This window comes from Rattus norvegicus, chromosome 2 (assembly GCF_021556685.1).
Source record: "Rattus norvegicus strain SHRSP/BbbUtx chromosome 2, alternate assembly SHRSP_T2T, whole genome shotgun sequence".
Classification (NCBI taxonomy): domain Eukaryota; kingdom Metazoa; phylum Chordata; class Mammalia; order Rodentia; family Muridae; genus Rattus; species Rattus norvegicus.
In genome coordinates, this window is record NC_141535.1 from 196,727,026 (window position 1) to 196,788,624 (window position 61,599).

The window sequence follows — 61,599 nt, forward strand, 5'->3', positions numbered from 1 at the left end:
GTTCATGGCTTGAGATAAAGGTCCATTTTTATTTTTCCACATGTAAATGTCTGGTTTTTCCAATACCATTTCATAAAGGCACTGCCCCTATACAATTTTGTATTCTTGGTACTTTTCAGGTACGACATGATGATAGAAGCATGGGTTTCTTTTGGGGCTTTCTACTCTGTTCTATTGGTCTGTGTGCCCGATTATAGGACAACGTTGTACTGTCCTGATTACTATAGCTTATGATATATTTTGAAATTAAGAAGTCTGATACTTCCAGTCTTTTTTCCTCACTGTCAACGAATGCTTTGACTATTGTGGCATTCTGCAAACTCATATATATATATATATATATATATATATATATATATATATATATATATATATATATTAGAATTACTTTTTCGTCTCTGCTCCCAGACCCCGTGAGAGAGAGACCTCACCGCCTGGTCAGGTGGGCACTCCTGAGGCTGCAGAGTAGAAGAGACCACCAACACTGCCCACCCCTGCCCATATCCCTGGCCCAAGAGGAAACTGTATAAGGCCTCTGGGCTCCCGTGGGGGAGGGCCCAGGAGCAGCAGGACACCTGCTTGAGACACCACCAGAACCTGAAGGAAACAGACCTGATAAACAGTTCTCTGCACCCAAATCCCGTGGGAGGGAGAGCTAAACCTTCAGAGAGGCAGACACGCCTGGGAAACCAGAAGAGACTGCACTCTGCACACATCTCGGACGCCAAAGGAAAACACCAAACGCCATCTGGAACCCTGGTGCATGAAAGCTCCCGGAAAGGGCGGCACAGATCTTCCTGGTTGCTGCCGCCACAGAGAGCTCATGGGCAGCACCCCGCGAGCGAACTTGAGCCTCGGGACCACAGGTAAGACCAACTTTTCTGCTGCAAGTGACCTGCCTGGTGATCTCAAGACACAGGCTCACAGAAACAGCTGAAGACCTGTAGAGAGGAAAAACTACACGCCCGAAAGCAGAACACTCTGTCCCCATAATTGGCTGAAAGAAAACAGGAAAACAGGTCTACAGCACTCCTGACACACAGGCTTATAGGACAGTCTAGCCACTGTCAGAAATAGCAGAACAAAGTAACACTAGAGATAATCTGATGGCGAGAGGCAAGCGCAGGAACCCAAGCAACAGAAACCAAGACTACATGGCATCATCGGAGCCCAATTCTCCCACCAAAACAAACACGGGATATCCAAATACACCAGAAAAGCAAGATCTAGTTTCAAAATCATATTTGATCATGATGCTGGAGGACTTCAAGAAAGACGTGAAGAACTCCCTTAGAGTAACACAGGAAAACATTAATAAACAAGTAGAAGCCTACAGAGAGGAATCGCAAAAATCCCTGAAAGACTTCCAGGAAAACACAATCAAACAGTTGAAGGAATTAAAAATGGAAATAGAAGCAATCAAGAAAGAACACATGGAAACAACCCTGGATATAGAAAACCAAAAGAAGAGACAAGGAGCTGTAGATGCAAGCTTCACCAACAGAATACAAGAGATGGAAGAGAGAATCTCAGGAGCAGAAGATTCCATAGAAATCATTGACTCAACTGTCAAAGATAATGTAAAGCAGAAAAAGCTACTGGTCCAAAACATACAGGAAATCCAGGACTCAATGAGAAGATCAAACCTAAGGATAATAGGAATAGAAGAGAGTGAAGACTCCCAGCTCAAAGGACCAGTAAATATCTTCAACAAAATCATAGAAGAAAACTTCCCTAACCTAAAAAAAGAGATACTCATAGGCATACAAGAAGCCTACAGAACTCCACATAGATTGGACCAGAAAAGAAACACCTCCCGTCACATAATAGTCAAAACACCAAACGCACAAAATAAAGAAAGAATATTAAAAGCAGTAAAGGAAAAAGGTCAAGTAACATATAAAGGGAGACCTATCAGAATCACACCAGACTTCTCGCCAGAAACTATGAAGGCCAGAAGATCCTGGACAGATGTCATACAGACCCTAAGAGAACACAAATGCCAGCCCAGGTTACTGTATCCTGCAAAACTCTCAATTATCATAGATGGAGAAACCAAGATATTCCATGACAAAACCAAATTTACACAATATCTTTCTACAAATCCAGTACTACAAAGGATAATAAATGGTAAAGCCAAACATAAGTAGGCAAGCTATACCCTAGAAGAAGCAAGAAATTAATCGTCTTAGCAACAAAACAAAGAGAAGAAAAGCACACAAACATAACCTCACATCCAAATATGAATATAACAGGAAGCAATAATCACTATTCCTTAATATCTCTCAACATCAGTGGCCTCAACTCCCCAATAAAAAGACATAGATTAACAAACTGGATACGCAACAAGGACCCTGCATTCTGCTGCCTACAGGAAACACACCTCAGAGACAAAGACAGACATTACCTCAGAGTGAAAGGCTGGAAAACAAGGTTCCAAGCAAATGGTCAGGAGAAGCAAGCTGGAGTAGCCATTCTAATATCAAATAAAATCAATTTTCAACTAAAAGTCATCAAAAAAGATAAGGAAGGACACTTCATATTCATCAAAGGAAAGATCCAGCAAGATGAACTCTCAATCCTAAATATCTATGCCCCAAATACAAGGGCACCTACATACGTATAAGAAACCTTACGAAAGCTCAAAACACACATTGCACCTCACACAATAATAGTAGGAGATTTCAACACCCCACTCTCATAAATGGACAGATCATGGAAACAGAAATTAAACAGAGACGTAGACAGACTAAGAGAAGTCATGAGCCAAATGGACTTAACGGATATTTATAGAACATTCTACCCTAAAGCAAAAGGATATACCTTCTTCTCAGCTCCTCATGGTACTTTCTCCAAAATTGACCATATAATTGGTCAAAAAACGGGCCTCAACAGGTACAGAAAGATAGAAATAATCCCATGTGTGCTATCAGACCACCACGGCCTAAAACTGGTCTTCAATAACACTAAGGGAAGAATGCCCACATATACGTGGAAATTGAACAATGCTCTACTCAATGATAACCTGGTCAAGGAAGAAATAAAGAAAGAAATTAAAAACTTTTTAGAATTTAATGAAAATGAAGGTACAACATACCCAAAGTTATGGGACACAATGAAAGCTGTGCTAAGAGGAAAACCCATAGCGCTGAGTGCCTGCAGAAAGAAACAGGAAAGAGCATGTGTCAGCAGCTTGACAGCACACCTAAAAGCTCTAGAACAAAAAGAAGCAAATACACCCAGGAGGAGTAGAAGGCAGGAAATAATCAAACTCAGAGCTGAAATCAACCAAGTAGAAACAAAAAGGACCATAGAAAGAATCAACAGAACCAAAAGTTGGTTCTTTTAGAAAATCAACAAGATAGATAAACCCTTAGCCAGACTAACAAGAGGACACAGAGAGTGTGTCCAAATTAACAAAATCAGAAATGAAAAGGGAGACATAACTACAGATTCAGAGGAAATTCAAAAAATCATCAGATCTTACTATAAAAACCTATATTCAACAAAACTTGAAAATCTGCAGGAAATGGACAATTTCCTAGACAGATACCAGGTACCGAAGTTAAATCAGGAACAGATAAACCAGTTAAACAACCCCATAACTCCTAAGGAAATAGAAGCAGTCATTAAAGGTCTCCCAACCAAAAAGAGCCCAGGTCCAGACGGGTTTAGTGCAGAATTCTATCAAACCTTCATAGAAGACCTTATACCAATATTATCCAAACTATTCCACAAAATTGAAACAGATGGAGCACTACCGAATTCCTTCTATGAAGCCACAATTACTCTTATACCTAAACCACACAAAGACACAACAAAGAAAGAGAACTTCAGACCAATTTCCCTTATGAATATCGACGCAAAAATACTCAATAAAATTCTGGCAAACCGAATCCAAGAACACATCAAAACAATCATCCACCATGATCAAGTAGGCTTTATCCCAGTGATGGAGGGATGGTTTAATATACAGAAAACCATCAACGTGATCCATTATATAAACAAACTGAAAGAACAAAACCATATGATCATTTCTTTAGATGCTGAGAAAGCATTTGACAAAATTCAACACCCCTTCATGATAAAAGTCCTGGAAAGAATTCAAGGCCCATACCTAAACATAGTAAAAGCCATATACAGCAAACCAGTTGCTAACATTAAACTAAATGGAGAGAAACTTGAAGCAATCCCACTAAAATCAGGGACTAGACAAGGCTGCCCACTCTCTCCCTACTTATTCAATATAGTTCTTGAAGTTCTAGCCAGAGCAATCAGACAACAAAAGGAGGTCAAGGGGATACAGATCGGAAAAAGAAGTCAAAATATCACTATTTGCAGATGATATGATAGTATATTTAAGTGATCCCAAAAGTCCCACCAGAGAACTACTAAAGCTGATAAACAACTTCAGAAAAGTGGCTGGGTATAAAATTAACTCAAATAAATCAGTAGTCTTCCTCTACACAAAAGAGAAACAAGCCGAGAAAGAAATTAGGGAAACGACACCCTTCATAATAGACCCAAATAATATAAAGTACCTCGGTGTGACTTTAACAAAGCAAGTAAAAGATTTGTACAATAAGAACTTCAACACTCTGAAGAAAGAAATTGAAGAAGTCCTCAGAAGATATAAAGATCTCCCATGCTCATGGATTGGCAGGATTAATATAGTAAAAATGGCCATTTTACCAAAAGCAATATACAGATTCAATGCAATCCCCATCAAAATACCAATCCAATTCTTCAAAGAGTTAGACAGAACAATTTACAAATTCATCTGGAATAACAAAAAACCCAGGATAGCTAAAACTATCCTCAACTATAAAAGGACTTCAGGGGGAATCACTATCCCTGAACTCAAGCAGTATTACAGAGCAATAGTGATAAAAACTGCATGGCATTGGTACAGAGACAGACAGATAGACCAATGGAACAGATTGAAGACCCAGAAATGAACCCACACACCTATGGGCACTTGATTTTTGACAAAGAAGCCAAAACCATCCAATGGAAAAAAGACCGCATTTTCAGCAAATGGTGCTGGTTCAACTGGAGGTCAACATGCAGAAGAATGCAGATCGATCCATGCTTATCACCCTGTATAAAGCTTAAGTCCAAGTGGATCAAGGACCTCCACATCAAACCAGATACACTCAAACTAATAGAAGGAAAACTAGGGAAGCATCTGGAACACATCGGCACTGGAAAAAATTTCCTGAACAAAACACCAATGGCTTATGCTCTAAGATCAAGAATCGACAAATGGGATCTCATAAAACTGCAAAGCTTCTGTAAGGCAAAAGACACTGTGGCTAGGACAAAACGGCAACCAACAGATTGGGAAAATATCTTTACCAATCCTACAACAGATAGAGGCCTTATATCCAAAATATACAAAGAACTCAAGAATTTAGACCGCAGGGAGACAAATAACCCTATTAAAAAATGGGGTTCAGAGCTAAACAAAGAATTCACAGCTGAGGAATGCTGAATGGCTGAGAAACACCTAAAGAAATGTTCAACATCTTTAGTCATAAGGGAAATGCAAATCAAAACAACCCTGAGATTTCACCTCACACCAGTGAGAATGGCTAAGATCAAAAACTCAGGTGACAGCAGATGCTGGCGAGGATGCGGAGAAAGAGGAACACTCCTCCATTGTTGGTGGGATTGCAGACTGGTACAACCACTCTGGAAGTCAGTCTGGAGGTTCCTCAGAAAATTGGACATTGAACTGCCTGAGGATCCAGCTATCCCTCTCTTGGGCATATACCCAAAAGATGCCCCAATATATAAAAAAGACACGTGCTCCACTATGTTCATTGCAGCCTTATTTATAATAGCCAGAAGCTGGAAAGAACCCAGATGCCCTTCAACAGAGGAATGGATACAGAAAATGTGGTACATCTACACAATGGAATATTACTCAGCTTTCAAAAACAACGACTTTATGAAATTCGTAGGCAAATGGTTGGAACTGGAAAATATCATCCTGAGTGAGCTAACCCAATCACAGAAAAACACACATGGTATGCACTCATTGATAAGTGGCTATTAGCCCAAATGCTTGAATTACCCTAGATGCCTAGAACAAATGAAACTCAAGATGGATGATCAAAATGTGAATGCTTCACTCCTTCTTTAAAAGGGGAACAAGAATACCCTTGGCAGGGAATAGAGAGGCAAAGATTAAAACAGACACAGACCCCAGCTCCGAAAAAAAAGAACCAAAAAAAAAAAAAAAAAAAAAAAAAAACAGACACAGAAGGAACACCCATTCAGAGCCTGCCCCACATGTGGCCCATGCATATACAGCCATCCAATTAGACAAGATGGATGAAGCAAAGAAGTGCAGGCCGACAGGAGCCGGATGTAGATCTCTCCCGAGAGACACAGCCAGAATACAGCAAACACAGAGGCGTATGCCAGCTGCAAACCACTGAATTGAGAATAGGACCCCCGTTGAAGGAATCAGAGAAAGAACTGGAAGAGCTTGAAGGGGCTCGAGACCCCTTATGAACAACAATGCCAAGCAACCAGAGCTTCCAGGGACTAAGCCACTACCCAAAGACTATACATGGACTGACCCTGGACTCTGACCTCATAGGTAGCAATAAATATCCTAGTAAGAGCACCAGTGGAAGGGGAAGCCCTGGGTCCTGCTAAGACTGAACCCCCAGTTAACTAGATTGTTGGGGGGAGGGCAACAAGGGGGGAGGGTGGGGAGGGGAACACCCATAAATAAGGGGAGGGGGGAGGGGGATGTTTGCCCGGAAACCGGGTAAGGGAATAACACTCGAAATGTATATAAGAAATATTCAAGTTAATAATAAAAGAAAAAGAATTACTTTTTCTGATTCTATAATGAACTGTGTGGTAAGTATAATTCTTCTAATAGGAGAGAATTGTTTTCCTCACAAAATTGCCTCCTTCCATTGTCTTGTTTTAATATCTTCTTTTTTCACTTCAGTAGTTTTTATGAACCCTTCGTCTGTTGGTCAAGCCTTTGCTGTTTAAATCAATGTTGCTACATCTTGTCTCTACATGACAGTGACTCAAATCCTGAAAATACAAGACCACATATTTTTATATTTTCATTTTATTTGTTTATGCATTATATATTTCCAAAGAAGATTCAAGATAATAAACAAAATAATGAAAATATACCATTCCAAATATAGCTGCCCAAACTGAATATCAAATACACCTCAGAGTTTCCTGGCAGCCAAGACTAAGAAGAAAATAGGATGGTTGTATGTAACTCTCCATATTAGGAAAATGAAGCAACACACACACACACACACACACACACACACACACACACACACACATACACACACACACATACACACATACACATACACACACACACACACACACACGTTCCTGTACTCTTTGCATCTTAATTTTATTTTTCTAATAGCATTTGGCTTATCACTGACTTCCCTAGGCTGCCATAAGCAGAAACAACACAAGCCTTAGCATATGGTTTCCCAAGAACGCATTTTTTGCAAGAGTGAGTTGGACTAAAAAGCTAATTCTTGAATTTTTGTGGAACGTGAATGTGCAGTGTTTTACATATATTATCTATAGTGCTCACAGTGTCCCTGAGAAGTGATATAAATATTTCCACTTTATAAGTGACTAAACTAAGAAAATTAACTAACTTTCCTGACATCACATATTTATTACCTAGTCAAGCCTATCTGCATCCAAATCTTGCATTTTCTCCATTAGTCAATAGCCAAATTCAACCAAAAACTTTATATAATTTCTAAATGTGTCTTGCTGAAAACTGCAGGCATATTGAGTCAGCCAGAGAACCCCTCTGAATGTTTTGCATTTGACATTTTCTTAAAAACCAACACTGGGAACTGTTTTCATCTTCTCCTGCATTGTAGGAATCACAGGCACACATGTGAGCCGGGGGTGGGTTTGTTTTGTACACTGTAGCAATTATTCATTTGGGAGGGGTGAACTCCATACAAACTGGATTTGGATCCACTAGGTCTTGTCAGATGCAGGTGCATTAAATCAGGCTTGAGTTGGCAGAGTAAATGTTCAGTACAGAGATTTACATCTCCAAAAAAATGTATGAAAATGCAATAAAAACTATAAAATATGACAGGAGTTGGGTAGTTTTTCTCCCTCTTGATTAGAGGGTTCTCTCAAAGCAAGCCTTTCCACTCTCATTTCTAGGACTACTCACTGAGGCCAGACCCTTGTTATCTCTCCCTTTTAATGGACAATGGCTTCATCATCTGTGCTGCCTGAGGCTTCAGACCTCTCACCCTAATCTCTTCCATTCTTACAGCCTCGCCCAGTGCTGTCCTTAAAAATGATTCTATCAGTCACTTTCCCTGTCAATTTCCATTGTTCCAAAGATCAACTTAAAATCTTCAAGAGGGCACACCAGGCATTTTACTATCCAGCACTAACTTGTCACTCCAGTTGACTTTCCCTTCAAATCTCTCTTCTCTTCCTGTCATGCATATATATCTTGCTCCAGCTACTCTGACCTCAAGATCCTACACTGTAGCTTTTCATATAGCCTGACCATAGTTATTCATTCTTTCTAAAAAGAAAACTCTCCTTTCCTTCCTCATCTAACTCTTTAAGATTCTGTCTAAAAGTTGCCTCTCTACCAAGTATGTCTCATTTTCCCTGTCAAAATTAGTTGTTCTCTCTTTTGGTATACCACTGTCTTATACGTAATAAATCATCCATGATTTCCTCTCATTGGAAAATCCCAAATGACTTTTATAAAGCTGTAACTTATTGTTCAAATGCGTATTTTCAAAGTCTGACAAAGAAAGTTCTCATCAAATGGCTCTGGTTTAAATGTCTTCATTATTGTTATTGATTGAAACCATCCAAAGTGGACAGCTACAAACTTCAGGACTGAAATGAAGATGTTCTCCTATGACAAGGCATTATAACATTCACCTATAACCCCAGCACCAGGAAGGCTGAAACAGAAGGATCACCACAAGTTTGAGACTAGCCTAAAATGCACAGTGAATTTCAAAGCCAGCCTGAGTTACGCAGAGAATTCCTATCTCAAAGTAACTAAAAGGGGGCAAAAAGAAACAGCATACCTAAGAAAAAGTAAAGATGTCCTAGCTAAGAAATAAACAGTATCTCTATGAGTCAATTAGTCCACATAATGTGCTAATGAATGGTGGTCATTATTACTAGAAATAATACAACAAAAAAACTATATATGAAAATGACCTAAAATATAACTATGGTGACCCATATATAACAAATCATTGTTGACTTAAAGTTTTATGTTCTCGGGGCTGGGGATTTAGCTCAGTGGTAGAGCGCTTGCCTAGGAAGCACAAGGCCCTGGGTTCGGTCCCCAGCTCCGAAAAAAAGAACCAAAAAAAAAAAAAAAAAAAAAAAAGAGCAACTAGTGCACTTCGAACACTGAGGCACTAGTACAGATGCTTTAAAAAAAAGTTTTATGTTCTCTTTTCTCCTCATGATGAAATTAAAATATAAATTATGATTTCAAACACATAGACAAGTAAAAAGAGGAAATTTAAATCACTTATGCTCCAACCATCCAGGAAAAATTATTCTTGTTGATATTTGATGTAAGTTCTTTCACACATAAGGAAGTACCGTTTTTAATATAACTGTGCTTTTAAGTGTTTTGTGTGTATTAAATTTTATCCTAAACCATGATTATGCATTACTTTGTTGTGTCCATATGAAATAACAAACCGATATATTTCTATTTTGGGATATCAAACTTGCTACTAGTTTTGTATATATTCTAATAACTACTTTGGGCCAAAGACCCTCCTAAAAGACTGTACTAATTTCCCACTAGCCAGCCGTGTATGGGTATCTATTTCTCTGTGATTCTTAAAACTCTGTACGGGCTGGTCACCGCCGAAACCTCCCGCACCATTCTCTTGCTGGTCGGGCCAGGCCCGGCGTGTTCCACAAGAGGCCGGCAGACTGACCGGGAGAGAGAGAGTGAGCGAAAGAGAGAGAAAGAAAAGAGAGACAGAAAGAGAGAGAAAAAGGAGGGGAGGAGGATGATTCAGGGAGTAGGAGCTGGGGAGCCCTGCTGCGCTACAGAAAACTTCTGATGGCTTGGTGAAGAGAAGAAAAACGTCAGATAGGCCGAAGTACTGTCATACTGCTTCCTGGTTGCTGCCGCCGCAGAGAGCCAGTGGGCAGCACCCCGCGAGCAAACTTGAGCCTCGGGACCACAGGTAAGACCAACTTGTCTGCTGCAAGAAAGCTGGCTGGTGAAATCGGGACACACAGAGGCAGAATTCCTCTAGAACCCGGCACGTCCTGTGCTTACCGGAAGTCCCACACCCTCGGATCCCGGCCCGCAGCAGCTCTCTGCTCCCAGACCCCGTGGGAAAGAGACCTCACCGCCTGGTCAGGTGGGCACTCCTGAGGCTGCAGAGCGGAAGAGACCACCAACACTGCCCACCCCTGCCCACATCCCTGGCCCAAGAGGAAACTGTATAAGGCCTCTGGGCTCCCGTGGGGGAGGGCCCAGGAGCGGCAGGACCCCTGCTTGAGACACCACCAGAACCTGAAGGAAACAGACCGGATAAACAGTTCTCTGCACCCAAATCCCGTGGGAGGGAGAGCTAAACCTTCAGAGAGGCAGACAAGCCTGGGAAACCAGAAGAGACTGCTCTCTGCACACACATCTCGCACGCCAGAGGAAAACACCAAAGACCATCTGGAACCCTGGTGCACTGAAGCTCCCGGAAGGGGCGGCGCATATCTTCCTGCTTGCTGCCGCAGCAGAGAGCCCGTGGGCAGCACCCCACGAGCAAACTTGAGCCTCGGGACCACAGGTAAGACCAACTTTTCTGCTGCAAGAAAGCTGCCTGGTGAACTCAAGACACAGGCCCACAGGAACAGCTGAAGACCTGTAGAGAGGAAAAACTACACGCCCGAAAGCAGAACACTCTGTCCCCATAACTGACTGAAAGAGAGGAAAACAGGTCTACAGCACTCCTGACACACAGGCTTATAGGACAGTCTAGCCACTGTCAGAAATAGCAGAACAAAGTAACACTAGAGATAATCTGATGGCGAGAGGCAAGCGCAGGAACCCAAGCAACAGAAACCAAGACTACATGGCATCATCGGAGCCCAATTCTCCCACCAAAACAAACACGGGATATCCAAACACACCAGAAAAGCAAGATCTAGTTTCAAAATCATATTTCATCATGATGCTGGAGGACTTCAAGAAAGACGTGAAGAACTCCCTTAGGGAAACACAGGAAAACATTAATAAACAAGTAGAAGCCTACAGAGAGGAATCGCAAAAATCCCTGAAAGAATCGCAAAAATCCCTAAAGAATTCCAGGAAAACACAATCAAACAGTTGAAGGAATTAAAAATGGAAATAGAAGCAATCAAGAAAGAACACATGGAAACAACCCTGGATATAGAAAACCAAAAGAAGAGACAAGGAGCTGTAGATACAAGCTTCACCAACAGAATACAAGAGATGGAAGAGAGAATCTCAGGAGCAGAAGATTCCATAGAAATCATTGACTCAACTGTCAAAGATAATGTAAAGCAGAAAAAGCTACTGGTCCAAAACATACAGGAAATCCAGGACTCAATGAGAAGATCAAACCTAAGGATAATAGGTATAGAAGAGAGTGAAGACTCCCAGCTCAAAGGACCAGTAAATATCTTCAACAAAATCATAGAAGAAAACTTCCCTAACCTAAAAAAAGAGATACCCATAGGCATACAAGAAGCCTACAGAACTCCAAATAGATTGGACCAGAAAAGAAACACCTCCCGTCACATAATAGTCAAAAAACCAAACGCACGAAATAAAGAAAGAATATTAAAAGCAGTAAGGGAAAAAGGTCAAGTAACATATAAAGGCAGACCTATCAGAATCACACCAGACTTCTCGCCAGAAACTATGAAGCCAAGAAGATCCTGGATTGATGTCATACAGACCCTAAGAGAACACAAATGCCAGCCCAGGTTACTGTATCCTGCAAAACTCTCAATTATCATAGATGGAGAAACCAAGATATTCCATGACAAAACCAAATTTACACAATATCTTTCTACAAATCCAGCACTACAAAGGATAATAATGGTAAAGCCCAACATAAGGAGGCAAGCTATACCCTAGAAGAAGCAAGAAACTAATCGTCTTGGCACAAAACAAAGAGAATGAAAGCACACAAACATAACCTCACATCCAAATATGAATATAACGGGAAGCAATAATCACTATTCCTTAATATCTCTCAACATCAATGGCCTCAACTCCCCAATAAAAAGACAGAGATTAACAAACTGGATACGCAACGGGGACCCTGCATTCTGCTGCCTACAGGAAACACACCTCAGAGACAAAGACACACATTACCTCAGAGTGAAAGGCTGGAACACAATTTTCCAAGCAAATGGTCAGGAGAAGCAAGCTGGAGTAGCCATTCTAATATCAAATAAAATCAATTTTCAACTAAAAGTCATCAAAAAAGATAAGGAAGGACACTTCATATTCATCAAAGGAAAAATCCACCAAGATGAACTCTCAATCCTAAATATCTATGCCCCAAATAAAAGGGCACCTACATATGTAAAAGAAACCTTGCTAAAGCTCAAAACACACATTGCACCTCACACAATAATAGTGGGAAATTTCAACACCCCACTCTCATCAATGGACAGATCATGGAAACAGAAATTAAACAGAGATGTAGACAGACTAAGAGAAGTCATGAGCCAAATGGACTTAACGGATATTTATAGAACATTCTACCCTAAAGCAAAAGGATATACCTTCTTCTCAGCTCCTCATGGTACTTTCTCCAAAATTGACCATATAATTGGTCAAAAAACGGGCCTCAACAGGTACAGAAAGATAGAAATAATCCCATGTGTGCTATCAGACCACCACGGCCTAAAACTGGTCTTCAATAACAATAAGGGAAGAATGCCCACATATACGTGGAAATTGAACAATGCTCTACTCAATGATAACCTGGTCAAGGAAGAAATAAAGAAAGAAATTAAAAACTTTTGAGAATTTAATGAAAATGAAGGTACAACATACCCAAAGTTATGGGACACAATGAAAGCTGTGCTAAGAGGAAAACCCATAGCGCTGAGTGCCTGCAGAAAGAAACAGGAAAGAGCATATGTCAGCAGCTTGACAGCACACCTAAAAGCTCTAGAACAAAAAGAAGCAAATACACCCAGGAGGAGTAGAAGGCAGGAAATAATCAAACTCAGAGCTGAAATCAACCAAGTAGAAACAAAAAGGACCATAGAAAGAATCAACAGAACCAAAAGTTGGTTCTTTGACAAAATCAACAAGATAGATAAACCCTTAGCCAGACTAACGAGAGGACACAGAGAGTGCGTCCAAATTAACAAAATCAGAAATGAAAAGGGAGACATAACTACAGATTCAGAGGAAATTCAAAAAATCATCAGATCTTACTATAAAAACCTATATTCAACAAAACTTGAAAATCTGCAGGAAATGGACAATTTCCTAGACAGATACCAGGTACCGAAGTTAAATCAGGAACAGATAAACCAGTTAAACAACCCCATAACTCCTAAGGAAATAGAAGCAGTCATTAAAGGTCTCCCAACCAAAAAGAGCCCAGGTCCAGACGGGTTTAGTGCAGAATTCTATCAAACCTTCATAGAAGACCTCATACCAATATTATCCAAACTATTCCACAAAATTGAAACAGATGGATCACTACCGAATACCTTCTACGAAGCCACAATTACTCTTATACCTAAACCACACAAAGACACAACAAAGAAAGAGAACTTCAGACCAATTTCCCTTATGAATATCGACGCAAAAATACTCAACAAAATTCTGGCAAACCGAATCCAAGAGCACATCAAAACAATCATCCACCATGACCAAGTAGGCTTCATCCCAGGCATGCAGGGATGGTTTAATATACGGAAAGCCATCAACGTGATCCATTATATAAACAAACTGAAAGAACAAAACCACATGATCATTTCATTAGACGCTGAGAAAGCATTTGACAAAATTCAACACCCCTTCATGATAAAAGTCCTGGAAAGAATAGGAATTCAAGGCCCATACCTGAACATAGTAAAAGCCATATACAGCAAACCAGTTGCTAACATTAAACTAATGGAGAAAAATTTGAAGCAATCCCACTAAAATCAGGGACTAGACAAGGCTGCCCACTCTCTCCCTACTTATTCAATATAGTTCTTGAAGTTCTAGCCAGAGCAATCAGACAACAAAAGGAGGTCAAGGGGATACAGATCGGAAAAGAAGAAGTCAAAATATCACTATTTGCAGATGATATGATAGTATATTTAAGTGATCCCAAAAGTTCCACCAGAAAACTACTAAAGCTGATAAACAACTTCAGCAAAGTGGCTGGGTATAAAATTAACTCAAATAAATCAGTTGCCTTCCTCTATACAAAAGAGAAACAAGCCGAGAAAGAAATTAGGGAAACGACACCCTTCATAATAGACCCAAATAATATAAAGTACCTCGGTGTGACTTTAACAAAGCAAGTAAAAGATCTGTACAATAAGAACTTCAAGACACTGAAGAAGGAAATTGAAGAAGACCTCAGAAGATGGAAAGATCTCCCATGCTCATGGATTGGCAGGATTAATATAGTAAAAATGGCCATTTTACCAAAAGCAATCTACAGATTCAATGCAATCCCCATCAAAATACCAATCCAATTCTTCAAAGAGTTAGACAGAACAATTTGCAAATTCATCTGGAATAACAAAAAACCCAGGATAGCTAAAGCTATCCTCAACAATAAAAGGACTTCAGGGGGAATCACTATCCCTGAACTCAAGCAGTATTACAGAGCAATAGTGATAAAAACTGCATGGTATTGGTACAGAGACAGACAGATAGACCAATGGAATACAATTGAAGACCCAGAAATGAACCCACACACCTATGGGCACTTGATTTTTGACAAAGGAGCCAAAACCATCAAATGGAAAAAAGATAGCACTTTCAGCAAATGGTGCTGGTTCAACTGGAGGTCAACATGTAGAAGAATGCAGATCGATTCATGCTTATCACCCTGTACAAAGCTTAAGTCCAAGTGGATCAAGGACCTCCACATCAAACCAGATACACTCAAACTAATAGAAGGAAAACTAGGGAAGCATCTGGAACACATGGGCACTGGAAAAAATTTCCTAAACAAAACACCAATGGCTTACGCTCTAAGATCAAGAATCGACAAATGGGATCTCATAAAACTGCAAAGCTTCTGTAAGGCAAAGGACACTGTGGTTAGGACAAAACGGCAACCAACAGATTGGGAAAAGATCTTTACCAATCCTACAACAGATAGAGGCCTTATATCCAAAATATACAAAGAACTCAAGAAGTTAGACCGCAGGGAAACAAATAACCCTATTAAAAAATGGGGTTCAGAGCTAAACAAAGAATTCACAGCTGAGGAATGCCGAATGGCTGAGAAACACCTAAAGAAATGTTCAACATCTTTAGTCATAAGGGAAATGCAAATCAAAACAACCCTGGGATTTCACTTCACACCAGTGAGAATGGCTAAGATCAAAAACTCAGGGGACAACAGATGCTGGCGAGGATGTGGAGAAAGAGGAACACTCCTCCATTGTTGGTGGGATTGCAAACTGGTACAACCATTCTGGAAATCAGTCTGGAGGATCCTCAGAAAATTGGACATTGAACTGCCTGAGGATCCAGCTATACCTCTCTTGGGCATATACCCAAAAGATGCCCCAATATATTAAAAAGACACGTGCTCCACTATGTTCATTGCAGCCTTATTTATAATAGCCAGAAGCTGGAAAGAACCCAGATGCCCTTCAACAGAGGAATGGATACAGAAAATGTGGTACATCTACACAATGGAATATTACTCAGCTATCAAAAACAACGACTTTATGAAATTCGTAGGCAAATGTTTGGAACTGGAAAACATCATCCTGAGTGAGCTAACCCAATCACAGAAAGACATACATGGTATGCACTCATTGATAAGTGGCTATTAGCCCAAATGCTTGAATTACCCTAGATGCCTAGAACTAATGAAACTCAAGACGGATGATCAAAATGTGAATGCTTCACTCCTTCTTTAAAAGGGGAACAAGAATACCCTTGGCAGGGAAGAGAGAGGCAAAGATTAAAACAGAGACAGAAGGAACACCCATTCAGAGCCTGCCCCACATGTGGCCCATACATATACAGCCACCCAATTAGACAAGATGGATGAAGCAAAGAAGTGCAGACCGACAGGAGCCGGATGTAGATCGCTCCTGAGAGACACAGCCAGAATACAGCAAATACAGAGGCGAATGCCATCAGCAAACCACTGAACTGAGAATAGAACCCCCGTTGAAGGAATCAGAGAAAGAACTGGAAGAGCTTGAAGGGGCTCGAGACCCCATATGTACAACAATGCCAAGCAACCAGAGCTTCCAGGGACTAAGCCACTACCTAAAGACTATACATGGACTGACCCTGGACTCTGACCTCATAGGTAGCAATGAATATCCTAGTAAGAGCACCAGTGGAAGGGGAAGCCCTGGGTCCTGCTAAGACTAAACCCCCAGTGAACTAGACTGGTGGGGGGAGGGCGGCAATGGGGGGAGGGTTGGGAGGGGAACACCCATAAGGAAGGGGAGGGGGGAGGGGGATGTTTGCCCGGATACCGGGAAAGGGAATAACACTCGAAATGTATATAAGCCGGTGAGAGAGAGACCCAACCGCCTGGTCAGGTGGGCACTCCTGAGGCTGCAGAGCGGAAGAGACCACCAACACTGCTCACCCCTGCCCACATCCCTGGCCCAAGAGGAAACTGTATAAGGCCTCTGGGCTCCCGTGGAGGAGGGCCCAGGAGCGGCAGGACCCCAGCCAGAGACACCGCCGGACCCTGAAGGAAACAGACCGGATAAACAGTTCTCTGCACCCAAATCCCGTGGGAGGGAGAGCTAAACCTTCAGAGAGGCAGACAGGCCTGGGAAACCAGAAGAGACTGCTCCCTGCACACACATCTCGGACGCCAGAGGAAAAAGCCAAAGACCATCTGGAACCCTGGTGCACTGAAGCTCCCGGAAGGGGCGGCACAGGTCTTCCTGGTTGCTGCCGCTGCAGAGAGCCCCTGGACAGCACCCCACGAGCAAACCTGAGCCTCGGGACCACAGGTAAGACCAAATTTTCTGCTGCAAGAAAGCTGCCTGGTGAACTCAAGACACAGGCCCACAGGAACAGCTGAAGACCTGTAGAGAGGAAAAACTACACGCCCGAAAGCAGAACACTCTGTCCCCATAACTGACTGAAAGAGAGGAAAACAGGTCTACAGCACTCCTGACACACAGGCTTATAGGACAGTCTAGCCACTGTCAGAAATAGCAGAACAAAGTAACACTAGAGATAATCTGATGGCGAGAGGCAAGCGCAGGAACCCAAGCAACAGAAACCAAGACTACATGCCATCATCGGAGCCCAATTCTCCCACCAAAACAAACATGGAATATCCAAACACACCAGAAAAGCAAGATCTAGTTTCAAAATCATATTTGATCATGATGCTGGAGGACTTCAGGAAAGACCTGAACACACTTAGGGAAGCACAGGAAAACATTAATAAACAAGTAAAAGCCTACAGAGAGGAATCGCAAAAATCCCTGAAAGAATTCCAGGAAAACACAATCAAACAGTTGAAGGAATTAAAAATGGAAATAGAAGCAATCAAGAAAGAACACATGGAAACAACCCTGGATATAGAAAACCAAAAGAAGAGACAAGGAGCTGTAGATACAAGCTTCACCAACAGAATACAAGAGATGGAAGAGAGAATCTCAGGAGCAGAAGATTCCATAGAAATCATTGACTCAACTGTCAAAGATAATGTAAAGCGGAAAAAGCTACTGGTCCAAAACATACAGGAAATCCAGGACTCAATGAGAAGATCAAACCTAAGGATAATAGGTATAGAAGAGAGTGAAGACTCCCAGCTCAAAGGACCAGTAAATATCTTCAACAAAATCATAGAAGAAAACTTCCCTAACCTAAAAAAAGAGATACCCATAGACATACAGGAAGCCTACAGAACTCCAAATAGATTGGACCAGAAAAGAAACACCTCCCGTCACATAATTGTCAAAACACCAAACGCACAAAATAAAGAAAGAATATTAAAAGCAGTAAGGGAAAAAGGTCAAGTAACATATAAAGGGAGACCTATCAGAATCACACCAGACTTCTCGCCAGAAACTATGAAGGCCAGAAGATCCTGGACTGATGTTATACAGACCCTAAGAGAACACAAATGCCAGCCCAGATTACTGTATCCAGCAAAACTCTCAATTAACATCGATGGAGAAACCAAGATATTCCATGACAAAACCAAATTTACACAATATCTTTCTACAAATCCAGCACTACAAAGGATAATAAATGGTAAAGCCCAACATAAGGAGGCAAGCTATACCCTAGAAGAAGCAAGAAACTAATCGTCTTGGCAACAAAACAAAGAGAATGAAAGCACACAAACATAACCTCACATCAAATATGAATATAACGGGAAGCAATAATCACTATTCCTTAATATCTCTCAATATCAATGGCCTCAACTCCCCAATAAAAAGACATAGATTAACAAACTGGATACGCAACGAGGACCCTGCATTCTGCTGCCTACAGGAAACACACCTCAGAGACAAAGACAGACACTATCTCAGAGTGAAAGGCTGGAAAACAACTTTCCAAGCAAATGGTCAGAAGAAGCAAGCTGGAGTAGCCATTCTAATATCAAATAAAATCAATTTCCAACTAAAAGTCATCAAAAAAGATAAGGAAGGACACTTCATATTCATCAAAGGAAAAATCAACCAAGATGAACTCTCAATCCTAAATATCTATGCCCCAAATACAAGGGCACCTACATATGTAAAAGAAACCTTACTAAAGCTCAAAACACACATTGCACCTCACACAATAATAGTGGGAGATTTCAACACCCCACTCTCATCAATGGACAGATCATGGAAACAGAAATTAAACAGTGATGTAGACAGACTAAGAGAAGTCATGAGCCAAATGGACTTAACGGATATTTATAGAACATTCTATCCTAAAGCAAAAGGATATACCTTCTTCTCAGCTCCTCATGGTACTTTCTCCAAAATTGACCATATAATTGGTCAAAAAACGGGCCTCAACAGGTACAGAAAGATAGAAATAATCCCATGCGTGCTATCGGACCACCACGGCCTAAAACTGGTCTTCAATAACAATAAGGGAAGAATGCCCACATATACGTGGAAATTGAACAATGCTCTACTCAATGATAACCTGGTCAAGGAAGAAATAAAGAAAGAAATTAAAAACTTTTTAGAATTTAATGAAAATGAAGATACAACATACTCAAACTTATGGGACACAATGAAAGCTGTGCTAAGAGGAAAACTCATAGCGCTGAGTGCCTGCAGAAAGAAACAGGAAAGAGCATATGTCAGCAGCTTGACAGCACACCTAAAAGCTCTAGAACAAAAAGAAGCAAATACACCCAGGAGGAGTAGAAGGCAGGAAATAATCAAACTCAGAGCTGAAATCAACCAAGTAGAAACAAAAAGGACCATAGAAAGAATCAACAGAACCAAAAGTTGGTTCTTTGAGAAAATCAACAAGATAGATAAACCCTTAGCCAGACTAACGAGAGGACACAGAGAGTGTGTCCAAATTAACAAAATCAGAAATGAAAAGGGAGACATAACTACAGATTCGGAGGAAATTCAAAAAATCATCAGATCTTACTATAAAAACCTATATTCAACAAAATTTGAAAATCTTCAGGAAATGGACAATTTCCTAGACAGATACCAGGTATCGAAGTTAAATCAGGAACAGATAAACCAGTTAAACAACCCCATAACTCCTAAGGAAATAGAAGCAGTCATTAAAGGTCTCCCAACCAAAAAGAGCCCAGGTCCAGACGGGTTTAGTGCAGAATTCTATCAAACCTTCATAGAAGACCTCATACCAATATTATCCAAACTATTCCACAAAATTGAAACAGATGGAGCCCTACCGAATTCCTTCTATGAAGCCACAATTACTCTTATACCTAAACCACACAAAGACACAACAAAGAAAGAGAACTTCAGACCAATTTCCCTTATGAATATCGACGCAAAAATACTCAATAAAATTCTGGCAAACCGAATTCAAGAGCACATCAAAACAATCATCCACCATGATCAAGTAGGCTTCATCCCAGGCATGCAGGGATGGTTTAATATACGGAAAACCATCAACGTGATCCATTATATAAACAAACTGAAAGAACAGAACCACATGATCATTTCATTAGATGCTGAGAAAGCATTTGACAAAATTCAACACCCCTTCATGATAAAAGTCCTGGAAAGAATAGGAATTCAAGGCCCATACCTGAACATAGTAAAAGCCATATACAGCAAACCAGTTGCTAACATTAAACTAAATGGAGAGAAACTTGAAGCAATCCCACTAAAATCAGGGACTAGACAAGGCTGCCCACTCTCTCCCTACTTATTCAATATAGTTCTTGAAGTTCTAGCCAGAGCAATCAGACAACAAAAGGAGATCAAGGGGATACAGATCGGAAAAGAAGAGGTCAAAATATCACTATTTGCAGATGACATGATAGTATATTTAAGTGATCCCAAAAGTTCCACCAGAGAACTACTAAAGCTGATAAACAACTTCAGCAAAGTGGCTGGGTATAAAATTAACTCAAATAAATCAGTTGCCTTCCTCTATACAAAAGAGAAACAAGCCGAGAAAGAAATTAGGGAAACGACACCCTTCATAATAGACCCAAATAATATAAAGTACCTCGGTGTGACTTTAACCAAGCAAGTAAAAGATCTGTACAATAAGAATTTCAAGACACTGAGGAAAGAAATTGAAGAAGACCTCAGAAGATGGAAAGATCTCCCATGCTCATGGATTGGCAGGATTAATATGGTAAAAATGGCCATTTTACCAAAAGCAATCTACAGATTCAATGCAATCCCCATCAAAATACCAATCCAATTCTTCAAAGAGTTAGACAGAACAATTTGCAAATTCATCTGGAATAACAAAAAACCCAGGATAGCTAAAGCTATCCTCAACAATAAAAGGACTTCAGGGGGAATCACTATCCCTGAACTCAAGCAGTATTACAGAGCAATAGTGATAAAAACTGCATGGTATTGGTACAGAGACAGACAGATAGACCAATGGAATAGAATTGAAGACCCAGAAATGAACCCACACACCTATGGTCACTTGATTTTTGACAAAGGAGCCAAAACCATCCAATGGAAAAAAGATAGCATTTTCAGCAAATGGTGCTGGTTCAACTGGAGGGCAACATGTAGAAGAATGCAGATCGATCCATCCTTATCACCCTGTACAAAGCTTAAGTCCAAGTGGATCAAGGACCTCCACATCAAACCAGACACACTCAAACTAATAGAAGAAAAACTAGGGAAGCATCTGGAACACATGGGCACTGGAAAAAATTTCCTGAACAAAACACCAATGGCTTATGCTCTAAGATCAAGAATCGACAAATGGGATCTCATAAAACTGCAAAGCTTCTGTAAGGCAAAGGACACTGTGGTTAGGACAAAACGGCAACCAACAGATTGGGAAAAGATCTTTACCAATCCTACAACAGATAGAGGCCTTATTTCCAAAATATACAAAGAACTCAAGAGGTTAGACCGCAGGGAAACAAATAACCCTATTAAAAAATGGGGTTCAGAGCTAAACAAAGAATTCACAGCTGAGGAATGCCGAATGGCTGAGAAACACCTAAAGAAATGTTCAACATCTTTAGTCATAAGGGAAATGCAAATCAAAACAACCCTGAGATTTCACCTCACACCAGTGCGATTGGCTAAGATCAAAAACTCAGGTGACAGCAGATGCTGGCGAGGATGTGGAGAAAGAGGAACACTCCTCCATTGTTGGTGGGATTGCAGACTGGTAAAACCATTCTGGAAATCAGTCTGGAGGTTCCTCAGAAAATTGGACATTGAACTGCCTGAGGATCCAGCTATACCTCTCTTGGGCATATACCCAAAAGATGCCTCAACATATAAAAGAGACACGTGCTCCACTATGTTCATCGCAGCCTTATTTATAATAGCCAGAAAATGGAAAGAACCCAGATGCCCTTCAACAGAGGAATGGATACAGAAAATGTGGTACATCTACACAATGGAATATTACTCAGCTATCAAAAACAACGAGTTTATGAAATTCGTAGGCAAATGGTTGGAACTGGAAAATATCATCCTGAGTGAGCTAACCCAATCACAGAAAGACATACATGGTATGCACTCATTGATAAGTGGCTATTAGCCCAAATGCTTGAATTACCCTAGATCCCTAGAACAAACGAAACTCAAGACAGATGATCAAAATGTGAATGCTTCACTCCTTCTTTAAATGAGGAAAAAGAATACCCTTGGCAGGGAAGGGAGAGGCAAAGATTAAAACAGAGACTGAAGGAACACCCATTCAGAGCCTGCCCCACATGTGGCCCATACATATACAGCCACCCAATTAGACAAGATGGATGAAGCAAAGAAGTGCAGACCGACAGGAGCCGGATGTAGATCGCTCCTGAGAGACACAGCCAGAATACAGCAAATATAGAGGCGAATGCCAGCAGCAAACCACTGAACTGAGAATAGGTCCCCTATTGAAGGAATCAGAGAAAGAACTGGAAGAGCTTGTAGGGGCTCGAGACCCCAAAAGTACAACAATGCCAAGCAACCAGAGCTTCCAGGGACTAAGCCACTACCTAAAGACTATACATGGACTGACCCTGGACTCTGACCCCATAGGTAGCAATGAATATCCTAGTAAGAGCACCAGTGGAAGGGGAAGCCCTGGGTCCTGCTAAGACTGAACCCCCAGTGAACTAGTCTATGGGGGGAGGGCGGCAATGGGGGGAGGGTTGGGAGGGGAACACCCATAAGGAAGGGGAGGGGGGAGGGGGATGTTTGCCCGGAAACCGGGAAAGGGAATAACACCCGAAATGTATATAAGAAATACTCAAGTAAATAAATAAAAAAAAAAAAAGAAAGAAAAAAAAAAAAAAAACAAAAAAAAAAAAAGAAATGTATATAAGAAATACTCAAGTTAAAAAAAAAAAAAACTCTGTACGTTTAGATTGTGTTATTTTTTTGTGATTTTATAGAGTTTAATTACTTTTTTTAATTTTTTCCTTTTATTGGATTTCTATTTACATTTCAAATGATATCCCATTTCCTGGTTTCCCCTCCAGAAACCCGTTATCTCCTGCTGCTTCTATGAAGGTGCCCCCCAAACTCCTTCCCACCTCCCCACCCTGATATTCCCCTACACTAGGGCATCAGCCTTCATAGGACCAAGGACCATCATCTGCTACATATGTGGCTGGAGCCATAGGTCCATCCCTAAGTACTCTTGGGATGGTGGTTTAGTCCCTGGGAACTCTGGGGGGTCTGGTTGGTTGATATTGTTGTTCTTATGGGGTTGCAAGCCCCTTTGGCTCCTTCAGTCCTTTCTCTAACTCCTCCATTTGGGAAACCATGCTTAGTTCAATGGTTGGCTGTAAGCATCTGCCTCTGTATTTGTCGTGCTCTGGCAGAGCCTCTCAGGAGACAGCTCCTGTCAACATGCACTTCATGGCATCCACAATAGTGTCTGGATTTGGTGGCTGTAGATGGGATGGATTCTCAGGTGGGGCAGTCTCTGGATGGCCTTTCCTTCAATCTCTGCTCCACAATTGTCTCTATGTTTCCTCCTATGAGTATTTTTGTTCCCCCTTCTAAGAAAGACTGAAGCATCTGCACTTTGGTCTTCCTTCTTTAGCTTCATATGGTCTGTGAATTGTATCTTGAGTAATTGAACTTTTGGGCTAACATCCACTTATCAGTGAGTGCAGGTTTGTTCTTTTGTGACTGGCTTACCTCACTCAAGATGATATTTTCTAGTTCCATCCATTTGCCTGAGAATTTCATGAAGTTATTGTTTTTAATAGCTGAGTAGTACTCCATTGTGTAAATGTACCACATTTTCTGTATCCATTCCTCTATTGAAGGACATCTGGGTTCTTTCCAGCTTCTGACTATTATAAATAAGGCTGCTATGAACATAGTGGAGCATGTGTCCTTGTTATATGTTGGAGCATCTTTTGGGTATATGCTCAGAAGTGGTATTGCGAGGTCCTCAGGTAGTACTATATCCAATTTTCTTAAGAACATCCAGACTGATTTCTAAAGTGTTTTCACCACAGACTAAGGCTGGTCTTTAACAACAACAAAAATGACAGAAAGCCCTCATATACATGGAAGCTGAACAATACTCTACTCTATAACAACTTTGGTCAAGGAAGAAATAAAGAAAGAAATTAAAGACTTTTTAGAATTTAATGAAAAGAAAGGCACAACATACCCAATGAAAGCAGTGCTAAGAAGAAATCTCATAGCTCTCAGTGCCTCCAAAAAGAAACTAGAGAGAGCATACACTAGCAGCTTGACAGCACACCTGAAAACTCTAGACCAAAAAGAGGCAAATGCACCCAAGAGGAGTAGATGGCAAGAAATAATCAAACTCAGATCTGAAATCAACCAAGTAGAAACAAAAGAACTATACAAAGAATCAACAAAACCAGGAGCTGGTTCTTTGGGAAAATCACCAAGATAGATAAACCCTTAGCCAGACTAGCAAGAGGGCACAGAAAGAGTATCTAAATTAACAAAATCAGAAATGAAAAGGGAGACATAGCAACAGAAACTGAGGAAATTCAAAAAATCATTAGCTCCCACTACAAAAACCTGTACTCAACAAAACTGGAAAACCTGAATGAAAGGGACAATTTTCTGGACAGATACCAGGTACCAAAGTTAAATCAGGATCAGATAAACCATCTAAACAGTCTCATAACCCTGAAAGAAATAGAAGAAGTTATTGAAAGTCTCCCAACCAAGAAAAACCCAGGACCAGATGGGTTTAGTGCAGAATTCTATCAGACCTTCATAGAAGACCTAATACCAATATTCTTCAAACTATTCCACAAAATAGAAACAGAAGAAATACTAGATTGTGATTTTTAAGTAGAAAACCATAAGTGTGTTGTAGTCCCAATGTTTAATGGACCTAACTCTCAGAATCATGTCCTCTCCTTCCCAAGTCACAGCTTTCCTGGCCATATTTAGTTCCTTTATGGTTTTAGTCCCATGTCTCCCCAAAGGACCCTGTAGCAAAGGCTGTGTTTCCAGCTTGGTGTTATTAGAAGGCAGCAAACCCTTTGGGAGGTGGGGCAGCTGCGATATCCTCAGGTGAGTGAGGCCTGCTCCCAAAGAGTGCTATGGTCTTTCTTTCCCTTTCACTTCTCAAGAGTGAGAGAGCAACTGAATTACTGTGCTCCATTATGTGCTGCCTTGCCATTGGCCCAAAAATAAACCTCTTTATGGGTTAATTTGTTCTGGTATTTTGTTTCAGTGATGAAAAACTGACTTGCATGGGCATTTGAAGAAAGCAAAACTTCTAACTAATGAGGCCCAGATGTTCAATGTAGTTCTTACGATTACTTGTCACTCGGATCCATAATCAGTCATTTGGGATAAGTGTGCTAATGAGTTTACCTCCAGGAGACTTACTACCCCTGGCAAAGATTTCCAAGACTAAAATTAGAGGTAAAATCCTAGAAGGTGCCCAAAGTTACTATCCAACTGTCAACTGCTATGTTGTTCATTTTTCTGTGTGGTTATTTTAGTGAACTTCTAAAACCCACCTCTGGAAATTTTTATTTGGGAAGCCTGAGATTTTGCACTCAGAAGCTTAAGATTCTATAACTGATTCTAGAATAAGGTTAAAAATTGAGACCAGACCAGCATCTTCATCTTTAGAGGCTACCCTAAAGAATTCGCAGGCTTGCTTGAAACAGTGTCATTTGTTTATCTATTTTCTTCCTTAATCAGCAACTGGTTTACAGGCCTGTCTATAGATTATTCATTCTCTCTTCACATTCCCATGAGTCCTAAGGCTCAGTTCCCCACCTGAATAAAATGAGCTATTATCAAGCTCTTACAGAACAATTACTGTTGTGACTGTAGTATTACTTTACTCAGAGCTTTCTCTTCAATACAACTCTAGCCCAGCTGTTTTCAGATACCATATAAACAAAATGTACAGGTCAATGTCCTAGTGGACTTTCCAATGAGCCGTATGTTAATATTTACTTTTCAAAGCAGTGTATGAGCTGGGGAAACACTGTTAATGTATGTCTTATGATCTATTATTGGAAAAAAAGAAATCTCACCTCTCCAGAAACCTTTTCTTCTCTGTTTTGTTCTATAAGTACCCTAAGGTTCCTGAGAATGCTATGTGAACTGTACATCCATACTGCTTCTGTAGGGGCTGCCAACTATGACATCAATTTGGAGAGTGAGACATGATTTCAGAATCTTCAGCTTCATCAGAACCAGCTGAACTAGACTGAAAATGGAAAGTCTCAGTCAAACCCTACTACCCAGCCACAGTTCCAGTCCCAAGCTAAAATACTTGTAGTTTCAGAAATATACGCAGAGAGAAATTGAGGCTAAATCCCTGGATTGTGACTTAATCAGAAAAACTGGTGTCTGGACTCTTGAAAAGAAGGGAATTTCAAAATGAAGATGTTAGATGCAATTCTCAAAGTAGAGCAAAGCCCCACGCATTGCTTGAGCGCCACAGAGCAGACTTATCCAGGTAACAGACTGATAAGATGGTCTGCAGATGTGATCTCAGGCAGTAGCCAACACTGGGGATATAATCTCACTGCCTTTGCCCATGAGAACACAAGGTCATGTCGTGGAATTAAGACTACTTTATCCAACTCAAGGCAGTGTTGGGGAACCCTGTCTGCTGAGTATAACAATTAGCAGCTGAGATGCCTTGCATAAGACCCCAAACTAGACCTGGTCTGTTAGTCCCAAACGGAAAGAGATGATGGAAAAGGTTACCTAATCCTAATCCTCACCTGAGATCCTAGCCACTCTCCTGTGACCATCTCTCTTGCCATCCCCCCCACCTCCCAGCTGTATGTAATTCTGCCCCAGCTGCCCCATAGTCTAAGTAGAGGCTAGAGTGTATAGATGGTGGAAGGTCAGTTGAAGATAGCTATAGGGAAATCATTAACCATGCTAAGGTGAGGGGTCTTTTCTTCAGTAATGTAGCTTTTGAGTGCTCCCCACATTTCTGCAAGTGATTCTGATAAATTCATTGGTTCACCAAGCTAGGCGTGGGTAAAATAATTACTTGGGGATGTTGTTCCTGCCATATCTGGGATGAATAGACAAAGGTAACCCCTTGGGCAGGTGGGAGATCCTAGAAGACTAATCTAGTGCACATTCTTAGAAACAGAGCATACAGAGATGTGCATAGGGTGAATCAACCTACGGTCCTGTGTGATCAACCTTTTGCCTCCTGTAACACATCAGAGTGGAGCAGACCTGCCACATGACATCTTTCATGCTCACTTTTGATTCTGTTCTCAGTCGTAACAATCTCAGTGAAGGAGCCTACTCATGGAAAGAGGGGTGTGTGTGTGTGTGTGTATGTGTGTGTGTGTGTGTGTGTGTGTGTGCTGCATATATATCACATGTAGATATACATATATGTGAGATAAATACGTATACACACACATACACATATACATGAGAAGGTGAGGACTGATCAGAGTGAAGCCTCCAGAGGAAGGAAATGAGCTGAGCTGCACAGATATTTAATTTCACAAGCGAAGGGGAAAGAATGAAGGGTCTTCTCCTGGTAAGCAGAGATGAGTGTACTGCTGGGCTCTGTCAGTGGCTGGGACGGCTGTAAACATACTTATAAAACCCAGATCATTTGGAGTTTGTTTTCCTGTTTCAATAACAAAGGAAAATATACTTGGACTTCTCTCTCTCTCTCTCTTTCTGAATGTGGCATTAGCTGGCTTCCTCCACAATAAGCCCCCAAATAGAATGAATGCGTGAGAGGTGGGAGCAGGGAGGACAGCCTAATACAAAATTAGAACCAAGTCCTGGGAGGCAGCAGAATCCTGGAGTCTTCACAAAATCTGTTCTCCAAATCTGGCTCCTGAAGCACTGCTCTTTTGTTAAACTGGCAGCAACTGCCACTAGGAGCCTCAACCGTGGCTCACGCTTGTCGATCCAGGTCTCCAGCAATGAATCAATCTTTTAAAAATTTTTTTTGCTCCCTCTATCCAGCACTGGACATTCCCCAGTACCCTCTAGTTTTTCCTCTGCTTCCCCTTTTCATATTGTCATGTGTATTAAAAAAAAAAAAAAAAACAGGCCGTGAGCTAACCAAGAAACCAAGGGCGAAACAAAGCCAGGCAAATGTTGCCTTTATTTCACAAGTGATGGGAATAGATCAGCTGAGCTCAGCCATTTGGTTCACTGTGATGGAACTCTCAGTGTTCAAAACAATCTAAAGTATCAAATCTCCGTCCTTGTTCTTCTCTGGATGGGATGCCTGTCAGCAGCCAGCACCCTGTAGGGAGGTACTCTCAGGTGGGATGAAGTGCTTGCCCCTGTTCTACCCTTTCCATGGATCTTCAAACCAGAGAGAATTCGCTGTGAAGGAACATGTTTGGCTCAGCAGATCCAGGATACTCAGCAGACAAGGATGCTGCCAGGAAAGTAGCCCAGACCAGTATATGGGGAGGTGAGCAAAGTGCTGGGTAGGCACTTATTCATAGACTTCAATTGAATTAAATGGACTCAAAGCCGAATATTGATGCATAACTGCTCTGTCCAGTGACCAGTTCATCCATTCAAGTGAGAAGAAACGCTAACACCAACATCTGACTTCCAACAAAACTAGATGACGTGTTTAGAGTATGTCAGATTAAATGTATATCAGGTGCTGTGAGAGATCCATAATATCTTACTTAATCCAGATTTAATCCAATTTAAACTGTTCATTGTCATCCCCTATCATAAATCAGAAGATTGGGGTTCAGAGAAATTTAAGAACACAGAGACCTAGAATTCAAACGTGTGTCTTTACACCTAAGAGTGCAGAGTTCTTCTTATGTCTTTAAGTCGCCTCTAGAATTTATCTGCACACGCTTTGCACAGATTTCATACTACAGCAGCTTGGAATTAAAGTTAACTTATTTACAGAATAAACAAAACAGAAGCAAGGACTAAAGAGGCATTTACTAAAAGAGGCACATATTTAACTCGGCTGTGTTAGGCAAACCTATGAATATGAAAGCTTGAACTTTTTGTTTTAAGCAAATCATACTACTTAGAGAAATTTAAGAGTGTATCGTGGTAATTAACAATTTTTAAAAATTTTTTTAGCTTCAGTATATTTTATGATGAAAAGTAATTTAGAATAAAAGTATGTTAAAAACTTTTGAGACAAAGATTTTTAAATTACCTGGTGAATTTTGATTTTTAAAAACACAATATATAAGTAGAATGATACTTGCCAACTGGTAAATTTGCCTATTTGAGGATGAATTAATAATGCTCTCATAAAAGATGGCTGGAGAATGTTATAGAAATTAACAAGAGGAGCTTGCTGAGTACATGCAAACTGAGGTTAAAACTCATTATCATACTAAGCTCTCCAGAACTGAGATACCACTTAGATGCAGAGAAGCAACTGTGGGATTCTGGCAGAGGGAAGGGAGCCAACATAAACTAAAGAGCATCAAAGTGATGCTTTGGGATCCATCAGATGCTAACAGATCATTAGAAAAAGTTTGTAGCAAATAAAAACTATGAATATATCTGGACAACAAGACACAAATATTAGAATGATTTGAGAATCATAACAATGTAATCATCACTGATATTACTAGTAATCATCTTTATCAAAGAATATATCAGAATATCATATATACATTACATGATAAATATTTTTGCTCATGTGTGCTATGTGGACATACAGTCATTTGTGTATACTCAGGCAGTTATAAACCAGTATTGTATGAAGTATATTAGTAGTTGGTGTATTATCCTATCTCAACTTATACACATTAAATAACTAAGAATTTCACTAAACTGGCCTTACTCCAAAGGTCAGTTTCCCAGTTCCTAGGCTATTTTGTAACTTAAATAAAAAATAAATATTCATAAAAGCCATGATTATAATTCGTGAATGTAAAAGTACTTACAATTGCCAGGTTGTGCTACTTTTTGCTAGTTTCTCAGTTTTCAATAGAAGTAATAAGCATTGCATCTTAACTAATCCATACTTTGCTTAATAATTTATTTATAGGCCTAGAGAAGATTGCTCAGTGGGTAAAGCCCTTGCCATGCAAGCAGCAAGTGTTTGGATCTCCAGAATGCCCATAAGTGCCCAAAGGATGTCAAGACCCACCTGCCATGCCACTGTTCTGAGGAAGGAGATTGGGTGCCCTCAGAACAAGATGGCTGAGAGTAACCATAAGGGTGACCTATAGCTTCAAGGGAAAGACCCTGCCTCAATATATAAGGCGGAGAGTAATCCAAGACTCCTAGGATCCACCCCAGACATGCACTTGCATGCACAGATAAATACACTCACACTTGTGCACATATATGCAAATATGCATACATTCAGACATGACATATGGAGCACACACATGCACATAAAGATGATAGTAATGTTTTTATTATTCCGTTTATAGTGTTAATTTACCTTTTGAAATTTATTACCCACACACTCCACATTATTTAAATATACCATACTTAGCACTTTGTAGATAGATAATAGACATATACATTGGCCCTCATCTAGCCAAAATTATTTTTGATGTCCTTTCTTCAAAACAGAACTCTCCAATAGTCTGTTTTTGGAACGGGAGGCAACATTTGAGAAAACATATTGGATAAACATAGCAATTTTCAGTAGTTGAACAGGTTTATTGTGGATGTTGCTATTCTTAGCAATCATTGTCTTAATACTTTCAGGCTGTCCAGATCTATGCTCATATGAAACGGCGGTATTTACTGAGGATTGTTAAATCTCTGGTGCATCTTTAAAACAGCATGCAAAACTTTGACAATAGTGAATCTTAAACCGTGTCAGTGATCAGGATTATTAAAATATCAATGGGAGTCCCATGTCTGAAGTTTATTGCCATCCTAGAAACAGAAAAAAACATTATCTAAGCTAGACCACAAGAATAAAAGAAATCACCTCTCGGTAATATTACTTCATTAGCCAAATAAAGATAGGCTGGATAAAGGAACATTTTTATCTCCTGCCAGAGGGCAGCCTCTTTGGCCCATTCACATTCGAATCTAAGTCATGTTCTTCACTGTGTGAGAGTCTTCGACCAGGGTTGGGCAATACACACACTCATTAATGTCATGGCTAAGAACAAAGCTTCCTCACTACAGGTTTCTGTGCTATCCGTCCCCAGAGGGTGGATGAGGTAAAGCAGCCCCCAGGAGTTTCGAAGTCATGCAACACCCGCCTTCCTATTTCTCCTATTTCTTCTTGTTCCCTCAGAAAGAGTGTTAGATAATATTTCCATATTGTGTGTCACGGGCCCACAAACCTCTGAATCTTGCATTTCCTATGCCGTACATCAGAGACAGTATTGCAAATCAATTAGATACATTTCATATTTCAAATTAAATTAGCCAATTCCCAATATGTCTTCTGTCCTCGAAGAATGATACATTCATCTTCTTGGTTACTTGACAGAAATTGGACTGACTGGGACTGAAGATGCTTCTCTGGTTCCAAATAATTGATGTTTAGCAGATGAGACCTTGCCTGCCTCTGCTGTACACTACACAGGGCTTTTGTGGATTTTGCTGCCTTAGACAAATAAGTTTCCATAGGTGTGTCAATTAGCAAATGCCTCAAGCTTCGAAGAGAGCTGTGGGAAGATGACTAGAAATACACTCCATTTGTCTTTATGGTACCTTTGTGTTGGAACATATACTAACAGTTCTGTTCAAACGTAAAAGAAGCATAACTTTGCATGTTATATGCTGTTTTAGAAATATCAGAGATCTAGGACATAATAGAGAATGAATATGTAGAAATGGGATAAAACCATATAAATAGTTGCAGAACATAGTCAGGCTCTATTCGGACATCAAAAAAAAAAAAATCAGCCACTCAGGTGGCTGCCTTGGTTAATCAAGAAGGTGAATAATCCATCAATCGTACAATTAATATATACGGAGAAATTCTCACTATGGAGAAAACTCCAAACAAGCCACTGAGGAAAGCAGTCACAAGAAACCCGGCTCTGTCCACATAACCTAACTGGAGAGATTTATAAATACAAACTATCTCAGGGTTTTCCAAATGTAATGCTTTATTGAACCAGGAGATCATCTCTCAAGTGAATAGAAGAAAAGAAATCAGGCAAAATAAATGCACTATATTCCATGTTCATGCAAACAATTTTCTATGACCATGTTTATTTTCCTAGCAAAATAATATCAGGAGACTCCACTTACAGGACTCTATATGGCATGTGTTTCTCTTTTACATCCTTAATTATATGGAATTATATGGATTCAGTAAACTCAGTGATAGGAGCATTCCCAATAACCTAGCCATCCTTGATATTTCCTCTGGCTCGAGCACACATCTTTATAAAGAGAGAGTAAGCTGTTTACTTATTAGTTTCTCAGTATCCAGGCTTGATAATGGTACTGGGCTCTTTATGAAATACCAAAGTACTCAGATGCACTTAAAGTACTCTCGGTTTACATATTTTAATGCAAGCATCTAGAATATGCTTTTTAGTTGGCACCTTTGACTCTATTTCCTCAAACTAAGGTAGGCCCAGAATGCTTCAGTACTGAGGGTAAATTGAGTTTCAGCCCATTTATTTAGAAATCAACTTTAAAGTGGGATGTGAGGAGTACTTACAGATATATTATCTTCCCAAACTGTGCAGCCAGTACTATGAGGTCACAGGAGGCACCTACACCCATTAATGACCTGCATCATCTCAGCACGTTCAGCTCATTTAGCTCTTACACACTGACATTTAAGGATTAAATCTCTCTTAGATTTGCCAATTTTGTTCTACTAGGGTCAAGCAGGCAATGTTCCTATACTGGTTCCAAAATCTGAGTCCTGCTAGAGTTCAACCAGGGAGCCCTCTCCCCAGCATGATAGCGTAATAAGAAAAACAGACACATCCACAGTGTGAGAACATCCACTTATATCCACACTGGGATTAGCACAGCGTAGAAATCAAGGTAGGCTGGCTTCACCAAAGCAATGCAAAGTGGTTTGGGGGACGGAGAGATTTAGACAGCAACTGCCAATGCAGGCAACAAAGAGTAGCCTGGTTTTGTTTTATGGTTGTGTAGGAGTTGTATGTGAATTTGTTTGTTTGAGGGGTTGTTTGCTTTTTAAAGAGAGAGAGAAAGCAAGGGGTAGGTTGGGATGTGGGAAGGTTATGGGAGGAGTTAGGAGAGATCAGAACATATTGTATAAAACCAATTTTTTCAATTAAAACTATTTCATGGGCGTCTATAAAGGATATCATCTTACCTCAGAAATCCAAGTCTTCTGGCTTTTATACCATCACCCTAGACAATGTCCTGTGAGACTTAGATGTTGTGTCGTATGTTTGTCAATTGGTGATGGGAAGCCCACAGTCTGACCTTTGTGTTTTGACCACCTGTGGGGTTTTTCTATAATGCTCTCCACCTGCTGCAAAAAGACGTTTCTTGGATGACTTATTTGTGGATATAAGGATGGGTATTTAAAATGCATACTGGTTTAAGAAAGTGGCAATAGTGGTTCTCCTATAGCCTATAACCTCAGTAGCTATGGGTACTTAGCCCAATTTACAGTACTATTCAGGAATTCCCTCCTACTGAGCAGACTTCAATAAGATGGCTGTTGGCTATGCCTAAGATATAAGTGCCACTATTTCATCCTTGTGTATATTTTCCTGTGCTGGTCATTGTTAGGACTCATAAGCATCACAGCTATGTAAACCATTGTTTTTCCCCTCTGTAGTTTTTACAGCACATTAGGACATCAATAGAGCTGGTCCTCAGGGAAGAAAGCTTCTTGGTCAGTTTCTGCCTAACATCTCCAAGTCTTATGTCCAAAGTGTGAGGTGTCTTCAGCAATGGAGTCTTACTTTCAGGTCCTAGGAGGCCATGACAGCAATGGCAATAGCCTGTATTCTTTTTGGAATCTCTTGCACCCTTCTGACCAATGAGTTGGTGCAGATTTCCCATGCCTGGCACTAGAATTTTGTTAGATAATCTATGGCTCTTGGGGGGAATGCATCATCAGCAAAAGTGGCATCACACATATCATACATTTTAAGTAAATATTGTCTTTCCCTGGGACTTTTTCAATCAATCTTAGTGTGTCTTAGCCCTTCTCCTTCCCTCTCCCTTGTATTGTTCTCCCCAGATAAACCCTCTCTCCATTTTTTCCATTTCCCCTTCATAACACTATCATCCTCTCTAGAGCTCCCCCTACTCCCTGCCCTGTAGTCTGTTTTTACTTTGTTGATTTCTACAGTTACTCCAGGTTATGTATTCACGTCTAAAGACTCAGAACTAGGGTTCACAAATGAAAGAAAATCTGAAGCATTTGTCTTTCTAGTCTGGGTTACCTCACTCAATATATATTCTAGTTACATCATTTTACCTATAAATTTTATGATTTCACTTTTCTATCTATAATGTGTATGTCATTATGCCTCATTTCCACTCATGAGTTGAGGACATTTAAGTTATTTCCATATCCTAGCTGTTGAGAATAGAGCAGTAGTGAACATAACTACACAAATATCTGAGGAATAGAATGTCAAGTCCGTTGCAGGGATTGGTGTCAAGGACTGATGTAGCTAGATCATATGAAAGATCTACTTTTAGCTTCTTGGGTTCTCCATAGTCACTTCCATGATGCCTACAGTCCCAACATTAAGTGAGAATTCCCTTTCCTTATATCCCCACAAGCATTTGCTATCAATTGTTTTCTTTATCTTAACCATCTCAAGCTGCTTTTAATTTGCATTTCTCTATTTGCTAAGGATGTTGACACTTCTAAAGATATCTCTTCGAAATCCTTATTTTTTCTTTTAAGAACTCTCTGTTTAAATCCCTAGCCCATTTTTAAATTGGATCATTCCTTTTCTTGACTTCATACACACACACACACACGTGTGTGTGTGTGTGTGTGTGTGTGTGTGTGTGTATACACAATGTGTCAATTGTTGACCCAGTCCTTTCCTATGCTTACATCTAGCAGAGTATGTTTATGTTTTTGTACAAGTTCCAGCATTTCAGGTTTTGCACTGAGGCCTGGAATCCATTTGGAGTTGATTTTTGCACAGGTTGTAGATAAGAATCTAATTCTTCCTTCAGCCTGTGGACATCTTGTTTCTCCAGCTCCAGTTACTGACCACATTTTGTCCTGTTCTTTTCCCTAATCATATGTTTACCTTAGGCATACATTAGCATAGCATAATTAAGGTTTTGTTTTGATTAGTTTTGGGCTTCGGGCTTTGTTTTGTTTTGAAGTAGCGGGAATTGAATCAAGGTCCTCACCCATGCAAGCAAGTACTCTATCATTACATTATCTCCCAGACCTTTATTCAAAGTCTTCTTCTGTTTTTAAGACAGCATCTCCTTAAGTTGTCTTAGATTTGTGATCTTGCCCACCTTCCAGACCGCTGAGATTACAAGAGTTTACCACCACATCTTGCTGGGATTTATGACACAGTTCATGTACTCTGCCCATGGGCAAAATCCCTTATAGCACTGATCTTGTTAAGTGTGGACCATGATGATTGAAAACAGAAACACTGGTATGGTTATTCCAGCATAAGGAGCCTGTAGAACCTCTAAGAGAGCATTTCAACCCTTAGGGCCTCTCACAGTGCTTAGGTACAAGAGGATTTGCTAGTGGACCTCAAAGGAAAGTATGCCTAGGAAAGTGTATTACTATATTAGTGTATCACTGATAAATCAGAAAACAAAAGTGACCAGAGATGTGGCCAGGGAAGGTAGGCAGGCATAGTGGGCTGTCAGAGGATAAGTCTAGGCAGGGCAGCTGAGGCCAGGACATGCAGGCACAGGACAAGACAGAGCAGATCCTCAGCATACAACTACTTACAGGAATTGCAGAAGTGGAAAAGGGAGTAAAGGCAGGGAGGGATCATAGAGAAACACAAGAATCTTACAAAGAAAACTGTGGCATAAGTCGAGTAACTTACCCAGAAATTAGTAACTTTGGGTAATACCCTGTCAATAAGTAAATTTAGAACTTTGGATATGAGTTACTTAATATCTTGAGACAAGTCACTCTGCCTATAAATTGAATTATTTACGGTAAATATAAACAACAAAAATTACTTCAACAAATATTTTTGAGTACCTACTAACTGCCAAGCACTAACCTTTGAAGAGTCTGATAAGGCAGTTCCCCCTAGGAATATGTGAATGCTGGTTATACAGCATGCTTTTTGGTTGTTTTATAAGTTATGTTTTATACACTGTGTTAACTAAAAGCAAGAGAGATCTAACGACACTTTGAGAGCCGGAAAAGACAACAGGTCTTTTCTACCAGAAATGTGAAAGTCCCAATGTCTGTCACCTTTCTATTATGTTTATGTTGTACAGATGTATGAACAAGTGAAGTTACAGAGCATCCATTGGATACAAGGTAAGCAACTGAGTTTTCATGTAGCATGTGGTTTAGATATTTCCTTCATTTTCGGGGCGAGAAATGGAAACTGAGAATGGTAAAAGTGATTTCTCAAGGTTACTTTAATCCCAGGTAACTTGAGTCCAAGGCTTTACCTCTTCCTGCCACATTACTACATCAGCTTCTTGAAAATTGCATAATAACCATCGAGTGGGAAAAAAGATAGCATTTTGAATAAATGTTGCTGGTTCAACTAGAGGCCAACATGTAGAAAAGTGCAAATCAATCCATTTGTATTGCCCTGTAAAAAGCTCAAGTCCAAGTGGATCAAGGACCTCCACATAAAACCAGATAGACTGAAACTAATAGAAGAGAAAGTGGGGAAGTGCCTTGAACACATGGGCAGGGAAAAATTTCCTGAACAGATCACCAATGGCTTATGCTCTACGATCAACAATCAACAAATGGGATCTCATAAAATTGCAAAGCTTTTGTAAGGCAAAGGACACTGTCAATAGGACAAAATGGCAACCAACAAATTAGGAAAACATCTTTACCAATCCTACATCTTATGGAGGACTAATATCCAATATATACAAAGAACTCAAGAAGTTAGACTCCAGAGAACCAAATAACCATATTAAAATGGGGTACAGAGCTAAACAAAGAATTCTCAACTGAGGAATACCGAATGGCCATGAAGCACCTAAAGAAATGTTCAACATCCTTAGTCATCAGGGAAATGCAAATCAAAACAACCTGAGATTCCACCTCATACCAGTCAGAATGGCTAAGATCAAAAACTCAGGTAACAGCAGATGCTGGCAAGGATGTGGAGAAAGAGGAACACTCCTCCATTGTTGCTAGGATTGCAAGCTGGTACAACCACTCTGGAAATCAGTCTGGAGGTTCCTCAGAAAATTGGACATAGTACTACCTGAAGACCCTGCAATACCATTCCTGGGCATATACCCAAAAGATGCTCCAACATACAACAAGGACACGTGCTCCACTATGTTCATAGCAGCCTTATTTATAATAGCCAGAAGCTGGAAAGAACCCAGATGCCCTTCAACAGAGGAATGGCTACAAAAAATGTGGTACATTTACACAATGAAGTACTGCTCAGCTATTAAAAAATAATGACTTCATGAAATTCCTAGGCAAATAGATAGAATTAGAAAATATCATCCTGAGTGAGATAACCCAGTCACAAAAGAACACACATGGTATGCACTCACTGATAGGTGGATATTAGCCCAAAAGTTTGGAATACCCAAGATACAATTCACAGATCACATGAAGCTCAAGAAAAAGGAATACCAAAACATGGCTGCTTCAGTCCTTCTTAAAAAGAGGAACAAAATACTCAAGGGAGAAAACACTAAGAAAAAGTGTGGAGCAGAGTCTGAAGGAAAGGCCATCCAGAGACTGCCCTACCTGGGGATCCATTCCCTATACAGACACCAAACCCAATCACTATTGCTGATGCCAAGAAGTAATCTGACAGGAGCCTGATATAGCTGGATATAGCCTCTCAGAAGTGCGAGGCTCTCCCAGAGTATAGCAAATACAGAGGATGCTGCTGCAGCCAACCATTGGACTGAGCACGGGGTCCCCAATAGAGTTAGAGAAATGCCTGAAGTAGCTGAAGGGGTTTGTAACCCCATAGAAAGAACAACAATATCAACCAACCAGACCCTCTGGAGCTCCCAAGGACTAAACCACCAACCAAAGAATATACATAGAGGGACCCATGGCTCCAACTGAATATGTAGCAGAGGATGGCCTTGAGAGGAGAGGCCTTTGGTCCTCTGAAGGCTCAATGCCTCAGTGAAGGGGAAAGCCAGAGTGGGGAGGTGGGAGTGTGTGGGGAGGTGGGTGGGTGGATCGGTGGGGGAGCACCCTTATAGAAGCAGGGGGAAGGGAGATGGGATAGTGGGTTTCCAGAGGGGAAACCAGGAAAGGGAATAACATTCAAAATGTAAATAAGTAAAATATACAATTAAAAAGAAAAAAGAAAATTGCAGTGATAATTTATACAGCTGATATGTATGTGCCAGTTAATTCATTATATGGTTTGTTTAAATAAGTATGCAAGCAATACATCTTGCTATAATGTGGTTCGTCACTTCCAGCTCTGCCTGACAACCTCCATGATTCAATCATGAGGCATTCTAGAACTCTGTGGGGCTAATAAGGCTACAGAAGGAGGATGAGAATGATGGAATGTGGTGCAACTCAGCTTGAGAACAGGTTCCCAAAGAGGGGGCCAGCTTCCTGAGACAGATTCTCAAGAGGAAGAATGAAACTGTAATGTTACCTGGGAAGACTGCCTTTCACTCCATTGGATGATGGGAGCCCATGAGAATGAGTGTGGCAAAGGCAACACTGCTAAGTCAATGGTAGAAGTTGTTTAGCTCCCCGAGGCCCATCTAGTGTAAATAAAGAAGTCATGTGGGGAAGGGTTCAGCCCCTGGGAAGCCTACTAAATGCTAAAAAAGGGGAGAGAGAGAGAGAGAGAGAGAGAGAGAGAGAGAGAGAGAGAGAGAGAGAGAGAGAGAGAGAGGGGGAGGGAGAGAGAGAGGAAGAAAGAAGAAAGAAAGAAAGAAAGAAAGAAAGGAAGGAAGGAAGGAAGGAAGGAAGGAAGGAAGGAAGGAAGGAAGGAAGGAAGGAAGAAATCAAGGCAAGTAGAGTTCAAAATAAGGCTTCAGTCTCCATAGAGAAAATGGAGTAATAACAAAAACAAGGTGGTAGTTCAGCTCTGGTTTGGTGCAGAGCACAGTAAGAGTTCAGAACCTCTTGAAGTTTTTTAGATGGTTGGGAGTCCACCTCCGACTCTCCAGGCCTAGAGCAACAAGGAAGATTCAAGACCCACAACCAGGGATGGCAGTAAGGAACCAGTTTTCTTACAATGTCCTACAAGTTTGCTTAGAATGAGCTTTAGAACTGAGTGCCCCTAATCTGGAAATGAAGAGGCTGCATCTGCGTCTGGAAGGAAACTCCATAACATGCTTCTACTTTATGTGCAACCATTTTATAAACAAACAATATTAATTGCGTTGTTACCTTGGGTATGATGAAGTCCCCAAAGAGCTGTTTTCATTTTTGTCATAAGTTAATATTAATTCATTATAGACTTTTCTACAATTTCATTAATGTTATGTCATTGAAAATGCAATAAAATTGTAATGCTATCTTACTGATCCATTCTTGAATTGCTTTGTCAACCCCATTGCAAAACCAATGAAAAGGTAATAATGCCATACGATTTAGTATAGTTTAATAAATAGGTTTCAGCTTTCCCAGACTAGCAATACAAAAAACCTCAATCAAATTTGCCCTTGACTTTATAATGTTTCAACAGGTTCTCAGAAGTGTTTGTAAAAGCTTTTCAATTTCATGTTAACTTATGTTCAATAGTTCACAATAATGTCAGCTCAATCACATGACTAAAATAATTCCTTTTAGCTCTTGAAATAAAAGAGCTAAATTGCAGCTCATCCAGGGTCTTACAACAGAGTAGTTCACAGGAGACACATGAGGACACAAATTACAGGAATTCTCTAGAAATCTTTAAAACATCCTTTGTCAAATCCATTTGGAGAAAAACCCTGGGGACAGCATTGTAGTACTGTTTTTAATGTTCCCCTTGCCAGAAAAATGTATGTTCAGTGGTGCTCTTGAAACCATTCTATTGTTTCTACTCAGTGTTGAGCGTTGAGAAGATTCACATCTGCAAATGAATAATTGCTACATACCAGGAGCCGTCACAGCCTATCTCATCATTAACTGCACCTTATCTATGATTAGAGGTGACTGTGCCTGCATTTCAATAAATTAGCCAGAATCAGAAAAGGCCATGCAGGTGTCCCTGTGCCTGCTTATTTTCTTTCATGTGCAGAGGCTCATGAAGAAAGCAGTGTGCTTACTTAAAATCTTGGTCTAATACTGTCACCCTACCTCTCAAGCTGGCATGTTTGCTGACAGGATTTTCATCTTCCCTGAACAGAAACGTTTTTCTGAAAATCATCCTGCCGTGTGAGGATACAGACTGCTGGGTCATTCTGAGGGACACTCAAGAGACATCTTAGCCAAAGTCAGAACTCAGAGCTGCATCTATTTTTGTAGTGACTTCCTCTGTACACACAGAGTCCTTCTTTGCAGTGAAGTTAAATCCAGTAACTCCTTCATCATCATCTATCATGTTTAAATTGGTGCTTCATAATCATTTTTCTGCTGCTGTACTTCTTCAACTGCACTTGTCCTGTAGCAACCTGGCATGGAGTAGGAATATAAATGTGAACACACAGACGTCTATGGCTTAGGGTGTGGGCTTCTCGGTGTGAATGCTGTCTTTCCATCTTCCTTCCTGTGTTTTGTCACTATAATACTTGATAGTATGCAAGTGCCTCTCTCACCCTGGGCTCAGTTTCTCTACCTGTGAAATGGCATAGTAGGAATACTGACTGCCTTGCAGGGCTGTGTCAGGCTATTATAGCTGGTGCCTACTCCGTGTAATGGCTCCCTTCCCGAGTACTTTCTAAAGGGTAATAGTGACTGACAGACAGGGAGTGTGAAGATCTCAAAAGAAGTAACTTTTAAGCAGGGATTAGAATATTTAATTCACCAGTAGGGTAAAAGCAGGAGTGTCCAGCAAACTAGAGCATAAGCAGCTAGCATGAGCCTGCTCAGGTCAGCACAGGGTGGCCTACTCAGGTCAGCACAGGGTGCAAGGCTGCCGCTAGAATAGGTCAAGAGCAGGTGGCATCACAGCAATGCTGAAAACAATGTGATCAAATCTAGGTTTATAAAAATAACTCTGCTACATCCTGGAGAACGAAATACATGAAAGAAACTGAAAACCGGAAGTCTTTTATGAAACCATTAACACAGCCTAAATGGGGCAGTGGTAGTGAAGAGGGAGAGATGAAACGAAGTTGACAGCGACTTGGGGGTGGGGGAGGGCATGAAATGCACTTGCTGACAAACTGGACACGGGAGCCTTTGAAGGAAGTGGGGATGACAACCTATCCCAGAACTGAGAAAGAGAAACAGGAAGAGAAGCAAGTTGGAGAGGAGCGATAATGAGTTGGGAGCTATAAATAATAAGTTTGGGTTTATCTTCAGGAAGAAAATCAAGTCTGGGGGCTGAAGTACACTTCTGGCATTCAGGATAGACTCATTCAGGGTGGTAGGGAAATGGAAAAGTAGAGAAAATGAGAAGAAGGTAGAATGAAAAGGAAAACAAAGAATCCTTGCATATCTACATGGTCTAGCTATTTCCAGAACTGAACAGATGCCATTCCAAAACAAGTCTGCTATACTAACAAGAGTGGCTCACCCCTGTGCCAGCATGCCTCCTGTGCTCACCCCTAACCTCTTCTTTCTTCTACTAAGCATTCGATATGTGCCAAGAACTGTTCAAGATCTGAAAGACACAAACAATGAAAACTCAAAACTCTGCCTTTGAAGTTTCTGTCTTTGTGCAAAAGATAGTTGTAATAAGCAAATGACCAATAAACACAAAACATATCTTCACAGACTGGACGTGCCAACAGCCTGCCATGGGGTAGGATCCTAAGGTCTTACCATTCCCCCAAGGACTTAGCTAGATCCTTAGCTAAGATAATGGTAGCTTGGGGTAGGAGGCTCATGAGGTCTCACCTCTCTCTCCCTGATAATGGTCACTGGGAAAGAACCCTTGTCTTCAGTAGTGTCATCACTGATGGAGAATCCATAATCTTGTACACAATCCCCTATAAAAATCACAGAGAGACAGAAAGAAGAAGATAAGTAGAGAGGCAGAGAGGAAGAAAGGCAGATAGACAGAGAGACAGACAGAGGAGGAAAGAAACCCACAAAACTAGAAAGGAGACCAGACAGAGGAGGAAGGGAATCTTTTGAGGGTGGGAAGACAGGGAAAGTGGAGTGACTATGATTTTTAAAATACAATATGTACTATATAAAATTATAATAAAATCCATTGTTATATATGTATGTAAATGAATACACAAAATATAATTTCAGTAAATCAATCCAAGGAAGATAGGGAAGCAGAATAACAGAGCACTGATGGAAGAGAGGGAAAGAGTATTTATTTAAAATCACACAAGAATGGTAAGGGAAGGCATTGTTTACTTTTCACATGAAGAATTTTAGATACCATTAGTTATCTAATGAATGTTTCTCTAAAAACCAGAGGAAGAGCGTTTGAGGGATATGGAAGAGAAAGTCTGAAGACCAAGACAGAAATGAACTTGATATGATTCAGGATCACCATGGCCCTGCCTGGCTTCAGTGGCTACAGGTTATCTTGTTACTTCCATACTACTTACATACTTACATACTTTCCTGTGTTGTTAACTAAAAGCGTTGAATTCTTGTATTGTTAACTAAAGGCACAAACTTACGTAGCCTTTCCTCTGAATTCTATATAAGCTGAATTCTCAATAAGGGCAAGATCTATATTTAAAGTTCGTAAGGCACAATACCTAGTATGTGGGTAAGTGTTCCTTCTCCTCTTTAAATGTGGGTTAGGATAGTTCCTAATCCTTTCACATCCTCGGATATCTCAGAGCTTCTCCCAGATGTTGCTTCCCATCTGGTGAGCAAATGCAAAGTTATTTCTATCCCTGCTATGGTCAGTCAGAAGCCAAATCTATATGTAGAGCAAACAGAAAGGCCAAATGCCAAGATTCACTTGCTGCTCGCAAACCTGATGGTTTTTTCTTAGACTTGAATATTGGGGACAGAAATGCAAAGCAGTCAGTCCTGCACAGGCTCTGAGAAGCTGTTTGCTTTGCCACACAGTTCTACACTTAAACATTATAATAATAGTATTATTATCTCACAGGGGTGTCATGAGGATTAATGAGACATCATCAAATCACTTTGAGCTACTCCCCTGGGGGTACTAAATAAATGGTATGTGTTCCCCCTGAAGTGCCACTTTTGACGTTGATTTGTTGCAATGGGTTCAGCTGTCCAACAGGGCTGGAACGCACACACCAGCTTGTTTCCTATAGGCAGCCGAGTAGCCATCAAAAGGCAGTAGTTTTCAGTTCAAATAAATATGACTTGAAAGAGAACAGTCAGCAATCGGAGGCAAATAGGCTGCTCTTACAAATCCAGTATTTATCAAGTGCTCACAGTGATCAGCACGAGTGTTTCCCAGTGTAATATAATACTGCAAACACTGGGTTTGGAAATGATCCAAAATTTTAGGACCAGCTTTGTTACTAACCAACTATGCGAGCTAAACAAACTGCTAAACTTCTCTGGGTCTCAACTACAGAATAAGGGGTGTCCTAATGAGGCCGCCATCAAGGTCTTCCAGACAAGGCAAATCTGTGAAAGGGGTGGGAACAGGCATGCTGAAGGAGAGACACTTCACGGCAAGGAGAAGCGTGTGACCATCCATCACAGGACCATCCTCTGCTCTCATCTCCTCTGCCTTTGATTAATATTAATTTCAGTATTAATTCCTGCAAAAGGCAGAATAAATCACCTTCCCAGTCAGATATAGAAGTGCACGAAACACTCTGTCTTTAAAAATAGGGTCTTTGCCTCTCAGTGAGCTATCCTTGCAAAACTCTGTCTTTCTCATTCTTAGATTTACACATGTAAATATTGCTCAACTGCTCCCCTAATCACTGGTTAAAATAATGAGCCGACCATCGCACAACAGATTGCTCTGAAATTGTGTGTTTATACAGTTTATAAATGATTTATAAATGTATAATTTTATAAATGTATAAGTGATTTATACAGTTGCCGAGGTTTGCTTTTTGTTTTGTTTTGTTTTGTTTTGTTTTGTTTAAATCTGACGATAGACTGTACTCTCTGCAGTGCCCAGCACGGACGGCTGTAAAGACGAAGGAACGATAAAGAACCTGGTGCCTGTTATACCCCCACGAGTTGACTATAGAAACCTGAGGGTGATTGTACTTCCGGCTTAGCTTCTCTCACTCCTCATCCCGGGATCACGATAGGGTCCCGAACTCAGAAGTATCTCCCAGGAGCAGACGGGAATAAATACAAAGCATCTCTTGCTGCGGAATTCAACACAATAAACAAATGCTGAGTCCCCGTGATTTCCAAGGTGCTCTGACAGTTGCTGACAGTAGAAGTTGGGCAAGCCCTCGTTGCCATAGAGTTTGGTGGTTGGGGGAGGTGGTAGGAATGACAACAAATCACTCTTGCATCAAATTGAATTTTCAGCTCACTTCGGAGAATGAGTGGTGTACGTCTAGACAATAGTTCCTCTTTCGCAATCAACAGTAATAATTCAAGGGAAAAACAACAGAATTTTGTAACTCTGGTACTTATACTTGGGGTAGCTAAAATGTTTGGGAACAGAAATTATGTTTAAAGCAACCAGTACACTTTGAAGAAACAGTTGGGGGAGGGGGTGTAAATGTTTTTCTGTAGGCCCAAATCAAGCAAGAGAGGCACCATCTGCAAAATGAAGGCTTTTTCCACATTATCAGCTAAAGCACACCTCAAGCTCCCTACCACACAGGTGTCATGGTATTAAGTAAACTCTAGGTATCAGGCCTGTTTATCACACAGTAAGGTGTGGTGAATTTTCGTTACCACCCCCCCCCCTTATTTTTCCCACTGTCCTGACCAGAAACTTGGCCCTGATTTTATAATGCTTGCCCACACTGAGCTAGCATTATAAAAGTGAGATCTCTGAATGCCTTTAAGGACCCTCTTTTTAAGCTACTGGGAAGACTTTAGACCCTACGTTACCCATTAACTCAGTTCTGCTTCCTTACAGCATCAACACCCAGGTTCTAGCATTCTTCTACCCCAGGATGCTGGGCCCAGAGTATCCTGAACTAGCACAGACAACCTAGCTTGCAGCCCCTCCTCCCAAGACACTCAGGGTCAGGAGGCTCAGCCAGCCCTGGCCCTCCTCGTGCTTAGGACTTTTGTTACCTATTCTGGTGGAACTTGCCCTTCCTGCTGCCCAGACAAAGTATTAAAGAGTGTTAAGGACCAGGAGGGCCTTCGAGTGCTGAGGTGTGGTCCTTGCGCGGGTCTAATAGCCCTGAGATTAGGACTCGACCACGCGCAGGAAGGGAACGCGCGCTGACCAGGGGCGAGCAAGTAGAGCCCAGGAACGTGGTCGGGCGGCCGGGTTCCTCCAAGGCCAGTCTGGCAGGGTAGGGGTTCCGCGGGGTCTGGGTAGTGGGGTGCAAGTCGAAGGCGACCCAGTGACAAAAGAAGGGCGAGGAACAGGGGTGGCAAGCGGAAAGCGGAGCGCGCGCGCGCAGTGGGCGGGAAACCCGGGGGCGGCGGCAGAGAGGCGGGCGCGCGCCTCGCGGGGAGGGGTGTGGAGGAGGGAGGAGGAGGCGTCTGGACGGTGCAGCCGGGCGGGCCGCGCCAGCCCTGACAGAGCCTCGCGGCAGCCGCAGCAACAGGCGGCGGGGCCGGGCTCGTGGGGCAGAGGCGGTGGTGGGGCGGGGAGCTCCAGGAGGAGCGACTCGGAGCTGGCCACCGCCAGCAGGGAAGGAGAGCATCGCCGCCTCCCGCGCTCGGCCGCCGCAGCCCTCCGCCCGCCACCGCGCCCACCCTGCGCTGGACCCCGCGGGCGGCGGCGCGCGCATCCTGCAGAGCCCAGGCTACGCCGAGCTGCCGCCAGACATGACCGTGGTGCCCGGGGACCACCTGCTGGAGCCAGAAGCGGCGGGAGGCGGCGGCGGGGACCCGCCTCAGGGAGGCTGTGTCAGTGGCGGCGGCTGCGACCGCTACGAACCGCTGCCGCCCGCGCTGCCCGCCGCGGGCGAGCAGGATTGCTGCGGGGAGCGCGTGGTCATCAACATCTCCGGGCTGCGCTTCGAGACACAGCTCAAGACCCTCTGCCAGTTCCCTGAGACGCTGCTAGGCGACCCCAAGCGGCGCATGCGGTACTTCGACCCGCTCCGCAATGAGTACTTCTTTGACCGCAACAGACCCAGCTTCGACGCCATCCTCTACTACTACCAGTCCGGGGGCCGCATCCGCCGGCCGGTCAACGTGCCCATCGACATCTTCTCCGAGGAGATCCGCTTCTACCAACTGGGTGAGGAGGCTATGGAGAAGTTCCGTGAGGACGAGGGCTTCCTGCGGGAGGAGGAGCGACCCCTGCCCCGCCGTGACTTCCAGCGCCAGGTGTGGCTGCTCTTCGAATACCCCGAGAGCTCCGGGCCGGCCCGGGGCATTGCCATCGTGTCAGTGCTGGTCATTCTCATCTCCATTGTCATCTTCTGCTTGGAGACACTACCCGAGTTTCGCGACGAGAAGGACTATCCCGCCTCTCCGTCGCAGGACGTGTTTGAGGCTGCCAACAACAGCACGTCGGGGGCCTCCTCTGGAGCCTCCAGCTTCTCGGACCCCTTCTTCGTAGTGGAGACCCTGTGCATCATCTGGTTCTCCTTTGAGCTGCTGGTGCGATTCTTTGCTTGCCCCAGTAAAGCCACCTTCTCCAGAAATATCATGAACCTGATAGACATTGTAGCCATCATCCCTTATTTTATTACTCTGGGCACTGAGCTGGCTGAGCGACAGGGTAATGGGCAGCAGGCTATGTCACTGGCCATCCTGAGGGTCATCCGCCTAGTAAGGGTCTTCCGCATCTTCAAGCTCTCCCGCCATTCTAAGGGGCTGCAGATCCTGGGACAGACACTGAAGGCTTCCATGCGAGAGCTGGGGCTGCTCATTTTCTTCCTTTTCATTGGGGTCATCCTTTTCTCCAGTGCAGTCTACTTTGCTGAGGCAGACGACCCTTCTTCGGGTTTTAACAGTATCCCGGATGCCTTCTGGTGGGCCGTGGTAACCATGACAACTGTCGGTTATGGTGATATGCACCCAGTGACCATAGGAGGCAAGATTGTGGGCTCTCTTTGTGCCATCGCAGGTGTCTTGACCATTGCATTGCCGGTTCCTGTGATTGTTTCCAACTTCAATTACTTCTACCACCGGGAGACAGAAGGGGAAGAGCAAGCCCAGTACATGCACGTGGGAAGCTGCCAGCACCTCTCCTCTTCAGCAGAGGAGCTCCGAAAAGCCCGGAGTAACTCCACTCTGAGTAAGTCGGAGTATATGGTGATCGAAGAGGGGGGTATGAACCACAGCGCCTTCCCCCAGACCCCCTTCAAAACGGGCAACTCCACTGCCACTTGCACCACCAACAATAATCCCAACTCCTGTGTCAACATCAAAAAGATATTCACTGATGTCTAATAGATGATACGATTGCCATTCTGTGCCCAGTATTGTGTGGAACATGCCCCCTTGGTCTGTGTATGCCCTTGATTTATACATTTCCAGACCATTCATCAAGGAAAGTACATGAAGAAGTGGAAAAGCACACTTCATTCTCCCTCTCCCTATTGCTTCATACTGAAACAGGTGCCTGGTTTTGCAAGTGGGCTGCATTCTCTCAGCTCTTTTTCTCTCTCCCTCTCTCTCTCCCTGTTTCTTAATTTTGTGAACAACAAACTTACATTAAGCTTGGTTTCTTGTGCAAGCCCTAAAGCTACATCCTGAGAGGAAATGAAACTATAGAGTCAGAGTAACTGTGTGACCTCAAAAATCAAAAGATAGTTGTTTCTTTACTAAGTAAAGGAGGCAGAACTTAAATGATGCTCCTGTTCGGTGGACTTTTCAACATTATTTCCTGACTAAGTGTAACTACTTAACCTCTGGATGTGTGGGTGGAAAGTCTAACTAGAGTGTTGACGTGTAAACCCTCTATAATTTTTTTTTTTTGGACTGGCCTTTCAGTATGAATCTCCCCTCTAAGAATTTCAGGTTCACAATAACTTTGAACCAAAAGGGAAATGCCCCAAATGTCCTGATCTGACTATTAACTCTTCGGAGTTTGCAAAGCATTTTGAAAACATTAGACACAGATTCCAATGAAGTTGTGAGTTCATGCCCAAGTCAATATCTACGAAAGTCTAGAAACTCATTTTCAGTGCTGCCAGGAGAAACAACAGAAATTCCTGATGCATCTGAGAGATAAGCTTCTGCAGTATCACAGGAAGATTAAAGTGGCAGACACCCCTTCCAGCGGAAGTTACTAATTCGGACCTGACTGATGCAGTTCCCATAGCAACCCGTGTTTCCTGGGAAACCCGAAAAAGGTTGTCATGGCATCTTTTGCTCTCTAGCCCCACCCCCACCCCAGGCCGTGCCGTTTCTACAGTAACCTTTCCAGATGGTTCCTACTTACACGACTTCATAAGAAAAAACACTATTTGAATAAAGCGCACAAATTAAGTGAAAGACTATATAGAGGTGAAATGAATCACAAAATGCTTTTTTACATTTTATATAAATCATTGATGTTATCCCATAACGACTGGATCAGAAAGGAAACTGTCGTCTTTGAAATGTTACATGTAAGGCATGATCTGAATTAAATTATGTCAGCTGTTTGGTAACAATTTTTAAAGATGCTTCTGTACAGTTCTTTCACTAAGAAATGACAAGTCAACAGATGAAATGAAAACAGCAATATAAACATGGTCTGTACATAAGCAAGTGAGAGTCAGTGTACCCGAAGTCTTACACGATACCTTCAGATTTCCTCAATTAAAAAGAAAAAGGGAAAAAGAAAAGCATCCAGATCCTACAACAGGACTGTCACCGTTCACAGCACTGGAAAAGCAAAATCAACCTCAAACATATGAGGGATGCACAATTTAATGAGTGGATTAGAGTCAGTGAAGAGGACCACCAGGAAATGATCAGACTTGAACGAACGCCTGCGAATTTCAGCCACATGCTGAACGCTGCCAGCTGAGAGAGAGAATCAGGTGAGCACTGTGCTGTGTGTTCCCTAAGAGTAGGGAGCATTTCTGTTCACAACTAGGTTTATATTTGCAAAGCAGACAGTGTTTATTAATGCCACTTGCCTTTAGAAAGATTAAGAAATTCTTCCCATTTTCCCCATGTTTCTGGTTATCTTTTGGTTTTTGTTGTTTAGGGCAAAGGGGTACAGAAAAATTCCCTTCTGAACAGCCTTTACCCAAGCTGACCTGAAAAGTACTCCATTGCTTCGACCAACCCTCTTGGCTTCTGAACAATTTGTTTCCCCCTTTCAAATGAGTAAAAGGCAAGTCCTACAACTGCTAGGTTAGAAGCCCAGTTTAATTTACATAATTACTTAGTGGTATCATTCTTGAAGCAACAGCTTAAAATTGAAATATGATGAGCATTTTATTTCAACATAGTTTCTTTGCTTATGTGCGTTGTGTGAATTATGCACAATTGCTTTTGGAGTTCGATGACATATAGTCTGTCCCTGTAGAGTACATGACTGTAACCTCATTTTTAAAGCTCATAAAATCATTTCAGGTAATCTCTTATAATCCTACCTAATAATGTATTCATGCATTTGAAAGAGTAGAAAATATTAATGGAAACTATAACAGGAAAGATAGAGGAAACACACACACACACACACACACACACACACACACACACACAAAGATAGAGGCAACAATTTATGTCTACCTAACTGCTGTTTGTTCTTTGTGTCTAAATAGGATTTTTACCTACTTCCCTTTGCTTGTTTGACCTTTGAACGTGGATCTGCATTTTGATCTAACAGTTGATATTCTTGGTAGAGAGACCGCTCTTTCATGACCCCTTTTGATGTTAAACACATTCTAGCAATTACATAAAAGACCTTAACATAAAGGTAACAATTTTATTCCCACGTAGAAATGCAAACACCTTGATTAATTCAGTAAATAAGTAAAGTTAGACCGTATATTTTATGCTTCTTAAATAAGAGGAGTTTGAAGGAGACCCTCTGTTTTCTTAACCAGAGAAATAGCTCAGGTTTTGAGTCATAGCTTTCAGGTGATGTAATTGCTTCCAGTCGCCATATTGGAAACTCCTTAAAGGTTATAGGTTTTGTGTTTCGATGTAGGGATGCTTGATGTTTTAGGTTCAGAAAGTGGTGCCTTGTGTCAGGTGAATGCTGCCACCTTACATTAGTATTTCAGGCTTTTACTGAAGTGGCTGAAGGAAGCTCTTCTGCAGTCATACAGCAAGGTCTGGCTCCTGTTTCTGCTAAATGACCTTGAGAACATTACATAACTTCTCTGTTCCTTATTTTCTTTTTAGTAGTATAAAAGTAATAAATAGTACTCCACACATTTGTTGTATTAAAAAAGTTCATGATATTCATCAAATTAAGAGATTACTTGTGGTCACTACTTATTTAACATTGAATAATTAATACAAAGCTTTATGAACAAGCAATCAGCAATGTTTTCCTATTTCCTTTCTGTAATAACACAATTAGCATTTATTAAGGAGCAACAGTGTCCTGGACACTTGTCAGTTCTATAAGGTAAGTGCCATTAACTTTATTTTAAAGAGGATGAAAACTAGATGACAGAGGTTAAAATGATTCCCTATGACTTCAAGCTAGTAAGACACCTAGCCACAACTAAATGTTAGGTCATTATGACTCGAAAACCATGCTAGTTTTGCTGGGTGTCTTGAAAGACAAAATAAATCCCATATGCTTTTAAATTTAACTTTGGTCCATGTTACTAATTAATGCATAGAAACCTATTCTCTTCAGCTCACTGAAAAGTAACCCTTTCTTAATAATAAAGTGTGTATAACCAGGAGAATTAAAGCTAAATTACTTACTAGACAGAGATTGGCTTTCCTGATAACCAAAGGTTCTTTTCTCATGTGATTGATGTGTCTGGATTTAACCCTCGAGAGCATAATTAATCATATTAGAGATGCCTGCCAGGATAAGGGCATTTCTCTGTTTTTATATTAATTTCCTGGTTGTATGTGTTTTAGTTGGCCATGTGATAAAGAGCATTATGTAAATTGTTACACTTTTCATTTTCTGTTACTTCACTTACATTACTGAGGAACCATGCCAGAAAGCAATGTAAACATTTTAACTCCTGCAAGAAAGTAAGAATTGCTTACACCAGGAGAGAAAGCAGGAAATTCTCGAAGGTCACTCCAACTTGTGGCACTGGCGGCTCACCTAGTCTCTCCATTTGTCATTAAGAGACAGACCAAAAACCATTAGGACATAAATCCTAAATCTTTTATAACATGACCATGGATAGTGATTTGGGCTTAGAATAAGATGCTAATGAGTCTACATTTGCCAGTGACAATTAGCTTTGCCAGCGACAGGCTTCACTGTTGAACTTAGCAGAACGTTTTGAGTGTTGAAATGAGATCCTTGTGAGTTATGTGCCTGGATGGATGCAGTTCCTCAGCACCCTTGGAAGGTGGTTGTGCCCCACAGCCATACAAGTTAGCGTTCATGGTTTCTTTTTCTTGTATGGTGTTTTAAACTCACGTTATGCCAAATTCAAATATGGCAAAAAAAAAAAAAAAAACCATAGACACCTACATGGAAAAGAAAGTGTTATTTCTAAGCTTCTAAACAGAATGTCAGGATTGATGAACACGCACTGGGACAGAAATTTAAGTTTGTGCTTTAGATAAAACTTATTTACATGTTTGTCGTGTAACACACGCAAGCAACAGCTTTGTACACAGCATATAACTACAGCACATATATGTGAAGTGCTTACTCCTCTGAGAGCCATGACTATGTCTTCTTCACATTTAAATTTTCAACATCTCTGCAGCAATTTCCAGCCCTTTCCACCTCTCAGCTGTAAATAGAAGTGATAACCCCTCCAGCTAAGAAATGCAGGGAAGCATGTGCCCCCGGTCTGAAGGCTTACGGAAACACTAAGACAGAGGTGAGAAGTTCTAGGCCTGGAAGAAGCTATTTAGGGACTGAGTCTTATGGTGGGATTTCTTTTTCCTTTCTGTTTGGTAATGCTCCCTTTCAACTAAGGAATATAGAATTACTGCTTTGTAGGATTTTCTATGTTTCGCTGAGGTGTGTGTGTGTGTGTGTGTGTGTGTGTGTGTGTGTGTGTGTGTGTGTGTGTGTTTATTCATTTGGGTTTTTTTATGAGTGTATTTATCTTTGAGGAAATATAAATTAGAGGGAGTTTTTTTTTAAAGGAAGGGAAAGCTATACAAAGCCCAAACTGTATTTAACAAAAACTGTAACTTCCTGCCAGAAAATGGCCAGGGTTGTGTGGCATTTGATAATAGTATTCATCATAAATTCATTCTCAAATTGCAAATACAGTCCTATGATTTCAACTTGTTAGAAGCTTTATGACTGTTTGTCTTGGTTTTTAATGGTTCTATGGTCTAATTTTGTCTTCCAAACTGCAAAGAAAATACATTTACAAAGGAATGTTCTCCCTCCCTCCCTCTTCCTCCTTCCTTCTTCCTCTTACCTCTCCATCAGATGCATTTTCCTTGCACTTCAGAATTTGTACCGTCAGCCATCACATGCATTTCATGGAGACCTGGAGAAGAGGTTCCAGCACTTCCTTGAGTTATTGTTATCATAATCTAAGAGGATGGGAACTGTGCTCTGAAAACATCGGAGTGGGTTGGGGATTTGGCTCAGTGGTAGAGCGCTTACCTAGCAACCGCAAGGCCCTGGGTTCGGTCCCCAGCTCCGAAAAAAAGAGAAAAAAAAAGAAAAAAGAAAAAACATCGGAGGTTCTGCTCAGTAGTAATATAGCCGTCGAGTAAGCCATAAACGGTGTTTCAGCATATCCAAGGAATGTTCAGACACAGCAGACAGTGGGGCCTTGCCTTCATTTATGGAAGAAGCATAGAAGTAGGGCATGCATTTCTTTTTCCAAAAGGCTCCAAAGCTGGAACTGTCACAGTACAAAGACTCTTGGGAATTCCTGTTGAGATCCCCCACAAACTTTTACTAAGAAATTTATGGTGCTCTTCTTTCTCTTTTTAAAATGTAGAAGTCATCTCCACCTTGCAGGGTTTTGTGGTGGCTGCTCCCACTGCATAGTAAGCTTGAGCATTCAAGCCAGGTCCATATGACTTAGTCCAGCACCTTCTTGATGTGTTACCTTCTCGTGACAGATTTGCCTAACCAGTCTACTTACCATTGCAGTCCCATGACATGTCCTTTGTTCTTTATTCAGTATTCCTTCCAACATAGTATATATTTTATTTATTAGATTTATTAATTATTTTCTCTTTCCTTCCTTGAGGTCATGACCTGGAATAGTACCTGAAATAACATTTGTTCTCAATGCGTATTTATTGGGGGAAGATATGGATTTTCTTATCATGCATCGTTTTTCGCTGTGTGGGGCTCAGACTCCTCACCAGGATCTTATGAACAAAGTTCCTGCAGTTCTGTCCACTGGGGAGGCTTCTACTTAGTATAACATACATCAGATTCTTACAAGAAGTTCTCCCCAGTTGTAAAGATGGATTCCCTTAATATAAATAACTTAGCTGTGGACATCGTCAAGGGTGCTTAGAACTTAGAATGTCTCCCAGAGACATATGGTTCCTACATAGTAGCTAACAGAGTACTTGTTATAAAGATTGCCCCTCATTCATGGTTGCAATTTATTGGCCCATGTAGTACAGAAAATCTGAACAAACTAATGATTCCCCAGAGGACTTCATCTTTCTATTAAACAAAAATACTGCCATGATTTCAGATGTGTTCTCTTTTGCCAGAAGTGGAATTCTCCTTATTTGAATAGAAATATTTCTCTATACCCCTTTTGAATTTTCTCCATTCTCTTTGTCTCCTGAGTAAACCAGACCAGTGGATGACCTGAATGTTTCCTCTGCGTATCCAGGTGGTGCCATTTTCTCACTAAAGGTGTCATCAAATTAAAATCAACAGGTGTTTGAATTTCCATATGTAGACCAGCAGAATGTGAGAACTCCTTTTAGCAGCTTATCAAATAAGCCTACATGAGACAGAATACTCTATTTTGAAAATAGTGTTAGATCTCTTAAATGTCAGAAAACAAAAATTAGAAAGGAATACCTTAATTTCTTATTTTTTCATGCTTTTAATTTTTTTGATTGTGCATGTATTTACAGGTGGGTGGGTGTGTCCCACAATACCAGTGGGACAAGACAGCTAACTTTCAGGAGTTGGTTCTCTTTTTCTGCCATATGAATTGTACGAATCAAACTCATGTCATTATGCTTGGTGGCAAGTGCCTTTACCCACTGAGCCATTTTGCTAGTACCCATCTGTCAGATTTCTAAATGGCCACATTTACTGGGTAGATAAAACTAAAGACAATTTCTCCAAGAAAAACTATTGTTTAATTGCTTTTTTCTAGATTATATAGATCTCTTAGCTGCAAGCATTTTATTGGTTTGAGCAAAACAGTTTATTATGTATGATATGTAAAATTTAGATATTTTACTTACGGACCTAGATCTGTGAATTTTAGAGGCATATTAGTAGTGGACTTCAATATTCCTGATATTACTGAAAGTAGTGTTGGTTCAATTTCAAAGGTTTGTTTTCCAATGATTTTCCAGGATTTTTTTGACAATGCTCATATCTTTCATAATTGCTAACTTTAAGTACTGCTGTGCTTGAACCTGTTATTGCTTGCCAAGAGTTCATAACTTCCAAGACCTCAATCAGGAAACTGTAAAAAATAAAGCAAGAAAATGTTCTAGTCTTTGGATTTATTCATTATCCTTTAGCTGGTAGAACTGTAGAACTTACAGGAAATGTAGCCAATTTTAAGTCCTTTAATAGATATCAAAGTACAGACACTCTGTAAGAGCAAAGTTCCCATAAATTTACAATTTTTTTTAGAATGGCTCCAGCCCTCTCATCAAATACACATTGTTCAGTAGGCTGAGTATATTTCTTTCATTTTGGGACTTGATAGTTATGAGTTGCTTCTTTGCAGATGAATGGTTATTAATCTTTGACCATCTTTGTCCCCCTTTTGAGTAGGTGTCTTAAATTATAGGTCATCATTTTTTATAATACCTCCTGTACCTTCTTTATATAAATGATTTTGATATTTAGTGACTTTTTTCTTTTCAACCCACTTTTTTTTTTATTAACTTGAGTATTTCTTATTTACATTTCGAGTGTTATTCCCTTTCCCAGTTTCCGGGCCAACATCCCCCTAATCCCTCCTCCTCCCCTTCTTTATGGGTGTTCCCCTCCCCATCCTCCCCCCACTGCCACCCTCCTCCCATCAATCACGTTCACTGGGGGTTCAGTCTTAGCAGGACCAAGGGCTTCCCCTTACACTGGTGATCTTACTATGAGGTCAGAGTCCAGGGTCAGTCCATGTATAGTCTTTAGGAGGTGGTTTAGTCCCTGGAAGCTCTGGTTGCTTGGCATTGTTGTTCATATGGGGTTTCAAGCCCCTTCAAGCTCTTCCAGTTCTTTCTCTGATTCCTTCAACGGGGGTCCCGCTCTCAGTTCAGTGGTCTGCTGCTGGCATTCGCCTCTGTATTTGCTGTATTCTGGCTGTGTCTCTCGGGAGAGATCCACATCCGGCTCCCGTCTGCCTGCACTCCCCTGCTTCATCCATCCTGTCCAATTGGGTGACTGTATATGTATGGGCCACATGTGGGGCAGGCTCTGAATGGGTGTTCCTTCTGTCTCTGTTTTAATCTTTGCCTCTCTATTCCCTGCCAAGGGTATTCTTGTTCCCCTTTTAAAGAAGGAGTGAAGCATTCGCATTTTGATCATCGTCTTGAGTTTCATGTTCAACCCACCTTTTATCCATTAACATAAGCATCCTTATTACTTTTGTTGTTGTTGTTCCTACAGAATTACAACTTTATCCACTTTTATCAACTATTAAGTTGTTGTATGGAGTTTGTGTGTAGGGTGTGTGTGTGTGTGTGTGTGTGTGTGTGTGCACATATTGGTGGATATGTGTTTGTGTGGGTGCATGTGTACGTATGCAGAGGCATGCGCACATGTGTGCACATGCATATAGAGGCCAGAGGCCAACCTTGGGTGCTATTCCTCAGGAGTTATCCTCCTCGTTTTGTTAGATAGGATCTCTCGTGGCCCAGGGCTTACCAAGCAGGCTAGACTGGCTAGACAATCAACTGCAGGGTCTCCTCCTGTCTCCACCTCCCCGGGATGAGTTTACAAGCTCACAGGCCCACACCCAGGCCTCAGGTGGATCCTGGTGATCAAACGTAAGCCCTCATGCTCGTACAGCAAATACTTTACCAACCGAGTCATCCCCCCAGCCTCCATGCTCTATTATTCTTATTCAGTCATTTCAAAGTCTTTGACAGGAAGTTATAAAAGTTAGGTCCTGGTTCTTCCTCCCAGCCCCATGCTCCCAGGAGTAAGACTCAGATTCAAGATATATTTACAAATACCTTGGCCATACAGCTAGGCTCTACTCTGACTAGATCATAAGGTAGATAACCCAACATTTTAACCTACATTCTGCCGCCAGGCTGGTTAGCTATGCTCAGGTACCGTGTATCCGTCTCATCGCATCTCCCAGGAGAATCTCCCATGCCTGGCTCTATCCCAGAATTCTTCCCGCCTCCCAGAAGTGCCACCAGTTTCCTGCCTAAGCCATAGGCCATAGGCTTTTTAACTGACTGGTGACACATCCATACAGTACACAAGGTATTCTATCTGGAAGAAGAAGTGGATGTGTAAGTTTTAAAACACAAAACCCAGTCACTTTTACTGAAGGTCATAACAGTCCCAAAGCAAGTAGAGCTGACCAGAACCATCTCAAGCAAGACAGACAGGCTATAGGAGCACCAGGAAAAGAAGAGGTACTGAGGTTCTGAAATGGAGGCCAGATCGTCCATGTTACTAGTGTTTCCTTCCTAATGGCAATTAATAATTAGATCATTGGAATTTTCATATTTTCATAATAAAAACTAAGCATATTTTGAATATACTTCTACTTTTTTACTCAAGAAAAAATAGTGTAAAGAAAGTATGTCTTTGGTCAGTATGATCAAGTGTAATCCAAACGAACAAGAAAAAAAAAATGTTTCTACAGATTGCCCAGTTCACAGTAGGCTTCAGTTTGTAGCTCCGTGAATGAGCAATTCTCCCACCAAAAACACATGGTGAAACTCCAGATCTCCATCTTTGGATATTTACTCACGGTTTAGGGACATCTGCTAAGGCCAGCAGTGTATTTGAGAAACCGTCTTCCCTATGATAGATAATGTTCACACATTCAACCTAGATTTAACAGTCTTCATTTGTGCCTTTGTGAGTTTTCTTTGTATTAAAAACTAAGCAAATGTTTTGATGGCATAACTCTAATTTTAATGTATCCTTTGTGTATCCACTCAAAATACTTATAGTAAATACTCAACAGTGTGTCGGGCACAACACAACGCAGTAGGAACTGACTCTTGTAACATATAAAATGTGTACTATATGCCACTCTCCATTCTAGATTCTGGGTAAAATTGAAAACCATATTGTCGTTATATATAATGCAAATTAATCTCTATATTTCTAAGAATGTTTCTAGTGGGAGGAGAAGGAAGTCACCAACCTTGAAGATTTTATTTATTGCTTCTTCACAACCCCTGATGGTGTAGTTTTTGTTGTCTTAATTCTTTAAAGTACTGTATCACTGTGCATAGTCCTAGTTTAAGGCTAAGTAGATGTGTGATGAAAAGCTAGGCCCAACACTGATTGCACAGCTTTCTCCCCACCCCCTTCCCTTTCTTTCCCATCCTGTCTCTGTGTCTCCTTCTCCCTCTCACAGCTCCTCACCCGTCTCCTTCCATGTAGTACCTCGCTAAGCACAGAACTTCTGTTCAGGTCAGAGTTCTCATTTTAGTTTGCCGCAGTAAGAGATTGAACCAACCAAGAAGCCTTCGGAAACCATTGAGAAGATAGTACATTTTCCTAAGAATCACTTGAAACTTGTCAGATGGCCTTGAGGACAAGGATAATTTTTTTCCAAAGCACACTATCTTACTGGCTTAGAATAGATCCTGGGTCGTTATTAATGGAAAAATTATAACTGGCATAATCTGAAACTTTACAATTTGCAATCTGAAGTCATTCAAAATACAGTCTACAATTTTTTAAATGGTATTTCTTGAACCTGACAGGCAACAGTAAGAGAACTCGAAGTTTGAAATATTCATGAATGGAACTTTTCTATTAACATAAACTCTGTAATTTCAAATGCTAAATATACTGTAAATTATTGAGTCTTCTCTATCCAACAGGTCCCTCAAGAGCCCCACATAAGGAACTGCGGCGTGACCCTGACCAGAACGAGGCTCAGTTTCAGGCTGCTTGGATGACAGTGCAGTGGCGGTTATACATTTTCATCTCAGTTAATATTCAGAGATACGTTGCCAACCGATGCTTCACGTGAAGGAAAGAACTCAAAGCTGGAGGCTACCCTTCATATTATGAGTGGTACAAATAAAATTGAGCAAGAGATAAAGAGGAACATTCAAATTTTAAAACAATAATCATTAAGGTATCACGTCAACCTACTGACATTGTGGTAGAGTCAAATCGTCCCAAAACAATAATCAGTGTCACGGATAAAGACAGCCTAGTGTGTGTTTCTAGCAAGCCAACTACTGTCGTATTCTTTTCTCATTTAAGTACTGGACTTTATTTAATTGTGGGCTGTGTTTCTATAGCCTATGTTCTGGATTATGTTTAGCTTTATCTGTGAGGGTGTGCTTACACCAAAGGCTTCAGTGGTAGATTAGCCGTCCACACAAATAAGTGAAGTCAGCACTGTGCCCAGGCGAACGGTGGTAAAAACAGACTTGCCTAAAAGAAATGTGCCTTGCTCCATGAAACATTCTTTTATTTTTTAATTCAAAGGGATAGTTTACAAATTAGATTTTAGGTAGGTTTTAGTTTACCTTAATTTTACAAGAGTGTATCTCAGTGCTTATTCTATGTTTCAGTTGTCTATGTTACCTACATTCTAATATTTCGTTACATCTAGGCAGTTCCTACTTATTAAAGTCTATTTTATTTTCACAGGATATTTGGTATGGTAAGACAAAGTACATTCTTAAAGCTATATATAATATTTCATTTGATGTTTATAACTTTTCCTTCAAAATTATATGTGTAAAAGATTCTTTGACTCATTTTCTATTTTTATATTCTTTTAGAAACGGAACTCTTTTTCAATGTAAAAAATAAAGGCAAATTTTTAGTTGGAAAAGAGACTTGAGAAGTCATGAAGATGGCTTCCCACTTGGGGACATTTAACTTTCGTGCCATTATTGTGTTTACTGCGACATCGAAGCAGAATGGTGGCTTCTCTGTATATGATTTCATACGCCTTATGGAAAGTCAAACTGTGAACACAGAGTATGTATACTACTTTACTCGTCTCCATAGTTCATTATCAAAATATGCCTGAAGAACTGAGTGAAAAGCAATGAGTACTTTTAGAAGCTTAACTACTATAAGAATATGGCAGTCTCGAGGCCAGGATTATAAGTTTTATGATGACCTACAAAAAATACAATGCTGACTTTCATTATCTACAAGACTCTTAACTAAATACCCATTCATACAGTAACTCCCAAATAGGCAGAAATACAATCCAGGTAACTTTCTTTGAGGCAACGTCTAAAATGAATTTTTAACAATCTGGTAATTTCTCCATGGTCAAAACTTGGGAGGCCATATCACTATGGTTTTAGTGGAGATAAACGGGTAGCAACTCTCTTCGGTCTGAGTGACGTGAGCCTCCAGTCGAGATGGATTAAGTGATCAGTCCGTTAAAGTGAGAATACAGCCATCACCTTGTTTTTGTTCGTGCTCACTCGAGTAGTAGAGATACTAGCATGGGGAATAGTCAGCCCTTTGCAGTCATCTGACTCCTCATAACTGATGGTCACAGCCTGGTTGGCAGTAAAGCGAGCAATCCTGGCAGATGGGGAAAAAAACAGGGGTTCTTAAACTTTCAGATGTGTTTTTTGTACAGATCAGTAGGTGTTGCAAAGTTATGCAAGAACTACCTTCATACAACAATACAACTTTAAGCAATGTAATATATGTGATAGTTTTATGATTAGAGGCTACAGTTTTGAATAAAGATAAAACCTGGACTTCTACCCACATACACCAAAGAAAAGCCCAGAACAGTTTCAGATGCATAGCATACCAAAACATTCACATAAAGAGTAGTAAAAGTAGCATGAGCTTAGGCTACAGGATCCTGGCATTCTTACCCTCTGCCGGCCTCTGGGACCCCAGAGAAGTCATTACCATTGCTAGGCTTTGGTTTCTTGGATTGCAGAGTGTGTGCACCAGGTTCAGCAAACTCAAAAACCCTTTCCAGTTACCAAATCCTATTATACACATTTCTTTAAAAATGCTTTGAAGAATACTTACCTAGGAAGTATTCTAAAGAATAAATTGAAATAAGATTTAAGCCTTGAAAGTGTATGAATATGTTCCATTCTTCAAGCTGTAAGAAGAGGAAATAGGATTCCTTCTCCTCTAAGATCTTTTTCACTGAGCTATAATAGGATAATGGAAAAAAATGAGGCTGAGGATCCCACTGCAGAAGGGAAGCAGATTAATTAAATAGCTGACTCGGTGGGGCAGATATTGGTGACATTAATTGGATGTTAAGGTGATTTGCAAAGTGCGCATCAAATGCTAAAATGGTTCCAGAACTTTAGTGCACATTGTGAGACTAAAAGTAGGGAAGGGTGGGGAAAGACCGGAGAATGGAACTATTTGCCTTATGGTCTCCTTATTCTCTTTGCACATGGGAGCTTAGGCAAGGATCCACACTGCAGCGCTGGATCTGCCAATCACTTGTTTGTCCCAGGGGAGTCCCTTTAACTTCGCACAACTCCAGTTTCTTAATCTTTAAAAAGAAGAGTTTAAATTAGGACTTGATAATCTGTATCTTTCTTTTCATCTTTTAATATTCTGTGGCATTTCAGATTCTTAAAATACAGCCATCCAGACACATATGTGTTGGTCCCCCCATCAGTCACTAGGAAACCACACAGTTCTCAAGTAACTGAATCGATTACAAACTCAAACATTTGCTTTTCTA

General features: G+C 41.0%; 1 protein-coding gene across 1 annotated transcript; it reads left to right on the forward strand.

The window, feature by feature from the left end:
• The first annotated feature begins 46,076 nt into the window (after nucleotides 1-46,076).
• Kcna3 (potassium voltage-gated channel subfamily A member 3) lies at nucleotides 46,077-48,030 on the forward strand. The gene is given in 1 exon segment (NM_019270.4): nucleotides 46,077-48,030. A coding segment is annotated over 1 exon segment (1,578 nt). The 5' UTR covers nucleotides 46,077-46,330; the 3' UTR covers nucleotides 47,909-48,030.
• The last annotated feature ends 13,569 nt before the right edge of the window (nucleotides 48,031-61,599 follow it).